The sequence below is a fragment of the Cetorhinus maximus genome, chromosome 16 (assembly GCF_964194155.1).
Source record: "Cetorhinus maximus chromosome 16, sCetMax3.hap1.1, whole genome shotgun sequence".
In the NCBI taxonomy this organism is placed as follows: domain Eukaryota; kingdom Metazoa; phylum Chordata; class Chondrichthyes; order Lamniformes; family Cetorhinidae; genus Cetorhinus; species Cetorhinus maximus.
The window spans coordinates 98,328,957-98,401,045 of NC_135894.1; the positions used below are offsets into that span (position 1 = coordinate 98,328,957).

General features: G+C 45.0%; 2 protein-coding genes across 2 annotated transcripts; one reads left to right on the plus strand and one right to left on the minus strand.

The window, feature by feature from the left end:
• Nucleotides 1-15,693: 15,693 nt before the first annotated feature.
• LOC144691847 (lysozyme C-1-like) lies at nt 15,694-26,166 on the minus strand. Its single transcript, XM_078560402.1, has 5 exons — nt 26,026-26,166; nt 24,576-24,805; nt 21,380-21,553; nt 19,846-19,924; nt 15,694-16,672 (listed from the first exon to the last, which is right to left on the minus strand). The coding sequence occupies exons 2-5, from the start codon at nt 24,703-24,705 to the stop codon at nt 16,606-16,608; spliced, it is 450 nt and encodes a 149-aa protein (XP_078416528.1). The 5' UTR covers nt 24,706-24,805; nt 26,026-26,166; the 3' UTR covers nt 15,694-16,605.
• Nucleotides 26,167-60,577: 34,411 nt separating this feature from the next.
• On the plus strand, nt 60,578-69,208 carry LOC144691846 (lysozyme C-1/C-2-like). Its single transcript, XM_078560400.1, has 5 exons — nt 60,578-60,735; nt 61,094-61,323; nt 64,346-64,519; nt 65,979-66,057; nt 69,000-69,208. The coding sequence occupies exons 2-5, from the start codon at nt 61,194-61,196 to the stop codon at nt 69,064-69,066; spliced, it is 450 nt and encodes a 149-aa protein (XP_078416526.1). The 5' UTR covers nt 60,578-60,735; nt 61,094-61,193; the 3' UTR covers nt 69,067-69,208.
• The last annotated feature ends 2,881 nt before the right edge of the window (nt 69,209-72,089 follow it).

Here is a 72,089-nt window from a genome sequence, read left to right on the forward strand (position 1 = left end):
CAGCTCTGCAGTAACATCAGCACCATCAGGAACGATGGCCACTACTGATGCTGCAGCTAGTCCAAGGAGAAGTTCTTCAGCGGTGGACTGGGACATCCAGGTAAGTCTGGGGCCTTGGGCTGGTGGGCCCCGGTGAGGGGAGGGTAAAGTGTGGGGGTGTAGGGTGTCCTTTCACAGGCCAGCAGTCCACAGGGTCAAATGTTCCAAGCTTGTGGTTGGGTACGCCCCTCACACAAACCTTGCAACTCCACCGCACCCCCCCAACCCCGCTAAATCTGAGCGGCAACAAGTGGGGCTCTTAAAGGCCACAATTGGGTGGCCCACATGATGCCTTCCTGCTGCTAGTAAAATCCTGGTGGGGAATGTGGGCTGGTGGCAGTCATGACTCTGATGGGGCGGCACCCTATTATAATGTTCCACCCACCTACTTTCCTGCCCAGACATTCCCGTTCTACAAGTAGATGCTGTCTGTTGAGTAAATAAGCTTTGTTTGCTGTGAAACAGATTGCTCGCCATGCGTTTTGCCCTAAATCCCACCCACCCCGTCTTGCCCCTCATCGCCATGCCCCCAAAAAATTGGCTGGAACAATAGTGCCACTGCTGTAACTTAGAAATTGCAATACATTTATTTTTCTTTATTATAGAATTGTTGGATGATGATGTTACTGTTGATATTAAGTGTGCCAAGTCGATAGCCATTGCGGAGAGTGAAATAGTAAGCGGGTATGTTGAACCCTGCTTTATTATCTTGCCTCTTGCTAACTCTTTGAACATTCATGTTGAGAATTCAAAATGGTGGAAAAAGGTGATTAAAATGGAACCACAAGGTGAAAGGCCAGGGTTCACAGTTCAAGACAATATCATGGGGTGAAAAAAATGAAAAGAAAATCAATTAAACCTCGTTAGTGTTGACACCCACAGCCGGGGTAAAAAATTAAGATGAGGGAACAAGGCAGGATGATGAGGAATTCAAAGACTTTTAGGAATGAGTTAACTTAATATGGCAGCATGATGAGATGTGATTTGCATCAACCATTGCTCAGTTGCAGTGCTCTCATCTCTGAGTCTGGAGGTAGTGCAGCCAACCCTGTTTGGGGGAATTCCTGGAGGTGCCATCAAACGACCACTGCACTGTAAACTTCCCCGCCCTCTGTTCCCACCCTTTCTCCACCCTCCTGACACACTGCCTTCCTACAGCCAATTGGCAGGTGGATAGATCCTCTGTCGATTTGTCACGACTGTCAGTCAAACAGCTCCTTTCACCCCCATCACCAATATGAGCATACGAGTAAATGACAGTGACCAAGAAAATTTTAACAATTGAAATTTTATATCCTCAATGATTTTTCTCCACAAATTTACTCACAGCGTTGTTCTGTAAGGTTAGCAACCCTATCAGAAGGTCGTGGGTTCTACCGCAATAAAAAAAACTTGAGCTCATTATCTACATTCTTTTTCATTTCTTCATGGGATGTCAGTGTCAGTGGCAAGGCCAGCATTTATTACTCAACTGTAGTGGCCCGTGACAAGGTGGTTCTGAGCTGCCTTCTTGAACCGCTACAGTCTGTGGGTGAAGGTGCACCCACAGTATTAATAGAAAGGGAGTTCCAGGTTTTTTGATCCAGCAACAGTGAAGGAATGGTGATATACTTCCAAGTCAGCATCATTTGTGATTGAGAGGGAAACTTGCAGTTGGTGGTTTTGAGGCTGATGCTCCAGAACTGCACTGTTGAGGTGCCATCTTTCAGATGAGACATTATACTGCCCTCTTATGTGGACAATAAATAATCCCGGGGAGTCTTTGATCGCTTCTACAAAGTCATTAAAAGAGATTCTCCGTTCCATTATCTCATTCCTGTTTGTTTGGATCTGTCAGGTGTAGACTGGATGTCAATCAGCCCAACTGGTCTGTTCTGTTGTTAATCCTCCAAACATGCCTATTCTCACTCTTTTTACTTCACCACATGGAGTGGCTGGGGCAAATAATCTGGATACATTTAAGGGGAAGCTGGATAAGTATAATGAGGGAGAAAGGAATAGCAGAACATGCTGATAGGATTAGATGAAGTTATGTGGGAGGACGCTCACGACATAAACATCAGCACAGGCATTTTTAAAAAAATACATTTTAAAAAATATTTTTCGTTCCCCACCTATTTTTAAATTTGTTTCGATCCATCGTTTTATCTCCACCAGTTAGCCCATTTCAATCCCTTCCCCCCCACCCCACCCCCACTAGGACCACCTGCCACTTGCTTGTCCTGCTTTCTACCCTTAATGTCCCCATTAGCACATTCCTTAGATAATATCACCACCGCCAACACCCCTTTGTCCTTTCATCTATGACATCTTTGGCAATCTCTTCTTTGCCTCCACCTATCACTGGCCCTCTATCCAGCTCTACCTGTCCCGCCCCCCGCCCCCCCGCCTCAACCAGCTTATATTTCACCTCATTTCTCTATTTCCTTAGTTCTGATGAAGAGTCATACGGACTTGAAACGTTAACTGTGTTCCTCTCCGCAGATGCTGTCAGACTTGCTGAGTTTTTCCCAGCTATTTTTATTTTTGTTTCAGATTTCCAGCACCCGCAGTACTTTGTTTTTATATTTTTATACCAGCATAGACCAATTGGGTTGAATAGCCAATTCTATGAATAGCTATTCAATTCTATTGAATAGCTAATTCTATGTATAAATGCTGTGGGCCTCTTCTTATTCCATGTCCCTATTTCTTTGGCTTTGACACTGTTTTCCATTCCAGGCCGAGCTGGAAAAAGCACTGCAAGGGGTTGGATTCCCGGAAATTTTTGAGCAATTGGTCAAAAAGTAAAGATGGAAGAGACTGCCCTCAGCATTCCACGTTGTACCCCTCCTATCGCAGAACCAGAATCTTTTAACTAGTTCGCTTTGAATTTCTAGGACATTCACATCTCATTAAACTGCCCTTGCCAGAGATGGTAAGTAGTCGGGCCTCTGAATACCCTTTCTACACATTCTGTTTGTGAAGGAATACAGCTATAAATAGAGTGACAAGACAATCCAGCAATAAGTATGGAGTTATAAAATTAAAATAGTGACTCTCCTATGAAATAGGGATAAAAAATGAAAAGCAGCGTTCATCTGCTGGACAAAGGTTTAAAATATTATAAACATACCTGGGCATAATTGTGCGCTCAAGGGCGCTGTAGGGGGTGGTGGTGTGTGTCAGCTTCACCTCTGACTTCTGAGCGGTCAGAATCACTCCCACTCCCTGGGTTCTAGATCTTGGACTTATTTGGGGGTTGTGACAAAGTGCAGCAGACAACTGGTTTTGGTGCAAGAAAAAAACTGAGTTTATTGAAGTCACAAATGAATTTATAACATTAGGATTACACTGAGATTATACAGACCTACAAAGTACACGTAGTTAAGAATGGGGAACACACGGCATAATGAGGGAAAATCACGCTACTAATCCCCTTACCCTTGTCCCACCCCGAAAACCTAGCTAAATTGAACTAGGAGAGGTCAGAAATCATGCTCACCAACCCAGGGTTCCTTGACAGTTCGAAATCCAGCCAGGTGAGCCGGTTGCAGTTTTGGGATACGCTCTTTGTGTCCTCTGGAGCCTGGTCCTGGTCTGTGGAATCTGCAAAGGTTCTTCAGTTGGGTGGAGGGCGCGGTTGTGGGTGGTTGATCTTTGTGGAGGGCTACGGTTGCGGCCTTGTTGTCTTCAGTTGAGTCTGCCACCCTGTGCCCCTCGCCGTGATGTTGCCTGCGGGCCTGCAAACCTCCAGATCTCCTCCCTCCGCTTGGCTCAGCTACAACTGCTCCAAACTGCTCACTGCCCAAAACTGCCCACCCCCTTCGTAACTGGTAGCCCAGTTATACTGTTTTTTTTGAATTTCTTATCTGAAACCAAATTAAGGTTAGTTCTTTGTCTGATTTGGTCTTCTTCAGGTGATTGTTGTCTCGTTGTTTTTAATGGGCTCGCATGATGTTTATCGTTGTCTTCCTGTCCCCGTCACTAGTCTTGAACTGAAAGCCACTGTATATGTGGAGTATTGATGGGTTTGCATAATTGCATTGATTGCGGCCTTCCTGCCTTAGAAGTTAGTAGCGATTATTTATGCAAGATTTTGATGGGCTTTAGTTTTGTGTAAGTTGAAGTCTTTCTCTGTGTTGATTATTTTAAAGGGAAGAATGTATATTCTGTCTCTTCTCAATGTCTGGTTACAGGCAACAATCCACTCTGCACTCAACAAGCCCAGGCATGTCCAGTCCCAGGCCTTCATGGGCTGCAGGGTTCTACACTTAACTCAGCAGTTGGGTCCTCTGCCATAAAAGTCCAAAAGTCAAATCCTTGTTGATGATACGAAAAATGTGGGAATTTTGAGAACCCTTCAGGTGCCAACATCCTGTGGCATAGAATATGGTATATCTTCTAACACAAGGCAGTTCTGAAACGACAGGAAGTGGCCTCTACATCATCTCAGCAAGGCAGTTACAAATTGTAAGAGACTACAATCTAACAATAGATAATCTTTAGAATAACCCAAAATAACTTGTCAGCTGAACCCTGGAAACTGAGTGTAGTGACCACCATCTGCACATCTCAGTATTGTGTTTGTTTGAAGGATGTTGACTAAAATGAAGGATGTTGACTAAAGCAAAATATGTTGGAAGCTACCCAGCGTGAACGCTCAACATGTTTCTTTCTGGTTCAGCTCTTTTATGGTATAAAGATTGAAACTGCACAGTAGATTTTAGATTTGTTGGACTCACTCCAGCGTCTCGCAGGTAAAGCTATGCTGCTGCAGTGTAGTGGTGACAGCCCTCCCCTTAATTGGGATAGAAGGACTTCACTAGACTCGGTAGTTTCCTAAGATAAAATCAAAATAGTGCTGATGCTGGAAATCTGAAACAAAAACAGAAAATTCTGGAAAAACTCAGCAAGCCTAACAGCACCTGTGGAGAGAAAAACAGAGTTAACGTTTCGGGCCCCTATGTCTCTTCATCAGAGCTCTGCACCTCTCAGCTTAAAATAATGCTCGTTACACTTGGAGAGTGTGATGGTGAGGGACAGAGAGGGCTACCATGAGACGTGTTAACTTGTCCCAACCTTGCACCCATTCCCTTCATTGCTTCCATTCTGTTTCTGTAATGCTTCGAGCTCCAGCTTTGTGGGTAATTGTTTTACAATTGTACCCACAGTAGTTTGAAATAAATAAATGCAGCAACACAATGTAAGCAGTTGGTGTCAATAACATTCTTTCAACAACAACAAATTGCCTTTACATCGTGTATTTAACATAGTAAAACATGGTACAGGAAGCCATTCAAGTGGGGGGAGCATAAAGGAATGTAGTGGCATTAGAGGATAATATAGTGAGGGGAATTGACACTGTTCTCTGCAGCAAAGAGCCAGAGTGTAGGCGGCTATGTTGCCTGCCCAGTGACAAGGTTCGGGACATCTGCTCAGGGCTGGAGGGGAACTTGCAGTGGGAGGGGGAGGATCCAGTTGTCGTGGTCCATGTAGGTACCAATGACATTGGCAGAACTAGGAAGGAGGTTCTGCAAAGTCAGTAGGAGGAGCTAGGTACCAAATTAAGAAGCAGAACCTCAAAGGTAATAATCTCGGGATAATTACCTGAGCCACGTGCAAATTGGCGATGGGCAAATGAGACTAGAGAAACAAATGCGTGGCTCAAAGACTGGTGTGGGAGAAGTGGGTTGAGGTTTGTGGGGCACTGGCATTAGTAGTGGGGAAAGTAGGGGTTTACCGTTGGGATTGTTTACACCTGAACCATGCTTGGAAGAGTGTCCTCGCAAATCGCATAACTAGGGAAGTAGAGAGGGCTTTAAATTAAACAAGAGAGGTGATGGATCAAGTTTGAGTAGAGGTAGCAATTCAAGGTGTAGAGTCAAGACTGGAGAGCAAAATAGTGATATGAGAAATGAGGGTCAGAGAATGGTAGGAAGGGACAGAGAGAAAAAATTCATCGACAGCCAAGGCTAGATGTTACAAAGGCAACAAAAAGTCAAAACTGAAGGGTCTCTGAATGCAAGCAGCATTCATAACAAAGTAAATGAATTGGTGGGCCACATCAATGTAAATAAATATTATCAGATAGCAATTACGGAGGCGTGGCTGCAGGATGACAAAGATTGGGTCTTAAATATTGATGGGTGCATGACATTCAGAAGAATAGGAAGTTAGGTAAAGGTGGAGGGGTAGCACTGTTAACCAAAAAGGGCATTGGTACAATAGTCAGAGATTACCTTTGTTCTGGAGGTCAGAATGTAGAATTGGTTTGGGTGGAGATGAGGAATAGTAGAGGGAAAAAGTCATTAGTGGGGGTGGTCTACAGGCCCCCTAACAGTTGCCACAGTGTAGCACAAAGCATTCAAGAGAAAATATTTTGTGCTTGTGATAAAGGGACGGCAATAATCATTGGTGATTTTAATCTACACATAGACTGGGAAAATCAGATTGGCAGTAGTAGCCTGGATGAGGAGTTCTTAGAATGTTTTCGAAATAGTTTATTAGAGCATCATGTTCTGGAACCAGCCAGAGAGCAGTTTATATTAGACTTGGTATTGTGTAGCTTGACAGGATTAATTAATGACCTGAGAGTAAAGGCTCCCCCCGGTAACAGCGACTGCAATATGATTGAATTTTACATCCAGTTTGAAAGGGACAAGAGTGGGTCTAAGACTAGTATCTTAAACTTAAATAAGGACAACAATGTGGAGCTGAGTGTTGAGCTAGCTGAAGTGAACTGAGAAACTAGGCTAGAGGATAGATCAATAGAGAAGCAGCAGCAAACATTTAAGGGGATATTTCAGAGTATTCAGAATAAGTACATTCTTATTATAAAGAAAAATTCTAAGGGGAGGGCCAACCATCCGTGTTTAAATAAAGAAGTTAAGGAAAGCATCAAACTTAAGGAAAAAGCATACAACTTCGCAAAGATGATTGGCAGGACAGATGATTGGACAGAATATAAAGAATGGCAGAGAATGATCAGGTCAATCAGGGGAAAGAAATTAGAGTATTAGAGGAAGCTAGTCAGAATTGTAAAAATGGATAGCAAGAGTTTCTACAGGTATTGAAAAAGGAAAAGAGTAAGCAAAGTGAGTGTTTGTCCTCTAGAGAGTGACAGTGGGGAGTTCATCGTGGATAATAAGGAAATGGTGAAAGAAATGAACAAACATTTTGCTTCTGTGTTCAGTATAGATGATACAAAAAACATTCCAGTAACAGCTACAAATCAGGAGGTGAAAGAGAGAGAGGAACTTGGTGAAATTGAAATCACTAGAGAAATGGTACTGAGAAAATTGATGGAGCTGCGGGCAGGCAAGTCTCCGGGTCCCGATGGACCACATCCTAGGGTCTTAAAAGAGGTGGCTAATGCGGTAGTCGATGCACTGGTGTTAATTATCCAAAATTCACTAGATTCTGGAAAGGTTCCATCAGACTAGAAAGTAGCAAATATAACCTCTCTATTCAAGAAAAGAGGGAGGCAGAAAACAGGAAAGTATAGGCCAGTTAGCCTGACGTATGTGGTGGGGAAGTTATTAGAATCGATCATTAAGCAGGTTATAGCTGGGCACTTAGACGAGTTCAAGGCAATTGGAAAGAGTCAGTGTGATTTTGTGAAAGGAAAATCATGTTTAACCAATTTATTGGGGTCGTTTTGAAAGAGTGACATCCATAGTAGATAAAGGGGAGCCTGTAGATATACTGTACTTGGATTTCCAGAAGACATTTGATAAGGTGCCACATCAAAGATTATTACAGAAAATAGAAGTGCATGGTGTAGGGGGTAATATATTAGCATGGATAGAAAATTGGCTACAGGCAGAAAGCAGAGAGTATGCATAAATGGGTCTTTTTTGGATTGGCAGGATGTGATGAGTGGAGTCCTACAGGGGTTTTTGCTGGGGCCTCAACTTTTTATGATTTACATCAATGACTTAGATGAGGGGAGTGAAGACATGATAACTAAATTTGCAGATGACAAAAAGATAGGTAGGAAAGTGTATTGTGAAGGGGACATGAGGAGGTTACAGATGGATATAGATAGATTGAGTGAGTTGGCAAAGATCTATCAAATGGAATTTAATGTGGGAAAATGTGAAATTGTTCATTTTGACAGGAAGAACAAAAAAGTAGAGTATTACTTAAATGGAGAACAGCTGCATAATTCTGAAGTTCAGAAGGATCTCGGTGTTCTAGTACGAGTCAGAGAAAGTTAATATGCAGGTACAGCAAGTAATTAAGAGACTAATGGAATGCTATCCTTTATTTTAAGAGAGGGATTGAACTTAAAAGTAAGAATGTTATGCGTCAGTTATACAGGACATTGGTGAGACCACATCTCATGTGTGCAGTTTTGATCTCCTTATTTAAGGAAGGATGTAAATGCATTGCAAATTTGTACAGTGTTTCCTTCAATTGGATACTACCCTTAACTTCCTTCTTCTGCCATGGATGAGATATCCAACTCAAAGAGTCTTTCTTTCTCACTGGGATAAAGCTTTGCTGAGAGTTATTAAGTATCTCTACTGCATCTTTTACTGCATCTACCTTTTAAACTAATTTCCCAATTCACTTTAGCAAGATTAATTTTATTATTTTTTTATTCATTCACGGGGTGTGGGCTTCGCTGGCTGGGCCAGAATTTATTGCCCATACCTAATTGCCCTTGGGAAGGTGGTGGTGAGCTGCCATCTTGAACCGCTGCAGTCCATGTGGTGTAGGTACACCCACAGAGCTGTTGGGGACGGAGGTACAGGGATTTGACCCAGCGACAGTGAAGGAACAAAGATATATTTCCAAGTGAGGATGATGAGTGACTTGGAGTGGAACTTCCAGGTGGTGGTGTTGCCATCTATCAGCTGCCCTTGTCCTTCTAGATGGTAGTGGTCGTGGGTTTGGAAGGTGCTATCGAAGGAGCCTTGGTGAGTTGCTGCAGTGCATCTTGTAGATGGTACACACTGCTACTAGTGTGTGTCGGTGGTGGAGGGAGTGAACGTTTGTGGATGTGATACCAATCAAGCAGGCTGCTTTGTCCTGGATGGTGTCAAGCTTCTTGAGTGTTGTGGGAGATGCACTCATCCAGGCAAGTTGGGAGTATTCCATCACATTCCTGTCTTGTGCCTTGTAGATGGTGGACAGGCTTTGGGGAGTCAGGAGGTGAGTTACTCATTGCACAATTCCAAGCCTCTGACCTGCTCTTGTAGCCACAGTATTTATATGGCTAGTTCAGTTCAGTTTCTGGTCAATGGTAACCCCCAGTGAACATCATGGGGCAATGGTTTGATTCCCTCTTGTTGGAGATGGTCATTGCCTGGCACTTGTGTGGCATGAACATTACTTGCCACTTGTCAGCCCAAGCCTGGATATTGTCCAGTTCTTGCTGCATTTGGTTGTAGAATGCTTCAGTATTTGAGGAGTCATGAATGGTTCTGAACATTGTGTAATCATCAGTTAAAATCACCACTTCTGACCTTATGATGGAAGGAAGGTCATTGATGACACAGCTGAAGATGGTTGGGCCTAGGACACTACCCTGAGGAACTCCTGCAGTGATGTCCTGGAGCTGAGATGACTGACTTCCAACAACCACAACCACCTTCCTTTGTGCTAGCTATAACTCCAACCAGTGGAGAGATGACCTCCTGCTTCCCATTGGCTCCAGTTTTGCTAGGGCTCCTTGATGCCACACAAGGTCAAATGCTGCAAATGATGTCAAGTGCAGTCACTCTCACCTCACCTCAAGAGTTCAGCTCTTCTGTCCATGTTTGAACCGAGGCTACGATGAGGCAAAGAGCTGAGTGGCTCTGGCGGAACCCAAACTGGGCGTCAGTGGGAAGGGTATTGATAAGTAAGTGCCACTTGATAGCACTGTTGATGGCCCCTTCAATTACTTTGCTGAGGATCGAGAGGAGGCTGATGGGGCAGTAATTAGACAGGTTGGATTTGTCCTGCTTTTTGTGTACAGGACACAGTTGGGGGCAATTTTCCACATAGTCGGGTAGATGCCAGTGTTGTAGAGTACTGCAACAGCTTGGTACATGGCGCAGCAAGTTCTGGAGCACAAGTCTTAAGCACTATTGCCGGAATATTGTCAGGTCCCAAAGTACTTGCAGTATCTAGTATCTTTATATCACATGGAGTGAATCGAATTGGCTGAAGACTGGCATCTGTGATGCTGGGGACCCCTGGAGGTGACTGAGATGGACCATCCACTCGGCACTTCTGGCTAAAGATTGGAGCAAATGCTTCAACCTTATGTTTTGCGCTGATGTGCTGGGCTCCTCCATCATTGAAGATGGGATATTTGTGGAGCCTCCTCCTCTACTGAGCTGCTTAATTGCCCACCACTATTCACGGCTGGATGTGGCAGGACTGCAGAGCTTAGATCTGATCTGTTGATTGTTGGAGCACTTTGTCCTGTCTATCACTTGCTGCTCATTCTGTTTGACACTCAAGTAGTCCTGTGTTATAGCTTCAGCAGGCTGACACCTCATTTTTAGGTAGGCCTGGTGTTGTTCCTCGTATGCCCTCCTGCACTCTTCATTGAACCAGGGTTGACACCCTGGCTTGATGATAATGATAGAATCGAGGATATGCTGGACCATGAGGCTACAGATTGTGTTCGAGTACAATTCTGCTCCTGCTGATGTCCCACAGCGCCTCATGGATGCCCAGTCTTGAGTTACTAGATCTGTTCGAAACCTATCCTATTTAGCACGGTGGTACTGCCACACAACACAATGGAGTGCATCCTCAAAGTGAAGGCGGGACTTTGTCTCCACAATGACTGTGCAGTGGTCACCCCTACGAGCACTGTCATGGGCAGATACATTTGCGGCAGGCAGGTTGGTGAGGGTGAGGTCAAGTATGTTTTTGCCTCTTGTTGGTTGAGTATTTCCCCGGGTCTCTGGTATTACGAAACCTCTGCGCCATCGCCTCACCCAACTTTCAGACACTTAGAATAACCTTTTCTCAAATGTAAAACACGCGAGACTCACACGAGAGGCAGACCCACACATCTCCCCTTCAACTGAACATGAATTTCTATCATGTTATCATCCCTGTCACCTACAGGCTCCTTTATTATGAGGTCATGAATTAACCCTGTCTCGTTGCTCATTACAAGGCCTAGAATAGGATAGACTCAGGTAGAAATTTTATGCAGCTATGGATTCAAAGATCATCAAACCGTTCAACCTTTCACAATGCAGCTGCCTACTCAGAATAGCCAAGGTGCTGACATAGCAGGTGGCCCATGCATTGCTTGTAAAATGGACCCATGCTGGGAAAATGCCTGTCAATTGATCCCTGAAGTTCCTGAATTGGCTTCCTGCTGCAGGTGAGTGAGTCACCAACATTAGACCCTCCCTCACCCCTGGGAAAAGCACGAGAAGATGAGACCATATCAAGGAACCAACCCAACACATTTTATTCAAATTTTGGCTCCCCACCTCCAAAGTCACCTCCAATAAACTAGGAAAACTACTCCCCACCCCAACTGAAGAAATCCAAAAGATCAGGACATTGGTGTCCTTAAGCCTGGACTGACCCCAGGAAACACCGTAGTAGCTGGCTCAGAGGGTTTCAGGGTATGCCATGCTCTGCTCTGTGCTGCACAACCCCACTATCATGAATGCAATGCTGATGTCTACCCAAATCTACCCTATTCTTGCCCTGGTACTGAGGAATTAGGCAGCAGCAACCTCTTCAGCTTGGGATGCGCCAGGGGCAATCAGCTCCAGACCTCATTCCAGCTTTGGTCCAAGCAAGAACAAAGGAGCTAAATTCCTTAGGTGAGGAGACTGACTGTCTTGACACCTTTGACCGAGTGTGGTACCAAAGATCCCTATCAAAATTGAAGTCAATGGAATAAAGGGAAAAACTCTCCACTGGTTAGAGTCATATCTAGCACAAATGAGGGTGGTTTTGGTTATTTGAAGGCCATTCATCTCAGTCCCCGGACATGGCTGCAGGAGTTCCCCAGGATAGTGTCCTAAGCCCAACCATTCGCAACTCCCCACATACTAAAGCAATCCGTGTCCATATACAGAAAGACATGGACAATATTCAGGCTTGGGATGATAAGTGGCAAGTAATATTTGTGCCACACAAGTGCCAGGCAATGGCCATCTCTAACAAGAGAGAATCTAACCATCTCCCTGTGATATTCAATAGAATTACTATTGTGGAATCCCCATGATCAACATCCTGAGCGTTACCATTGACCAGAAAATGACCTGGACCAGTTATCTAAATACTGTGGCTATAAAAGCAGGTCAAAGGCTGGGAATTCTGCAGAAAGTAAGTCATCTCCTGACTCCCCAAAGCTAGTCCGCCACCTACAAGACATAAGCCATGAATATGGTGAAATACTGTCTGCTTGCCTGGATGAGTGCAGTTCCAACAACACTCAAGAAGTTTGACACCATCTAGGAGAAGGCAGCCAGCTTGATTGACACTCCATCGACCATCTTCAAAATTAATTCTTTCCACCAGTGATGCACAGTGGCATCAGTGTGTACCATCTACAAGATGCACTGCAGCAACTTACCATGGCTCCTTCGACAGCACATTACAAACCTGTGACCCGTACCAACGAGAAGGACAAAGGCAGCAGATACAATGGAACACCACCACCTGCGCACACCATCCTGACCTGGAACTATATTGCCATTCCTTCATTGTCGCTGGGTCAAAATCCTGGAACTCCCTTCCTAACAGCACTGTGGGTGTACCTACACCAGACAGACAGCAGCAGTTTAAGAAGGTAGCTCACCACCACCTTCTCAAGGGCAATTAGGCATGTGCAATAAATGCTGACCTAGCCAGCAATTCTCACATCCCATGAACGAATAAATAAAAAGGAAAATCATCTCAGCCCAGGACTTTGCAATTGGAAGCCGGTGACAAGTGGTGTACCGCAGGGACTGGTGCTGGGACCCTTGCTGTTTGTAGTGTACATTAATAATTTGGATGTGAATATAGGAGGTATAATCAGTAAGTTCACAGATTACACAAAAATTGGTGGTGTCGGAAATAGTGAGGAGGAAAGTCTTAGATTACGAGACAGTATAGATGGGCTGGTGAGATGGACAGAGCAGTGGCAACTGCAGTTTAATCCTGAGAAGTGTGAGGTGATGCATTTTGGGAGGACTAACACAACAAGGGAATACACAATGAATGGTAAGACCACAGGAAGTACAGAGAATCAGAGGGACCTTGATGTACATGTCCATAGATATCTGAAGGCAGCAGCACTGGTAGATAAGGTGGTTAAGAAAGCAAAAACAAAAATAGCTGGAAAAACTCAGCAGGTATGACAGCATCTGCGGAGAGGAATACAGTTAACGTTTCGAGTCCGAATGACTCTTCATCAGAACTAAGGAAAAATAGAAGAGAGGTGAAATATAAGCTGGTTTAAGGGGGGGCGGGGGGGTGGGGGTGGGGGGAGGGCGGTGGGACAGGTAGAGCTGGATAGAGGGCCAGTGCTAGGTGTAGATTGCCAAAAGATGTCATAGACAAAAGGACAAAAAGAGGTGTTGACTGTGGTAATATTAGCTGAGATATGTGCTAATGGTGACATTAAGGGTAGAAAGCAGGATGAGCAAGGTACAGATAGCCCTAGTGGGGGTGGGGTGGGGGGATGGGATCGAAATAGGCTAAAAGGTAGAGATAAAACAATGGATGGAAATACATTTTAAAATAATGGAAATAGGTGGGAAAAGAAAAATATATATAAATTATTGGAAAAAGGGGGATCAGAAAGGAGGTGGGGATGGAGGAGAGAGTTCATGATCTAAAGTTGTTGAATTCAATATTCAGTCCGGAAGGCTGTAAAGTGCCTAGTCGGAAGATGAGGTGCTGTTGCTCCAGTTTGCGTTGAGCTTCACTGCATATGGGATACTTACCTTTATTAACCGTGGCATAGAATATAAGAGCAGGGAGGTTACGTTGAAGGTTTATAAAACGCTAGTTAGGCCACAGCTGGAGTACTGTGTGCAGATCTGATGGTCACACTAGAGGAAGGATGTGATTGAACTGGAGAGGGTGCAGAAAAAATTCACCAGGATGTTGCCTGGGCTGGAGCGTTTCAGCTGTGTAAAGAGACTCAATAGGCTAGGGTTGCTTTCCTTAGAGCAGGGAAGACTGAGTGGGGACCTGACAGAGGTATAGAAAATTATGAGGGGTATAGATAGGGTAGATAGCAAGAAACTTTTCCTCTTAACGGAGGTGTCAATAACCAGGGGCAATAGACTTAAGGTAAGAGGCAGGAAGATTAGAGGGGATTTGAGGAAAATCTTTTTCACCCAGAGAGTGATTGGAATCTGGAACACACTGCCTGAGAGGGTGGTAGAGGTAGAGAATCCTCATAACATTTAAGAAGTATTTAGATGAGCATGTGAAACACCATAGCAGACAGGGCTACAGACCAAGTGCTGGAAAATGGGATTAGAATAGATGGGTGCTTGAGGGCCAGCACGGACATGATGGGTTGAAGGGCCTGTTTCTGTGCTGTATTACTCTATGATGATGACTTTGCTGCAGGAGTTCCTCAGGGCAGTGCCCTCGGCCCAACAATCTTCAGCTCCTCTATCAATGACTTTCCCTCCATCCTGTTGCCAGGAGTGAGAATGTTTGCTGATGATTTCACAATGTTCATTTCCATTTGAAATTCCTCAAGCAATGAAGCAGTCTCTGGTGCATACAGAAAGGCCTGGACAATGTTCAGGCTTGAACTGATAAGTGTTCTTTAACATTCATGGCACACCAGTGCCAGACCATGACCATCTTTAAAACGAGTTTTTCCAGGTAATTCTGTTTTTGTTTTGGATTTCCAGCATCCGCAGTAGTTTTTTGTTTTTATCTCTGTGTTTAATTGACTGCAACTCCTCTTCAAGAAATGCCTACCTTGGAGAAGTATTGCTCTGTTCTCCGACAGGATTTCCACCTGTCTCTTCTGCTTTGTTCACCTTCATTGCTTTCCATTTCTCTCCTGGTGTTTGACAAGGTGTTTACTAAAACCCGATTTCACAGCCATATTTATTATCTGTTCCTATCACTGATTGCTGATCCCTACAACCACCCCCCCCACCCTAAACTTCTCTCCCCCCACCCAACTCCCCCCCCCCGCCAACCTTAAACCAGCTTATATTTCACTCCTCTCCTAACTTTACTCAGTTCTGCCGCAGGGTCATGAGGACTCAAAACGTCAACTGTTTTCTTCTCCGCCGATGCTGCCAGACCTGCTGAGTTTTTCCAGGTAATTCGGTTTTTGTTTCAAAAAGAGTCTAACCATCTCCTCTTGATGTTTAATGGCATTAATGTGGCTGAATCTTCTACGATGAACATTCTGGGGGTCAGCACTGACCAGAAGCTTGACTTTATGCCCATATTAATTCTGTGCCTAGAAGTGCAGTTCAGAGGCTGGGAATTCCGCTGTAAGCAATTCACCTCCTGGCTTTCCAAAGCCGGTCCGGCAACTATGAAGCACAAGTCAGGAGTTTGATAGAATACCCACCATTTGCCTGGATGAGTGCAGCTCCAACAACACCTGAAATGCTCAAAATAGCCAGCAGCTCACCACCACCTTCCCAAGGACCAGTAACAGCTACATTGCATTAATGAATAAATAAATTAATTGAAGAAACTAAAAACAAATTTGAGGCTTGATATTTTTTGGCTTTCTTTATTGATGGCATAATGTTGTAAAATGACCACCCAGATTATGTATTACTGTAATTCAAATCATAGAAAGGTGCTACAAAGCAGAGTTTATTCTTGGGTCCACTGTTTCATACAAAATTAAATGGAATCTAAGCAAAGCAATGAATGGGATCGGTACAAGGCTGGAGCTGTTTTATGGTTACCATAGCAACCTCTCACTGTAACACGATTCAGTGTCGTTGTCACCATTATGATGGCGTCTGCTGGGCTGAATTCGGTGCTGTTTAATGCCAGAGAGAAGGGCTGGTACGCGCATATGCATTGGTGGTGGAGGCTGCGCATTTGGGAGAAATCAAAGAAATTTGACATTGCGCCGATGAAGGTGAATTTACAACTCATGTCCAACATGAGGTAGTTTCATCTCCCCCTCCCAAAAAAATGTTATCCCTCCCTCACGAGAAGGGTGTGTCTAATTAAGCTAATGTCCATTCCACAGGTTCTGGCTGTTTTTCTTGTGTGAGGGGGCACATGGTCATTCGTGGCCACAGAAACTGGATATTGGAGGAGATATTTGACTGTGGGAATCCTCATCTGATCCTCAGCTAGGCTGATATTTTCCTCATAGTTTTTCTGATCATTTACCCTTGCTTTGGCACAATTGGCAGATATCCTATTCACAAACTTAATCTGTGGTTTCTGCCAAAGCAAAGTTAAGGTGGCCAATCAGGAGGGCCCTCAAATGGATCCCAATCATTGGATTCATCAAATGCACAGAAAATGATTACATAATTTTATGTATTTAAAATCTGCAGAAAATACAGCTTATCCGATCACACCTTTATTAACAATGCCAAGATAAATGCGGCAGGTTTTAGAGTTGGTTACGGCAAGTGGACCAAACATCAGCTCTTTCGCCTGTTATATGTTACAGCCATCCAGAAAATGGCTAAGATCTTGGCCCTTGCAGTTATTCCTCCAGCCATACCTGCAAAAGAGAGGAACATTAGATGCGAAGGAACTGCAGCAATGATCTATGAGAAACTCAGCAAAACATTTTTATATTTCTCCTGGTCTTGAGGTCTTCTTTTCAAAGTTTTGTCCATCCTTTCTTGATGGTCTTGATCCTGGAATGGGGCGTGATTCCCATGATGCTGACAGGTCTCCGGCACTTCACTCAAGCAGTCATTCACTGGGCTGGATGTAATGCAGCGCGTCGTGGCGGGAAAGATGGCGGACTGGCCCGAGTAATTGCGGGACGGGCCGCCGGTCAGTCTCTGGCAGTGGAAAGCCTCTCGTGATTAAGTTGGAGGTGGGAACAGTCCCACGGGGGAATCTCACCTGCTCGTGGCATGTTGTCAAATAGGCTCATTATTGAGCCAATGAATGTCCATTATCTATCAGCACACAGTAATTTAGCAGTGTCTCGGGAACGACTTGTGAGTGGCACGACTTCCCCATGTCTCCAGAAGGCCACCAGGCAAATTTTCCCACGGCTTCCTGGGCGTTGGTCCCTCTTTCAATGGCATTTAGTGCCCAATCAGGGGACCCGGAATCAGGCAGGGGGCTGGCCGCTGTAAATCACCACCCCTGCCCATGCCTCCGAACCCCATGACTCCCAACCCTCCCTCATCACCTGCGGCCTGGATCCCCTGGCTAGGTGCAATACCAGCAGCAGCCACTTCTCCCAGTGGCGCTGCCGGCAATGGAGAGCTTCGGGTCTCAGTTTGGTTGGCAGCTCTCGGGGAGGTGGGATCTCCACCCTGAGGGTCCTAAATCCTGGGGAAGGCCCGACATTGGGCAGTGAAATGCCTGACAGCCACTTAATCAGCTCAGGCCTCCCCTCAGAAGTGACATGGTTTTCCCGCTGGTTCTCCAAGTGGCGGGCTGAGCCCACATCAGTTTTATAAATTCCACCCACTATGTGTGAACCAAAACAGTGCGTATGAAAGGTCAGGCTGCGGATGATGATGCTGAATACCCCAGCAACTGCTGGTGAAAAAGTCACCATCGACAGACCAGTTTACATCAGACATTTGAGAACCAGCACTAAATTGGGAAAGCCAATCGGATGAGCAGCATTGACTGTAATGCTGTAACTGGACCCGCATTTTGGATTGGTACAATGCTATCGTCCTATTTTCCAGATAAACTTCATCGCATCCTAATCTCTGCTGCCAATATCCTATTACATATACCAAGACCTTTCATATCACAGACATCTTCTGCTCGACATTATCTTCCATCCACCAACACCTCAAATTTAAAATTATTGCCCAGGATCTCAAGCGGCCCTATTTCTAGAACCATTGGGACACCTCCATTTCACTGACTGCCCAACGGTCAGCCTATTATTGGCACCTGTACCTTCAGCTCACTTGCCCACACACCCTGAATTCCCTATTCACATCCCATCCACATTCTATTCCCCATTCCTCCTTTCAGATCCCACTTCATGTCCATTTCTTTGTTGAACATTGTTGTTGCCCCTCCTAATATTCACATCTTTGTTTCTCATGCCTCTGTGAGACATTGCTGTGCTTTAAAATTAGTATATTGCTGCGTGTGTAGTGTGAGAAATGGATGTATTTTTAAAATATTTTTGGGAATATTGTGTTATTAGGTGGAAACGGCTGTGTGTGTGTTTGTGTGTGTGTTTGTGTGTGTGTGTGTGTGTGTATTTCAGTTAAGCTGGGCAGAGATAAATAGGAGACAGGTTGTCTGGGGGGGTATAAAACTTTAAAAGGGCAGAGGTGTTAGGGTTGAGGTGCCAGTGTATAGGTTACATCTAACATTGGCATTTCTGGATAAGCTGAGAGTTTGTTTGAATATCGAAGGGGAGTCAGAGATGCCAAGGGACATGTTTGCATCTTGCTGGAGTTCATGGCTAAATAGATATTGACCCAAAAGCAAAGACAAGATGGAAATATGAAATATTTTAAGTTTGGAAGGATTTGAGTCTCAAAGAGGTGTGAGAACAATGGAACATGAGATGAAAGGGAAAAAACAGTATTTTAGTGTTGGGCCATTTCAATCTGTAGCTGTGGAGCTGGAGCTATGAGGTGTAGCAGCCAAACCTATAGCTGGGGCTGTGGCTGACAGAGCATGCAGTTTGAATCAACTATCCAGCCAAGCCAGAGAAGTATTGGGCTGCAAAAAGCAGTTTTATTCTGAAGTTTGTATTTTCACGGCAGAGTGGAAGAGTTAAAGTCATGTGGTAGGCCTTTATTGAAGTTACAGCAGTTTGCCTTGGGTTACATTACTGGATTTTTTATAATTAAACATCTATAAGGAATTATTGCCTGGGAGGTGTTTACTTATGAGTCTGACCAAGTAGGGAGTCTTTTGGGGGGATTGCTTTGTAAGACTAAGTTTAACTGTGCAAATGTAATCTTATGTGCTAAAGTTTTCTTTAATTTTGTGAATAAAACCATTCCTTCTAATTTTTAAAATCCAAAAAGCGTTACTGGACTTCTTATTGCTGAGATTAGTATGGCCCTTTCTCATTTTCAGAATGGAAAAAAAATACAGTATGGCCCATAAGCCAAAATTGCCTCTGGGTTTTGGTTGCACAGCAATTAACATCAGCTGTGGTTATAACAGCGTTCCACAATCAATAATCCATCCCAAACTTCCCTTTGAGTGGAGCTGGGTTTTACTTCTTTTCCTGCTTCCTTTGTGGGGTGTGGGGAAAGCTCACTGGCTTCACCTTGTGAGGGTTTGGATGTGCTGTGCCTCTATTCCGTGACATTCAGACAATGTCCATTGAAGGCCAATCCTGACCAAGGGAAGCCTTCTTCCTTTTGCATTTCTCCTTATTTTGACATGAATCAACCGTAACAAGTAGAGCTATCAGGAACAGGCAACAAACTGAAAGCAATCACTTTCATCCATAGGGTCACATTTATGGTTAGGGTTAGAGTTAGTGTTAGCCATTGAACAGTGAAAGAGCTAATCAAGCCAGACATCAGACCTACAGTGTTTTCAGGATATCCAATAGGAAAAGGCGGATCCAATGCATTAAATCTGTGACACGTTTAGACAGTTCATAGACCAAGGCTACAGTTTTTGCAGATACCAGTCTATAGGCTTCCAACACTCCCAAATGCAACTGATGTTTAGAGACAGCTAGAAGCAAGGAAGTAAAACATTTTAACGTACCAGGCATTCATTCCTTGGGGATCTCTTACTACCCTTTTCGCACACTCAATGTCATCGTCGATGTTATTATTGAGAAAATCTACAAAGAAAAATGCAAAGAGGTATTAAAATCGATTCATTGAATGTTCATAAGTGAAGTGTGTACTGATGACCATGACCTAAGGCTTATGGTTTGGCGAAGATGGTCCTGTCTTTAAATAAATGTGGCTGGGCTGCAGATGCACAGGGTTCACTAAATACTTCATCTCTGGAAACATTTGTTTTCTCCGCTCTGCTCCACTTGTGCGCAACACTATTGCTGAGATATGAAGTTGCCGCATCAGAGAGAATTGGGTTGAGTTGTGGGAATCTCACCAGCAGCAGATTCAGTCTTGACCTTATGAGCAGAGTTTCACCATTTGTTTGTTACAACTTGTAAGTAAATTAGACAAACAATCACTCTATCACAAAAACTGGACCACACGTGGATTGCTATAATGCTCTTCTCCCATCCCCTGCCTGAAATAAACTTCACCTCAATCAAAACTGCTGATACCTTATAACATATCAATCCCACTTCTCTGTTCCACTCATTCATAACACTCATCATCGTTGGCCTACATTGGCTTCCAGTTCGCCAATGTCTCAAATTTAAAATTCTTATCCCTGTATTTAAATTCTTCCCTTTCTTTGTAATGGCCCTTTGCATCTCTTTAACCTCATCCAGTACTACGACCGAAATCCACCCCACCACCACCCCCACCACATTCCCTCTTCCCTCAGTGGTAATGGTTCGACATTTAGCCATCTTGATTTCGTAACATTCAAATTCGAGCTAGGACATTCAGGAATGAAATCAGAAAGCACTATTCCACACTAAAGGTAGTGGAAATCTAGGACTCTCTCCCCAAAAACAGGCTGTGATTGCTGGGCCAATTGAGATGTCCTTTAGGGAAGGAAACCTGCCGTCCTTACCTGCTCTGGCCTTCATGTGACTCCAGACCCACAGCAATGTGGTTGTCTCATGGACATCTGGGGATTTTTGCCAAAATTGGGAGAGATGTCTCATAGACTAAGATTTTGACATAATCATGCTCACCAAATCATACCTTACAGCCAATGTCCCTGACTCCTCCACCACCATCCCTGGGTATATCCTGTCCCACCAACAGACAGAATTACCAGCATGGCGTCACGGTGATATACAGTCAGGAGGAAGTGGCTCTTGGAGTTCTCAATATTGACTCCAGACTGTCTGAAATGTTATAGCATCATGTCAAAATGGGCTAGCGAACCTCCTACTGTTTACCACTTAACACCCTTCACAAACTTGAACTCATTCAAAACGCACTCCCATCCTTTTCTAATACACTCAAACACAACTCTTTGACCAAGCTTCTGGTCATCTGTCCCTATATCTCCTTATGTGCCTTATGTCACTTTATTGATCATACACTTGTTAAGCACCTTGGGACATTTTGTTATGTTGAATGCACTATATAAACCCTAGGAGAGAAAGGAAACTCTTCCTTTATTGATGTGTTGAATAACTCACCAGCACATCTCTTGTGACACCCGTTATGTGTCTTTGGGGTCTGACCATCATCGCACCACCAGTAACTGTTGATCTGAAACAGCCCATAGTCTGTTGATACAACGATTCCACCTCTCCTATTGCGTCCAATTGCATGTGTATCATAACTGCTTTCATATTGAACCAAACACACCCCTAAAATAAAGGAAAAGAAATTACACTGCAAACATGACTCACATATCCTTACCGATAAGCTCCATCATGGACAGCCTGGACTAGCATGGGTTTTGAAACTACTTCCTGTCACTTTTCCTCCTCTGGTCCTCTCCCATATTCTTCTCTCCACATTTGCAATTGCAATCTCCTCCTTCTTAAACTGAGAAATCTATGTCAGGAAATTGCTCAGTTTGAGAGGTCTTCACTTGTGCACTACAATTCCTGTGTGGTGTGGAATCCTTGTGTTGAGGGAGGTCTTTGAAATAGCAGTAATTTGAAACCTTCTTCCCCAGAAAGTTAATGAGGCTGGAGTTGGGGGTTGCAAGGAGTGGGGATGGGGATGGGGGGTTAGTGTTAGGGGGTGCGGGCGTAGCTTTTCAAGCTTCAAAATTAAAATTGATAGATTTCTCTTTGGCATAGAGGAGGATTCTCCCCTCGTTGGGTGGGATCAGTGGGTGGGCCTGGGAGAGGTCGAGTAACTCTCCACTGCCCACGATTGGGCCGTGGCCGTGATTTCGCGCCCGGCTGGTCAATTAACAGCCAGCCAGTGTGAAAAGTGCGCGGCAACCCTCAGCGCTGACTGGGGGAGGGGTGCGAGTGTGGGAGTATGCGCAAGTGCGTAGGTGTGCTCAGCGAGAGCTCCCTGAAGGCACAGAGCTAGCTCAGGGAACTGAAGACTTTTCACATTAAAAATAAAGTTTTCAAAAAAATGGAAAACATGTCCCCTCATGTGACTCTGACACAGGAGCAGGGACAGGTTGAGAATGAGTTCTAAAAATTTTTATTTTATATTTAATTATCATCCGAGACCTCATCCCGCCTGTGGATGAGGATTCCTCAAAAATCCAAAGGCCGCTTTGGCCTATTCACCCGCCATCCAACTGTAAGGTCGGATGGGCAGGGAGGAAATCTATTTAATTAATTAATTGATTAATCGGCTTAATTGCCCTTTTAATTGCCAGCGAGCGCGCTGCTGACCGAAATATCGTGCGAGTGCACGATGACGTCGGGACGTTTGCCCGAGTCACCGCACGTTATTTCATACTCGTGCCTGTCAGGCGCACGTCCACACGCTGAGCTGAAAATCCTGCCCATAGGAAAGATTTTCTAAGGCACGAAGCCAAAGGGGCAATGAGGAAGGGTGATTAAAAGCTTGAGTGGGAGAGTTGGATTTGAAGAAGGGTCTTAAAAGAGAAGATGGAGGTGAAGATCGGGGAAAGGAATTTCAAGGCGTGGGGTCAAAGCAGTGGAAGCTTTGTATCGGTAAAGGCAGGAGAGACGGCACAAAGTATTCCTGTCAGAGAGTTCAGGAGAATTGTAGGTTTGGCGGAGGCTGCAGAGATTGACAACAATGGGACCATTGAAGGAGTTAAGCAGCCGGATGAAAAGTTTAAATTTGAGATACAGGGGAACAACAAAAGGTGCAGAGAAGATTCTGGAAAGGGAGAGTGAGCAACTTGAAGTCCTGGTCTGTGCTAGAATCAACCACAAGGAAGTTGGGTTTGCAAAGCGTAGTGATTGTGGGTAAAACTTATCCTACTGCTTTTAGGGGTCACGTGATTGTACTGACCAATCCGCCCTTGGCGCGGCTAATCTTAGGGGCTGAGCTTTCTACTCGTGGATCTGGTTCAAGCCTGTAGCTTCTACAAGAGCTCTGTAAATAATGTTATCTTTTTCAAGCAAGAGCCCTGTCCGGTACATCAAGTTTATTACACAAAGAGAGATGGAGGAGCCTGTACTCAGATTTAAAAGAAGGAGATCTCGGGTAGTTCCCTCAAGACAACAACAATATTGTGTTCCGACCTAGTTTGGGGTGCTGAAGGCAATTATATAGTACCATCAGCGGAGTTCAGTTGAGCACAGCTCTATACTGGAATTGGGGAGACAGTTGTATAGTGGTACGTGTCATGTCACTGGGCTAGTAATCCAGGGGCCTGGGCTAATGCACTGGGGACATTGATTCAAATCCCACCGTGGCAGCTGGTAGAATTTAAATTCAGTTCACAAGTCTGGATTATAAAGCTCATCTCAGTAATGTTGAGCGTGACAGCTATCATCGATTGTTGTAAAAATCCATCTGATTCACCCATGTCCTTTAGGAAGAGACACAAGTCAGGAGTGTGATGGAATACTCTCCACTTGCCTGGATGAGTGCAGCTCCAACAACACTCAAGAAGCTTGACACCATCCAGGACAAAGCAGCCCGCTTGATTGAAACATTCCACAAACATTCACTCCCTCCACCCCCGACGCACAGTAGCAGCAGTGTGTATCATCTACAAGGTGCACTGCAGGACTATCCAAGGCTCCTTTCACAGCAGCTTCCAAACCCACAACCATTCCATCTAGAAGGACAAGGGCAGCAGATAGATGGGAACACCACGATCGGGAAGTACCCGTCCAAGCTACTCACCATCCTGACTTGGAAATATATCGCCGTTCCTTCATTGTTGCTGTTTCAAAAATCCTGGAACTCCCTCCCGAACAGCAGTGTGGAAGTACAGACACCACATAGACTGCAGGGCTTCAAGAAGGTAGCTCACCACCACCTTCCCAAAGGCAATTAGGGATGGGCAATAAATGCTGGCCCAGCCAGCGACACCCACATCCCATAAAATGTTTTTTAAAAATCTGCCATCCTTACCAGGTTTGCCCTCGATGTAATTCCAGACCCACAGCAATGTAGTTAATTCTTAACTGTCCTCTGAAATGGCCCAGTAAGCCAGTAAGGGCAATTAGGGATGGGCAACAAATGCTGGCTTTGCCAGCGACACCCAGATCCCATGAAATAATGAAGATCTGAAACCTCCTGCTCAGTCTGCCTCACCTCTACACCAAGCAGTAGGTTTCACAACAAAAGCCATGAAGAAAATTTACAAATGGTGCATTTAAAACAGAGTACGATGTAATGAAATCAGTACAACAGGGATAGCGTGATTAGAGGCCTTTGAGGTGATGATATTCAGCTGCAAAAAGCTAGTGTAGAAAACATAAGACTCACAGTTTGCCAGGCTGTAACCGTGGTACCCATCCAATCCTTTGCTTTGTAAAACACGAGCAAGTTTGCATTTCTGATAGGTGTAAGGACTTGCGCCTGCGAACAGAGCACTGAGAATTAAAAGGATCTTCATTTTGTTGGGAAGTACACAAGTGTAGTTTCAAATGGTTCTGCAGGAAAGATGCCTTGTGTTTCTCCTTTATTTTGGCAAAACTAGCTCCTGGATTAAAATTCTGGAACAGAAAAAAAGAAATCAATTGTTTAAGATCGGACCAAGATTACTAAGCTTCATGCTGATTTAAAGTGACGTGACGGAGGGACAAGTGGCGAAGAGGATTAACTTCCTCAACTGTGAATGTGGGCTTTGATTGTTGGTAACTGATCTCGGGAACAATCCGGAAATAACATGATCGAAATTGCTAGATGTTGAACACAATTTTATAACATTGGGTGGATGTTGAGAATTCTAGACAATTCATTCTATAAAGATTGGTTAATCCTACAGCAGTGGGCGAGAGAAATGTAAATTAATGCTCTCCCAATCAAGAACCACATCTTTCACTGCTCCCTGAGAAGATAAATCTGGGCCTTCTCCGTGAACTATTGCATAGCTGGGGGGGAAGCAGAATTGAAGTGATTCAACAAATGAATTTTTGAAACATTTTTTTTTATTCTTTCCGCTGGCTAGGCCAGAAATTATTGCCTATCTCTAATTGCCCCTTGAGAAGGTGGTGGTGAGCTGCCTTCTCGAACCACTGCCGACCATGTGGTGTGGCTATATCCCACAGTGCTGCTAGGAAGGGAGTTCCAGGATTTTGACCCAAGGACACTGAAGGAACGGTGATATATTTCCATTTCAGGATGGTGTGTGGCTTGGAGGGGAACATCCAGGTGGTGGTGTTCCCATGCATCTGCTGTCCTTATCCTTCTAGATCACAGAGGTCGAGGGTTTGGAAGGTGTTGCCAAAGGAGCCTTGGTGAGTTGTTGGAGTGCACCTTGTGGATGGTACACACTGTGTGTCAGTGGTGGATAGAGTGAATGTTGAAGGTGGCGGATGAGGCACTAGTCAAGCAGGCTGCTTGTCCTGGATGGTGTCCAGCTTCTGAGAGGAGTCGGAATGCACTCCCTAACAGGGTGTTCAAAGCAGCCTCAATAGTAAATTTACTGTGGGAACTGGACATATATTTGCAAAGGAAACTTGCATACCGGGATGTGGGATTAATTAAATAGCCCTTTCAAAGTGTTGGCACGTGCACAATGGGCTGAATGGCTGCCTTCTGTGCTGTATGATTCTATAGTGAAACACTGGGAGAGTCACTGAGATGAGGGATGAGCTGAATCCATTAAATTTAAATATAGATTAGATAATATTGAGAGGACAGCGTTAAAGTCTTAACTGTAAGGATTAAAACATTTCAATAAATTCTGGTCATCCTGCCCTGATTCACTCACCTATTGGCACAATTTTTAGAACAGGTGCGCAGGTTGATTCACTGTCCTGTCGAGTTGACACTGAATCCCTCAACCTGAATCTAATTCTGTTTGGAGCAACAACTTTATATCTCAGTGCTCACGTAGCACAACATTGAAACAAAGTACAGAAAACAAATATTCCCAGACATTAACGCTTCAGTGGTTACTGGAAACTAGGTGCAAGAGAAGATTTGGATCCCAGTCACATTTTTTAAAATAAATTGATCGTGCAATCTTTGCCAAACCTTTTAGAGCCCTCGTCTATTTTGAAATGCACCTCACGCCATAACATAACTAACACCTGGAAAGCAGTGGGGAGTTTTTTGGGAGAGTTTTGTGAAGGGACAAGCCACCTGAACTGGGAGGTGTCAGCTGTGGTCAGTGGTGCTTCTGAATTAGAAGGTTGCCTCACACTAAAAGCAATCAAGAATGATGGAATAAACGTATCAATTAGCTATGGGATTTTCCAGATTAACAATAAGGTGAAGTGTAATGACACTCTCAAGTTCTCCTCCAATCTTCGTCAGGTCAGCAATTGCTCTAAGTCAACCAATATAACATCAATATCAGTTATGCCCTTTCATTATATATTAGCCATGGCTCAGAGAGCTGTGTGTCAGGGAGCAGTGGGTTCAAGTCCCAATTCAGAGCTCGGAGCACAAATTTTTTTCAGACCTTTAATACATTTTTTAAAGTTCAACCGATCTCCCTGAGGCAGCACTTTCCCCCATGGAGCGTGCAGAACTTCCGGGCGGACGCCACGCTGGGCAGGCCTTAATTGACCCGCCTACGTCAAATGGAGGCGTGCCCCCGACTGGGGGCGCCGATCGGGAACCCGCCCAATCACACCCACTCCCACACAGCACCCCACAATGGCGGGGGGTGGAAATGCTGCTCATATCTTACCTGTGACCTCTTGTCATATCATTCCTATTTTGGTTATTGATTTGCAGATAAGGAAAGGTCATTCGTGTGGTGTAATGAGTTAATAGATTGTTATGGTTCTGAGTGATGTTGACCATGATATAACAGTGACATCAGCAGTCATCCTTTCTCGGGAGAGAGGATGGAAAATTCTGTACGCATGGGAACTCACCGACTCTATAACCTAGCATTCAGAGTGTTAATAAACCAGTTTAAAGCAAGTACCTGAGTAAGACCACAGTCTCTCTAGATAAGATAGGCCAGAAACCACCAACCATGCCAGCACTATATGAAGCATGGTAGCAGTGCTGGTGACACCAATTTAACAAAGGGTTGGCGCCATCAATGGGACTATGGCAAGAGAGTGCAGGAAAACTTGGCATCAAAATGAACCTACAAACCTACCTAAGATGAAGACAATCTGCAAAGTGGTAACAATATCGGTATCTGGTAAGCAGTCACCGCACATACCCTGCCCATTAGAAAATCTCAAGGGCCCAGGGAGAGGCAAAAAGATGGAGTCATCGAAGAAACCCTTTCTCCAGTATTTAGCAACATCAGGCCTTCATGCTAAAGAGCAGAAGCACCAGGTTAGTTCATTCCTTTACATTGTAGGGCAGGTAGCCAATGATGTCTCCTTCGGACAGGAGTGGAAGAGACTCCTGCAAACCTTGACATCATCCTCAAAGCCTTCGACACATATTTTAGCGCAAAGAAACCACATGATTGAGCGAGGACGCTTAAACCGAAGATCTCAACAAGCAGGGGAATCAGTCAAATCATTTCTTACTGACATACCACCTATTGCAGATATTGGGGAATGGACAGATCAACTTATTTGTGATCGCATCGTTGTCGGGGTCCATGATGAAAAGATCTCAGGTTTTTTCGGATCAAGGACGACCTCACTCTGAGTCAAGTGGTTCAATACACGAGGCAGGTCCCTCAGAGATATATTGGGTTATAATCTGTCGAGATATTGAGGCTCCAGATGTCTCCGTTAACTGGGTAGGCCCAAGGCTGGCAGCCCACCCACTCAAAAGCCTGCCAAAATGTGTAAAAGGGCGGGAAACCCACTGCAGCCATTTTGAGATGCTTCTGCTGTGGTGCAAAGAAGCAGCAAAGATGCCAAGGGTGCCCAACAGGGGGTGCAGATTATTTCCAGGGCAGGAAGGCTGGGCATTTCAAGAACTTCTGTAAATCCAATCGCTTTAATTTGAGGGAGAAGACAAGAGAATAATTATCCAAAAATTGGAAATAATGACAGAGATGAAATTACAGAGTTTCAGAGATTACTTAAGGGAAGTAATTGTCTTAAAGGCTTTGGCTCCATCTTTAACATTGACACTGAAGTTGGCATTAACATACTGGCTGGTCATCTGACTGGCTTCAGCCGATACCCCTTCTTCCATCAGATATGAAGTTGCAAGGCCCAGGTGGTAGAAACCTTCCAATAGAAGGCAGGCTAATTGGCCCTCTTCGTTACGAGGGCGACAGATTGCTGATTCTCTCTATGTTGATCACAATCAGCACACGTTCTTATTGAGTGGAGACGTTGGGGTACTACTGGGTATTCTGGAAAAAACAGATGATGACCTGCATTTAGACAACTCGATGCCTTTCACGAAGAATTTCCAAAGCTTTATGTAGAACCAATGGATTTTCAGCCTATAGCAGTTGGTGAGGTTTATTCATTGAGCAGTGGTTCCTTCTGCAGCACAAATAAACTACCCACTAGATCCTGGGTGGAGACTGAGGTTTTGGATCAGTCAGTTCTTTACGAAGCTAGGCCAGAGGTTTCAGACACAGATGGCATTGTGGCGGACAGTGGCCACCTGCAAGAAAGACCTTTTGGACCTGGGTTGGGTCTTTCCAGAAGAATGTAATGAAAATGAAGCCTCTATATCAATGCGTGATCTATTGGAGGCTGAGATTCGAGAGATGGTACCTTATTCGAATCTGCAGCTGAACCAAATGAAGTTACTGTTGTTTGTTTTTGAGGGGTCAGCTGTGTTTAATGTGTCTGAGCAGCATGCAGACCTTTATCCCTCTGAACTGACTAGTGCAATGCCTTAGGCACTGATTAACCATGAAGAGCTGTCCAGGGAGATTAAAATGTTTGAGTCCATGCCTGAGTCCATAGGGAATCTCACCACCAGAGTGTTAATAGTGCAGAGTGTGGCAATGTTACCACTGCCTACAGAAAGTTAAGGTCCTCTCTGTCTGTCTTCGGGAAATCATCTCTTTTTCATTTCCTGCAACGCTTACATGAATTTTGTCATTTTTCTTCCTATTGTCCGGAATCCTTAGAACCTCAGATCTTCCATTCCTTTCTCATCCTCAATGCAGCAGTGAATGTTACGGCCATGTGAGTCTTCAATGGAGTTGGAACCCTTTGTCTTCTCAGGCCTTTCCCCAATGTGTTTCGAGGGAGCAGGAGAATCCTGAGATCTCCAATTGCTTCTCTTCTCGTTCAATAATTCTCTGTTGGATCAGTCTTCTTAGAGAAGGATTCATGGCCCTCACACTTCAGCAGACCTGCAGCATGCAGCCCAATAACCAGCAGCCCGGGAAAGCTGCTGCCCCATTTCACTGGTGTTGATTATTTTTTCTTTATTCTTTCATGGGATGTGGGCATTGCTAGCAAGGCCAGTGTTTGTTACCCGTCCGTAACTGCCCTAGAGCTGAGTAGCTTGGTGGGGCATTTCAGCAGCCACATTGCTGTGGGTCTGAGGTCACATGTAGGCCAGACCAGGTAAGGACTGCAGATTTCCTTCCTTAAAGGGCATTAGTGAATCAGATGGGCCTTGACGACAATTGATAATGGTTGCCATGGTCACCATCACTGAGACTAGCTTTCTATTCCAGATTTATCAACTGAATTTAAATTCCACCAGCTGCCATGGTGGGATTTGAACCACGTCCCCAGAGCATTAGTCTGGGCCTCTGGATTACTAGTCCAGTGAGATTACCGCCGCGTCACTGTCTCCTCACTTTCCTCAAAGGAAAAGAAGAATGTCCACATGTTGCCAAAGAGCCAAAAAGACGGTGGGAGACTGAACCCTTCATAACAGTGACTTGGGCACAGTAGCAGTTGGGTTGAAGCGATAGCAATAAAAGGAAGTCACAAAAATTTTCTTATTAATTCATTCACAGGACATGGGCTTTGCTGGCTGGGCCAGCATATATTGCCCATCCCAAGTTGCATTTGAGAAGGTGGTGGTGAGCTGCCTTCTTGAACCGCTGCAGTCCATGTGGTGTAGGTACACCCACAGTGCTGTTAGGAAGGGAGTTTCAGGATTTTGACTCAGCAACAGTGAAGGAACGATGATATATTTCCAAGTCAGGATGGTGAGTGGCTAGGAGGGGAATTTCCAGGTGGTGGTGTTCCCACCATCAGCTGCCCTTGTCCTTCTAGACGGTAGTGGTTGTGGGTTGAGAAGTATGAGAAATGGTTCCGTCTATCAAAAAACAAGACTCTGCCTGGCTGAGTACTTCAAACACTGACTCATTCCTTCATAATATCTCTTTATCAATTTCATTCCGACCATGTTTAAGACCCTGGGTGCAAGTTTTGCTTAATTTATTGGAGTAAATAGGCCAGTACTTTCCAAGTGTGCATTGGCTGGTCCACAAGTCATCAAAATGGGACCCAGTGATCTGGTCTGTGGGGGAAGTGAGGAATCGTAGACCAGAAGCCCAGATTTATCCGCATGTTGCCAAGGCTTTAAGGATCACATTATAAAGAGGTGTTGAAGAAACTAGGCTTATTTCTGTAAAATATAGAAGGTTAAGGGGTAATTTAAAGGAGATTTTGGGAATTTGAAAGGAATTGATAGGGGAGATAAAGGGAAACTTTTTCAGCATGAGGGGAGCTTTTTCATCCGTTCATGGGATGTGGGCACCACTGACAATGCCGGCATTTATGACAGATTCCTAATTGCCCTTGAGAATTTGATGGTAAGCCACCTTCTTGACCCGTTGTATCACAGTTATAATAAGTATATTGTTACACCTTTGTATTAGGTTCAGAAACCTGTGGTTTTGTAATCTGAGGCACTGGTGTAAACACTGCCTGTTGTACGACCAGGAAATCTTTGGATTAGCAAAGCCTGTCTTCCCAAAAGGGAAAAATATGACCGAGAATTTAATGATTTTATTTCGAAACCGATTTCTGGGACATTTGTTTTTCTCTGTTGCTTGTCTGTGGCCTTGGTCATATCGTTCCTATTTTGAAAAAAAACTCTACAGACTCCAACTGGTTATTTACCAGCAGGTATGTAAAAGGTCATTTAGTATATCAAAACACCACCCTCTGGCAGGCAGAGTACTTCAAACACTGACTCATTCCTTCACAATTTCCCATTACCAATTTAATTCTGACTATTTAGGTCACTAGGTGCAAGTTTTATTGGAGTAAATAGGCCTGGCTTTTCTAGATGCTATTTGAAAGCCCACTAGTTTGCACAATGGGACTCTGTGAGCGGGTATGTGATGGTGGCAAGGACTCGTAGACCATAACCTCAGATTTATCAGAATGTTGCCAAGGCTCCATGTGGCGCAGATACAGCTCACCGTGCTCCTACTGAGAGAGTTGACCGAGGATTTTGACCCAACAACAATTAAATTATGGCAATGTAAATCAGGATGGTGTGTGAATTTGAGGTTAATTTTGTGATGGTGTTCCCATGCACTTGCTACCCTTGCCCTTCTAGGGGGCAGAAGTCATGGGTTTAGGATGTGTTGTCAAAGGCGTATTGGTGAGTTGTTGCAGTCCATATTGTAGATAGATATACTGCCGAGTATGTTGTTAATAAACTTTATGTTTCCACCCAAGAAGTGCCTGCAGATCAACTTTATCATTAATAGTAGCAACTCAGCCACCCTTACAACAGGAGGCCTCTTACTCATGGAACATCACACTGAATGATGCAGCACTGAAACTGAGGTACCATATGCTGATGGAAAGGAAACCTCCTCTGATAGCCCCAGACACTGACCACCATAACAGCCAGGACAGGCAGCTCAGCAGGAGATGTACACTGTCTGTACCATCCAGAGAGCCTCGATGGTGCAGGCTCTGGCAATCGGAGGTGCAGGAGGCGACCTAGGTGCCGAGCCCCAGACTGATGACAAGCCTTGATTGGAGAGGTGGCCGAAATACTAGAAACACTGATGGGACACAGGATATATGTTCTGACCTGCACCCCAACACCTTATCCCTGAGTTCCGGTGCCCAGAGCCAGGGCAAGAGGGGAGAGCACAGAGCCTGGAGTTAGATTCAGCTCCTGGTCACTCTCGGGAAAGCAGGGAGGGCCAAATAAACCTGTCGGTGGAGGATAATCAGCTGCTAATGCCATCGGGGGTGTACCTCCCAGGGCACTTCTGGGGACAGCTTTTCCTCTGCCCCTTTGCCAATGGTACAGATTCTTTCAAGAGCTGTGGTAATGAATGGGTATCCTGCCACTATGCAGGCAAATCCCACCATGGCCTCAGGCGACCAGAGGATGGCACCAAAGTCATCCCAGGAAAAAGGGCATAAGGATCAGCAGGCAGTGCCCCCACAGCTGGCAGTGAGGGGGCAGTATCATCCTGCCGCTCCCAATCTGTACTTTGAAAGATTCAAGAAAATCATACATTAGTCACACATGAAGGCCTAACTTATTTGTGCAATTTTACCATTATTCTGAATTATTGTGTACATAAATGTTTGTTCTTTTTAAATGATCCTCCGGCTGCATTATCCCTGTGTGTTGGCTTGGATATGGATTTCCTTGATGAGCCTGTGAGTTTGTGATTATATGGGTCCCTCTGTTTGACATTATTTGGCTGACTCACATTTCCCCCACATGTTCAGGTCAGGGAGCTGTGTGAGAAGGCTTCAAGGGACAGGAAAGTGCTATTTAGATGGAGACACTCAGGTACTGGAATCTCCTGGGTATCAGGGCTTCCCTTGTCTCCTGGGCATCTGCACCCTCCCATGGCCTGCCTTGCACAGCTTCCCACACCCTGCAGATTACTTTTTGCCTTCAGGAAAATCGACACATCATCCTGTCTCTCCAATAGCTAGGACTGAGGCTGAAGTGTGAATTTATGCTAAATATTGTTCAACCCTGACTGTGGCTCTATTTCACAGTTGGCATTCTCATATACGCTCTAAGATGAGGATTGGAATATCAGCTGCAATATTAGGTTGTTTTTTTTTATTCGTTCATGGGATGTGGGCATCACTGGCAAGGGCAGCATTTATTGCCCATCCCTAATTGCCCTTGAGAAGGTGGTGGTGAGCTGCCTTCTTGAACCGCTGCATCCCTGTGGTGTAGGTGCACTTTCGGTGCTGTTAGGGAGGGAGTTCCAGGATTTTGACCCAGCTACAGTGAAGGAACGGCAATATACTTCCAAGTCAGGATTGTGTGTGTCTATTGGAGGGGAACTTCCAGGTGGTGATGTTCCCAGGTGTCTGCTGCCCTTGTCCTTCTAGATGGCAGTGGTCATGAGTTTGGGAGGTGCTGCCTAAGGAGCCTTGGTGAATTCCTGCAGTGCACCTTGTAGATGGTACACACTGCGGCTACTGTGCATCGGTGGTGGAGGGAGTGAATGTTTGTGATGGGGTGCCAATCAAGTGGGCTGCTTGGCCCTGGATGGTGTCAAGATTCATGAGTGTTGTTGGAGCTGCACTCATCCAGGCAAGTGGACAGTATTCCATCCCAATCCTGGTGGACAGGCATTGGGGAGTGAAGAGGTCAGTTAACCACAACAGGATTCCTGGGCTCTGACCTGCTCTTGCAGCCACAGTATTCCTATGGCTAGTCGAGTTCAGTTTCTGGTAAATGGTAACCACCCAGGACTGTGGGGGATTCAGCGATGGTAATGCCATTCAATGCCAAGGGGAAATGGGTAAATTCCCTTATGTTGGAGATGGTCATTGCCTGGCAAATGTGTGGCACGAATGTTAATTACCACTTGTCAGCCCAAGCCTGGACATTGTCCAGATCTTGCTGCATTTGGTCATGGACTGCTTCAGTGCCTGAGGAGTCACGAATGGTGCTGAGCATTGTGCAATCATCAGCGAACATCCCCACTGCTGACCTTATGATGGGAGGAAGGTCATTGATGAAGCAGCTGAAGATGGTTGGGCCAAGGACGCGACCCTGAGAAACTCCTGTGGTGATGCCCTAGAGCTGAGATAACTGACCTCCAACAACTACAACCATCTTCCTTTGTGCTAGGTGTGACCCCAAAGAGCGAAGAGTTTTCCCCCTGATTCCTATTAATTCCAGTTCTGCTAGGGCTCCTTGATGCCACACTCGGTCAAATGCTGCCTTGATATCAAGGGCAGTCACTCTCACCTCACCTCTAGAGTTCAGCTCTTTTGTCCAAGGCTGTAACGAGGTCAGGAGCTGAGTGGCCCTGAACTGGGAACCCAAACTGGGCATCAGTGAGCAGGTTATTGCTAAGCAAGTGCCGCTTGATAGCACTGTTGATGACCCCTTCCATTACTTGACTGATGATCGAGAGTAGACTGATGGGGTGGTCATTGGCTGTGTTGGATTGTCCTGCTTTTAGTGTATAGGACACATCTGGGTAATTATCTACATAGCCGGGTAGATGCCAGCATTGTAGCTGTATTGGCATCCATGGGCACAGCAAGTTCTGGAACACAAGATTTCAGTACTATTGCTGGAATGTTGTCAGGGCCCATAGCCTTTGCAGTATCCAGTGCCATTAGCCATTTCTTGAGATCATGTGGATTGAATTGAATTGGCTGAAGGCTGGCATCTGTGATGATGGGGATCTCCGGAGGAGGCCGAAATGGACCATCCACTCAGCACTTCTGACTGAAGATTGTAGGAAATGCTTCAGCCTTATCTTTTGCAATGATGTGTTTGGCTCCCCCATTAATGAGGATGGGGATGTTTGTGGAGCCTCCTCCTCCAATGAGTTGTTTAATTGTCCACCATCATTCATGACTGGATGTGGCAGCACTGCAGAGCTTATGTCTGATCCTTTGAATGTAGAATCGCTTAGCTCTGTCTGTCACTTGCTGCTTATGCTGTTTGGCATGCAAGTAGTCCTGTGTTATAGCTTCACCAGGTTGACACCTCATTTTTAGGTATGCCTGGTGCTTCTCCTGGCATGCCCTCCTGCACTCTTTATTGAACCAGGTTTGATCCGCTGGCTTGGTGGTAATTGTAGTCTGGGGATATGCCGGGCCATGAGGTTACAGATTGTGGTTGAGTACAACTCTGCTGCTGCTGATGGCCCACAGAGCCTCGTGGATGCACAGTCTCGAGTTGCTGGTCTGTACAAAATCTATCCCATTTGATATGGCAGTAGCGCCGCACAACAAATGGAGGACATCCTCAATGTGAAGATGGGACAACGTCTCCACAGATACAGTGCAGTGCTTAGTCCTACTGATACTGTCATGGACAGATGCATAGAAACTTAGAAACATTGAAAATAGGAGCAGGAGTAGGCCATTTGGCCCTTCGAGCCTGCTCCACCATTAATTATCATCATGGCTGATCATCCAACTCAGTAGCCCACTCCCACTTTCTCCCCATATCCTTTGATCCCTTTCACCCTAAGAGCAATATCTAACTCCTTCTTGAAAAGATACAATGCTTTGGCCTCAACTGCTTCCTCTCTGTGACCCCTGGTTCTGGACACCCCCAGCATCGGGAACATCCATCCTGCATCTACCCTGTCTAGTCCTGTTAGCATTTTAGAGGTTTCTATGAGATCCCACTCATTCTTCTGAACTCCAGCGAATATAATCCTAACCGACTCAATCTCACCTCATATGTCAGTCCCTCCATCCCAGGAATTAGCCTGGTAAACCTTCGCTGCATTCCCTCTATAGCTCCTCCGATAAGGAGACCAAAACTGCACACAATATTCCAGGTGTGGTCTCACCAATGCCCTGTACAATTTCAGCAAGACATCCCTGTTCCTGTACTCGAATCTTCTCGCTATGAAGGCCAACATACCATTTGCCTTCGTTACCACCTGCTGCACCTGCATGCTTACCTTCAGCGACTGGTGTACGAGGACACCCAGGTCTCGTTGCACATTCCCCTCTCTCAATTTATAGCCATTCAGATCATAATCTGCCTTCCTGTTTTTGCTACCAAAGTGGATAACCTCACATTTGTCCACATTTTACTGCATCTGTCATGCATTTGCCCACTCACACAACTTGTTCAAATCACACTGAAGCATCTCTGCATCCTCCTCACAGCTCACCCTCCCACCCAGCTTTGTGTCATCTTCAAATTTGGAGCTATTACATTTAGTTCCCTCATCTAAACCATGAATGTATATTATAAATAGCTGGGGTCCCAGCACCGATCCCTCTGGTACCCCACTAGTCTCTGCCTGCCATTCGGAAAATAACCCGTTTATTCCTACTCTTTGTTTCCTGACTGCAACCAGTTTTCTATCCATCTCAATACACTACCCCCAATCCCATGAGCTATAATTTTACATGCCAATCTCTTATGTGGAATTTTGTTAAAACCATTCTGAAAGTTTAATTAAGCCACATCCAGTGGCTCCCCCTCATCAACGCTACTGGTTAGATCCCCGAAAAATTCCAGTCGATTTGTCAAGCATGATTTCCCTTTCGTAAATCCATGCTGAATCTGTCCAATTCTGCCACGGTTTTCCAAGTACTCAGCTATTAAATCTTTTATAGTGGACTCTCGGATTTTCCCCACTACCGATGTCAGGTTGACTGGTCTATAATTAATAGTTGGTCAGCCATTGCTTTGTCCCCTGTTTCCGACTGTAAGGGACCTACATTTATCTTCAGTCTTTTTTTCTTCACATACCTGCAGAGAGTTTTACAGTCAGTTTTTATGTTCGCCGCAAGCTTACTCTCATAATCTATTTTCCTCTTCTTAATCAATCCTCCTGTGCTGAATTCTAAACTGCTCCCAATTGTCAGATCTTGCTTTTTCTGACCAATTTGTATGCTGCTTCCTTGGATCTAATACTATCTCTAATTTCCTTTGTAAGCCATAGTTTGGCCACCTTTCCTGTTTTACTTTTGCGCCAGGCAGGAATAAACAATTGTTGCAGTTCACCCATGCGCTCTTTGAATGTTTGCCATTGCCTATCCTCCGTCATCCCTTTAAGTAACGTTTCCCATCATAGCCAACTCACACTCATACCATCGTAGTTTCCTTTATTAAGATTCAGGACCCTAGTCTCATAGTCAACTACGTCACTGTCCATCATGATGAAGAATTCTATCATATTATGGTCGCTCATCCCCATGGGGCCTCGCACAACCAGATTGACGATTATTTCTTTCTCATTACACAATATCCAGCCTAGGATGGCCTGTTCTCTAGTTGGTTCCTCAACGTATTGGTCCAGAAAACCATCCCTTATACACTCCAGGAATTCCTTCTCTACGGTATTATTACTAATTTGATTTGCCCAATCTATATGCAGATTAAAGTCACCCATAATCACAGATGTTCCTTTATTGCATGCGTCTCTAATTTCCTGTTTAATGCCATTGCTAACATCACCACTACAGTTTGGAGATCTATATACAACCCCCACCAATGTTTTTTGCCCTTTTGTGTTTCTCAGCCCTACCCATACAGATTCCACACCATTGGAGCTAATATCTATCCTCACTATTGTGTTAATTTCCTCTTTGACCAGCAATGCAACTCCATCACCTTTTCCTTTTTGTCTGTCCTTCCTAAATACTGAATACCCCTGGATTTTCAGTTCCCATCCCTGGTCACCCTGCAGCCATGTCTCCGTAATCCCGACTATTTCATACCCATTTACTTCTATTTGCGCGATTAATTCACCCACTTTATTGCAAATGCTCCTCACATTAAGGCAGAAAGCCTTTAGGCTTGTCTTTTTAACATTACTTGTCCCGTTCCCACTATTTTTCACTGAAGCCCTGTTTGATTCTTGCCCTTGATTTCTCTGCCTATCACTTTTCTTATTCCCCTTTCTGTCTTTTGTTCTTGTCCTTGACTCCCCCTCCTATGACTCCTTGCAAAGGTTCCCATCCCCCTGCCGTTTTAGTTTAAACCCTCTCCAACCACTGTAGCAAATGTTCCCCCTAGGACATCAGTCCCAGTCCTGCCCAGGTGTAACCCTTCCAGTTTGATATGGTCCCACCTCCCCAGATCCGGTCTCAATGTCCCAGGAATCTGAAACCCTCCCCCTCACACCATCTCTTCAGCCACGTATTCATCTGATATATCCTGCTATTTCTACTCTGACTAGCACGTGGCACTGGTAGTAATCCTGAGATCATTACCTTTGAATCCTACTTTTTAATTTACTTCCTAACTCCCTATATTCTGCTTATAGGACCTCATCTCTTTTTTTACCGATGTTGTTTGTTCCAATGTGTACCACGATCACTGGCTGTTCACCCTCCCCCTTCAGAATGTCCTGTAGCCGCTCTGAGACATCTTTGACCCTAGCACCAGGGAGGCAACATACCATCCTGGAGTCTCGTTTGCAGCCACAGAAACGCCTATCTACTCCCCTTACAATTGAATCCCCTATAACGATTGCATTCCCACATTTTTTACTCCTCCCCTGTGCAGCAGAGCCAACCGTAGTGTAATGAATTTGACTGTTGCTGCTTTCCCCTGAGAGGCCATTCCCCTCAACAATATCTAAAGTACTATATCAGTTTTGCAGGGGAATATACACAGGAGATTCCTGCACAGCCTGCCTAGCCCTCTTGGCTCTGCCTGATGGTCACCCATTCCCTTCCTGCCTGTGAACACTTAGCCTGCGGTGTGACTACCTCTCTATACGTGCTATCCACAATACTCTCCACCTCACGGATGCTCCACAGTGGAGACGCATCCTGCACACCTGTTAGCTCCGGGCACTGGAAATGTTCCCGGCTTCGCACGTAGAGCAGGTGGAGCACACCACGGCTTTGAGCTCTCCTGCCATGACTTACCCCTTTAATTTAAATTATACCTTTTGGAAGATACTTAATATCAAATAATATCAATTAATCTAGGGCCCTTTTTCCCTGCTCCTCATTGTTACAGAATATAGCCCTTACAAACTATGAACCACAAAATAAGGCTTTTAAAACTATAAGTGATAAAAGTAGTAATTACTTACCCAATTTTACTCAAGGTACACAAAGGATCACCTCATTCCCTCCTCACTGAGCTCCCTCAATCACTAAACTCCAACTTAAGCACTCTACTGCAGCCCAAAGCAGCACTCCAGTGCAGACAAAGCCAGCATTGTAAAATGGCCTGTTTTTATACTCTCTGAATCTAGCCTCTGAAAACCTGTTTAAGCGATTTATCTAATTAACACGTTCAGTCTGCCCACAAGCATGATCCAGACTTCCCTGTCACTTGCCATTTCAACACACCACCCTGCTCTCAAGCCCACATGTCCCTCCTTGGCCTGCTGCAATGTTCCAGTGAAGCTCAACGCAAACTGGAGGAACAGCACCTCATCTTCCGACTAGGCACTTCACAGCCTGCCAGACTTAATATTGAGTTCAACAACTTCAGATCATGAACTCTTTTCTCCATCCCCAACCTCTTTCCGATCCCCCTTTTTCCAATAATTTATATTTTTAAAATATATTTTTTTTTTCCCACCTATTTTTAAATTTATTTCGATCTATCATTGAATCTCCACCTTTTAGCCCATTTCGATCCCTTCCCCCCACCCCACCCCCACTAGGGCCATTTGTTCTGCTTTCTACCCTTAATGTCACCATTAGCACATTCCTTAGATAATATCACTACCGTCAACACCCCTTTGTCCTTTTGTCTTTGACATCTTTGGCAATCTCTTCTTTGCCTCCACCTATCACCGGCCCTCTATCCAGCTCTACCTGTCCCACCCCCTCAACCAGCTTATATTTCACCACCTTTCTATAGTTCTTTAGTTCTGATGAAGAGTCATACAGACTTGAAATGTTAACTGTGTTCCTCTCCGCAGATGCTGTCAGACCTGAGTTTTTGCTGCCTGGACTAGTATTTCAGAGACCCTGCTCCATGTCCCTGGATTACTAGTCCAGTGACAATACGACTACGCCACTGCCTAATTTTTGAGATTTTGCCACATTCATGGTTGTCAGCCATGACTCAATTGGTAACACTCTTGCCTCTCAGTCACAAGGCTCTGTGTTCAAATTCCGGTCCAGGACTTGAGTGCAAAAATACAAGCTGACACTCCAGTGTACTACTGAGGGAGGGCTGCACTGTTGAATTTGCTGCCTCTTGGATGATTTGATTTGATTTGAGGCCCCATCTGCCTGTTTGAGTGGATGTAAAAGATTATTTGTGCAAAGAGCTGGAGAGTTATCTCTGGGGCCCTGACCAATATTTACTCCTCAACCAAATCACGAAAAAGCAGATTACCGGGTCATTATCAAATTGCTGGTTGTGGGATCTTGCTGTGCACAAATTGGCTGCTATCCTTCCTACATTACAACAGTGACCATGCATCAAAGGAACCTCTCAAGCTGTCAAGCAACATCTGGAGGTCATGATCGGTGCTATATAAATGAAAATACTTCTCCCTCTTTCTTTTCATTAACCTTGGAGAGTTTTCTAAGTGTGGAAATGAATTGTGGAATGGAAGTAAGAATCCACCGTCACATGTAGACTTATCATTCACAATAACGTAAAGGTGCCTTAATCAAACAGCCTAGTCTAGGAACAAGGTTACAGTTCTAGGAATCTGGAGCAGATTTGTATGGACTCTTCTCTGTGGAATAAAATGCGTAGACTTTGCCCAAGACTTAGGTCGGGATTTTCCAGCCTCGTTGAGGTGGGAGCCGCCGTGGCAGATTTGACGGCCCAACCATAAGTCCATTGACTTTGAGCGGAATCCTGGTGGCGGGCAGGGCCAGAAAACCCCACCATTAGTCTTCAATCTTGTCTGGTTTGCGATAGAGTCTTCCATTGACCTAGAATCCAGGACTGTTATGAGCTGTCCTTTATTCCGGCACAGCCTAGCACCAGTAGAAGTAGTAACATTGTATGAACGTGGGTCTGGTCGAACCCTGGAGACTCATGCTGTGCTCCTTGTACATGTTACAGGATTTTGTATCGTGACCCATGAGCATAAGAACATATGAACATATGAACTAGGAGCAGAAGTAGGCCACTTGGCCCTTTCAGCCTGCTCCGTCAGTCAATAAGATCATGGCTGATTTGACTATAATCTTCCACCAACCGCTAGTAACCCTTCACACCCTTGTTTACCAAGAGTCTATCTACCTCTGCCTCAAAGCTACTGCTTCCACTGCCTTTTGGGGAAGGGAGTACCAGTGCCTCACCGCCCTCTGAGAGAAAAAATTTCTCCTCATCTCTGTCTTAAATTGGCGACCCCTTATTTTTAAGCAGTGACCCCTAGTTCTAGATTCTCTCACAAGAGGAAGCATTCTCTCCACATCCACTCTATCAAGACCCATTTTCCTACGACTAATTTGGAAAGCTCATTTGCAGTTTGACTTCCCCTGTTGTTCCAAAAGAGCGTCCCTAATTTCAGGGTAGACAGAATGATGGAAACTAGAAAGGCCCCTACAGACCTGGTGGCTGAACATGAGCTCGGCAGGGGATGGAGTTATATCCAATGGATTTACACATCGGTGGAACATAGCAGTGTGCAAGTCTTTACCCATCTGCTGGTAGTAAGCAATTTGACTGTGTGAATTATATCTTCCTCAAGACCATTGGAACGTGAATAATGAGGTGAAAATGTGGTATGTACAACACCCCATTTCTGGCACATCACAAAATGATTTCCCACTGCATCTGACCCTCAGAATCCCTGTGGGTACCCAGTCCAACTGGAGCCTGTAACCGCCCAACCTCGCAGCCCAAGTGCAGATAAGCTTACCCAGCTGCCTACACTGCTGCTGTCATGTGAAGCAAAGGAGCCAATATTCAGGGCCTTGAATATTGGTTGGCATTGAGATGGCAATGGCTGTGACTATGACTTCTCCAAAGGTCTGCAGTAAACCTCCATGATAGTGATTACTATGTGCAAGGCAGTGACCACTCAAAACCTGATCAGTAACACAATAATGTGGATGCTTTATTAAAAATTGATTCTGCATGTACACACAGGAACTGTATAGTTATCTTCTCCAGACTGTAAACATACAGAAGTCACATGGTGTGTTACATCACATCCCTTACACTGCTTTACATAGAAACTTAACCACACATCTTAAAAGTGCACTGCTGAAGAAATTCAATTTCATTTCATCACCATGCCACAGTGCAGCAAAGGACAATCTTTCATTCCATTTAGTTATTGAACAAGAGACTGCATTTCACTAACATTTATCACACAAAAACTTAATGTTAGCAACCAGTCAGGTTATACCCTAAGGCACTTCTCAAGATAGTGATATATCGTACATGTAATGAGAGTATAATAATATTCATAATATTTTTCTGGTTTATTGTAAAGTAGGTATATAGGGGTTTTGTTTTTCTGTCTGTGTGTGATTTAATTACATTTTGTAGCCAAGCAGACTGCAAGCTGAAGCTATCAAAAGAAGTACCTTTGAAATTCTAAGTAGTTAAACATGGTTGGGGACTTACCATGTAAGGTGTGAAGGGAATTGGCATATTTTGGTAGATGAAGGGAGGTTTGAATTTCAAAGAGGTTAATGAGAATATTGCTCATTGCAACATGAAAAGGATTTAAATTATGAAAAAGGTAAAGTTCCAGAGACATATGGAAACAATGGAATTAACTTATTAAAAAGGGAGAAAAACATATAAGGGAGGATGAGGCTATGTGTCAGGAGGAGGCATTTTGAGATCTAACAGAAGTGTGTGAAGTAGCCTTAATGAAGCCTCCAGTATTTGTGCATAAGCCTGCTGTCGACAGAGACTGGAGCTGGAGAAAAGTCATTTGGAATTCCACTATCCAGGATACTGTGTTAATTTGCTGTATATGTTTAAAATCTAAAATCTATTCTTTTGGACAGTTGCCTTAAAGGGGGTGTAAGTCGGAGTCAGGTTAATTAGGAATTTTAGGAGTTATTATAGTAATAATTTGTAGTTCTGTGCATATGCTTGAAAACTTCTCTTCTGTTAATAAATATCTTAATTTAGTATCTTTTTAATTTCTAAAAGTCTTTGTGGACTTATTACTTCTGAAATCAGTGCATGCATCTCAGAATAAATACAAACTGCAAAACCATTGTGATAGTGCGATCAAGTTTCCCTCGTGGATTTGAACCGTCTGGCACACATCGTGTCACAACATACACCAAACAGCAATCAATCAGGGGAAGCATGGGTTAAACACTGAGGAAAAGTGCATCATTGCTTAGTCAAGCACTGTGAGGCCAGGTACAGCACAGGTTGAATACAAAGTCAAGTCTTTTTATTTACACTAATGTGTCAAGCACTCCAACATTGCGTGTAATAGAGGTCACAAAACAAGAGACAGTTCTATGGTAATTTATTTGTTCAAGGGTTATGGATAAGGTCACATTTGTTGGCCAACACCAGTTGCACCAAGAAGGAGGTGGGCCGTCTTCTTGAACTGATGTGGTCCTTGTGGTGGTGTGAAGAAATCCAGCTATAAATATGGAGTTATAAGATTAGAAAGAGTGATTCTTTAATAAACCTTGATATAATTAAAAAGTATATTGTCTCATAGAGTCTTCTGTATCCAAACTTGAGAACCCAACTTCCTCCCTAACAGGACTGTGGGTGTACCTACACCACAGGGACTGCAGCAGTTCAAGAAGGCTGCGCACCACCACCTTCTCAAGGGTAATTAGGGATGGGCAATAAATGTTGAGCTAGCCAGCAATACCAGATTCCATGAAAAAAAATGAAAAAAAAACTCTTCAGTGAAGAGGTACATTGTCGAGGAAAGATGCCTGGATACTTAAAATATCTGTGTTGTTATAATCTGGCTAAAACGTGTAAAAAACACTGTATGGAGGAGGTAGTGCTGTCTGGTTGTGGGAGAGTTAGATTAGTTCTTCGGACCCATTTAAGTATCTGTGGGGCCTGCCTGTCTCAACCTTAAGTGAGAATGATCATCCAAGGAGTATGCCTGATCCAAAATATTCTCAGAAAGGGTCTGGGGTTATAATCCACTTCAGTGGTGCTCCTCGCATCATGATTTTAGGTATGGAATTTAAGAGTTTTGACCCATTCCGATATATGTCCAAGTCCAAGGCTCCCAGTTACACCCCCTTTAAGTCGTTTGTTATTTATGTCCAATGTGACTGTAGATTCTTACTTCCATTCCACAACTCGTTTCCACACTTAGAAAACTCTCCAAGGTTAATGAAAAGGAAGAGGGAGAAGTAGTTGCATTTATATAGCACCGATCATGACCTCCGGATGTCGCTTGACATCCTGAGAAGTACTTTTGACGTATGGTCACTGTTGTAATGTAGGAAACATAGCATCCAATTTGTGCACAGCAAGCTCCCACAACCAGCAATGTGATAATGACCCGGTAATCTGCTTTTTCGTGATTTGGTTGAGGAGTAAATATTGGTCAGGGCCCCAGAGATAACTCTCCGGCTCTTCGCACAAATAGTCTTTTACATCCACACAAACAGGCAGATGGGGCCTCAAATCAATATCTCATCCAAGAGGCAGCAACTTCAACAGTGCAGCCCTCCCTCAGTAGTACACTGGAGTGTCAGCCTGTACTTTTGCACTCAAGCCCTGGACCGGAATTTGAACACAGAGCCTTGTGACTGAGAGGCAAGAATGTTTCCAATTGAGCCATGGCTGACAACCATGAGTGAGGCAAGATCTCAAACATTAGGCAGTGGCGTAGTCGTATTGTGACTGGACTAGTAATCCAGGGACCTGGAGCATTGCCCTGGGTCTCTGAAATACTAGTCCAGGCAGATGTCCAGGCAGGATTACTAATTCCGTGGCAGATGGTGCAATTTGAATTCAATAAAAATCTGGAATTAAAACCCTAATGATGACTATGAAGATGTGTTGATTGTCATAAAAACACATCCGGTTCGCTAATGTTCTTTAGGAAAGGAAATCAGCTGTCTTTACCTGGTCTGGCCTATATGTGACTCCAGACCTACAGCAATGTGGTTGACTCTTAAATGGCCTAGCAAGCCAATCAGTTGTATCAAACCACTATTTATGCTGTAAGGAATGAAACCGGATGGAAGACTTGACATTCACTTAGACACAGGAAACAACAACGGCAAATTCAGCCCTGTCGACCAAACTGCAAAGCCCTCCTTACTAACATCTGGGGGCTTGTGACAAAATTGGGAGAGCTGTCTCACAGACTAATCAAGCAACAGTCTGACATAGTCATACTCATGGAATCATACCTTACAGATAATGTCCCAGACACCACCATCACCATCCCTGGATGTGTCCTGTCCCACTGAAAGGCGAGTGCTGCTTTGGGCTGCAGTAGAGTGTTTAAGTTGGAGTTTGGTGATCGAGGCAATTTAAGGGTTAATTTCTATCTAAACTCTGGTCTTTCTTTAATTTAGTAATTAACTAAAAGTTGATGTTTGTGTTGGAAGAAGGTGAGTTTTAGGCCATCTTTAAAACAGGGTTTATACAGGCTCTGCTTCCAGCTACAACTCGTTAATTAGATAAATACTGCGGATGCTGGAAATCTGAAACAAAAACAAAAATAGCTGGAAAAACTCAGGTCTGACAGCATCTGCGGAGAGAAACACAGTTAACGTTTCGAGTCCGTATGACTTTTCATCAGAACTAAAGAAATATGGAAATGTGGTGAAATATAAGCTGGTAAAGGGGGGTGGGACAGGTAGAGCTGGAGAGAGGACCAATGACAGGTGGAGGCAGAGAAGAGATTGCCAAAGATGTCATAGACAAAAGAACAAAGGGGTGTTGACGGTGGTGATATTATCTAAGGAATGTACTAATGATGACATTAATGGTAGATTGCAGTACAACTGGCCCTAGTGGGGGTGGGGAGGGGCAAAGGGATCAAAATGGGCTAAAAGGTGGAGATTAAATGATAGATCAAAATAAATTTAAAAATAGGTGGGAAATGAAAATTATATTTAAAAAATATAAATTATTGGAAAAAGAGGGATCGGAAAGGGGGTGGGGATAGCGGAGAGAGTCCATGATCTGAAGTTGTTGAACTCAATATTAAGTCCGGCAGGCTGTAAAGTGCCTAGTCGGAAGATGAGGTGCTGTTCCTCCAGTTTGCGTTGAGCTTCACTGGAACATTGCAGCAGGCCAAGGACGGACATGTGGGCATGAGAGCAGGGTGGTGTGTTGAAATGGCAAGCGACAGGGAAGTCTGGGACATGCTTGCAGGCAGATTGAAGGTATTAATTATATAACTGGCTTAAACAGGTTTTCAGAGGCTAGATTCAGAGAGTATAAAAACAGGCCATCTTACAGTGCTGGCTTTGTCTGCACTGGGGTGCTGTGTTGGGCTGCAGTAGAGTGCTTAAGTTGGAGTTTAGTGACTGAGGGAGCTCAGTGAGGAGGGAATGAGGTGATCCTTTGAGGACCATGAGTAAAATTGGGTAAGTAATTACTACTTTTATCACTTACAGTTTTCAAAGCCTTATTTTGTGGTTCATAGTTTGTACGGGCTATATTCTGTAACAATGAGGAGCAGGAAGATAGGGCCCTAGATTAATTGATATTATTTGATATTAAGTATCTTCCAAAAGGTTTAATTTAATTTAAAGGGGTAAGTCATGGCAGGAGAGCTCAAAGCCGTGGTGTGCTCCTCCTACTCTACGTGGGAAGCCGGGAACATTTCCAGTGCCCGGAGCTAACATGTGTGCAGGAAGCGTCTCCAGCTGCACCTCCTGGAAGCCTGGGTTTTGGAACTGGAGCGGCGGCTGGGGACACTGTGGAGCATCCGCGAGGTGGAGAGTATTGTGGATAGCACGTATAGAGAGGTGGTCACACCACAGGCTAAGTGACCACAGGCAGGAAGGGAATGGGTGACCACCAGGTAGAGCAAGAAAGCTAGACAGGCAGTGCAGGAATCTCCTGTGTATATTCCACTGCAAAATTGATATAGCGCTTTAGATATTGTTGAGGGGAATGGCCTCTCAGGGGAAAGCAGCAACAGCCAAATTCATTACACTATGGTTGGCTCTGCTGCACAGGGGAGGGGTAAAAAATGTGGGAATGCAATCGTTATAGTGGATTCAATTGTAAGGGGAGTAGATAGGCGTTTCTGTGGCTGCAAACGAGACTCCAGGATGGTATGTTGCCTCCCTGGTGCTAGGGTCAAGGATGTCTCAGAGCGGCTACAGTACATTCTGAAGGGGGAGGGTGAACAGCCAGTGGTCGTGGTACACATTGGAACAAACAACATCGGTAAAAAAAGGGATGAGGTCCTTTCAGCAGAATATAGGGAGTTAGGAAGTAAATTAAAAAGTAGGATGTCAAAGGTAATGATCTCAGGATTACTACCAGTGCCATGTGCTAGTCAGAGTAGAAATAGCAGGATATATCAGATGAATACGTGGCTGAAGAGATGGTGTGAGGGGGAGGGTTCCAGATTCCTGGGACATTGGGACCGGTTATGGGGGAGGTGGGACCATATCAAACTGGAAGGGTTACACCTGGGCAGGACTGGGACTGATGTCCTAGGGGGAATATTTGCTACAGTGGTTGGGGAGGGTTTAAACTAAAATGGCAGGGGGATGGGAAGCTATGCAAGGAGTCAGAGGAGTGGGAGTCAAGGACAAGAACAAAAGACAGAAAGGGGAATGAGAAAAGTGATAGGCAGAGAAATCAAGGGCAAGAATCAAACAGGGCCTCAGTGAAAAATAGTGGGAACGGGACAAGTAATGTTAAAAAGACAAGCCTAAAGGCATTCTGCCTTAATGTGAGGAGCATTTGCAATAAAGTGGGTGAATTAACCACGCAAATAGATGTAAACGGATATGAGATAGTCGGGATTACGTAGACATGGCTGCAGGGTGACCAGGGATGGGAACTGAACATCCAGGGGTATTCAGTATTTAGGAAGGACAGACAAAAAGGAAAAGGTGATGGAGTTGCATTGCTAGTTAGATATTGCTCTTGGGGTGAAAAGGATCAAAGGATATGGGGAGAAAGTGGGAGTGGGCTACTGAGTTGCATGATCAGCCATGATGATAATGAATGGTGGAGCAGTCTCGAAGGGCCAAAAGGCCTACTCCTGCTCCTATTTTCAATGTTTCTATGTTTCTATGCATCTGTCCATGACAGTATCAGTAGGACTTAGCACTGCACTGTCCTTGTGGAGACGTTGTCCCATCTTCACATTGAGGATGCCCTCCATTTGTTGTGTGGCGCTACTGCCTTACCAAATGGGATAGATTTTGTACAGACCAGCAACTCGAGACTGTGCATCCATGAGGCGCTGTGGGCCATCAGCAGCAGCAGAGTTGTACTCAACCACAATCTGTAACCTCATGGCCCGGCATATCCCCCACTCTACAATTACCACCAAGCCAGGGGATCAAACCTGGTTAAACAAAGAGTGCAGGAGGGCATGCCAGGAGCAGCACCAGGCATACCTAAAAATGAGGTGTCAACCTGGTGAAGCTATAACACAGGACTACTTGCATGCCAAACAGCAGAAGCTGCAAGTGACAGACAGAGCTAAGCGATTCCACATCCAACGGATCAGACCTAAGCTCTACAGTGCTGCCACATCCAGTCATGAATGATGGTGGACAATTAAACAACTCATTGGAGGAGGAGGCTCCACAAACATCCCCATCCTCATTAATGGGGGAGCCAAACACATCATTGCAAAAGATAAGGCTGAAGCATTTGCTAAAATCTTCAGCCATATGTGCTGAGTGAATGGTCCATTTCGGCCTCCTCCGGAGATCCCCATCATCACAGATGCCAGCCTTCAGCCAATTCAATTCAATCCACGTGATCTCAAGAAATGGCTAATGGCACTGGATACTGCAAAGGCTATGGGCCCTGACAACATTCCAGCAATAGTACTGAAATCTTGTGTTCCAGAACTTGCTGTGCCCATGGATGCCAATACAGCTACAACGCTGGCATCTACCCGGCTATGTAGATAATTACCCAGATGTGTCCTATACACAAAAAGCAGGACAATCCAACACAGCCAATGACCGCCCATCAGTCTGCTCTCCATCATCAGTCAGGTAATGGAAGGGGTCATCAATAGTGCTATCAAGCGGCACTTGCTTAGCAATAACCTGCTCACTGATGCCCAATTTGGGTTCCCAGTTCAGGGCTACTCAGCTCCTGACCTCGTTACAGCCTTGGACAAAAAAGCTGAACTCTAGAGGTGAGGTGAGAGTAACTGCCCTTGATATTAAGGCAGCATTTGACCTAGTGTGGCATCAAGGAGCCCTAGCAGAACTGGAATTAATAGGAACCAGGGGGGAACCTCTTCGCTCTTTGGGGTCATACCTAGCACAAAGGAAGATGGTACTGGTTGTTGGAGGTCAGTTATCTCAGCTCCAGGGCATCACCACAGGAGTTTCTCAGGGTAGCGTCCTTGGCCCAACCATCTTCAGCTGCTTCATCAAAGACCTTCCTCCCATCATAACGTCAGCAGTGGGGATGTTTGCTGATGATTGCACAATGCTCAGCACTATTCGTGACTCCTCAGACACTGAAGCAGTCCATGACCAAATGCAGCAAGATCTGGACAATGTCCAGGCTTGGGCTGACAAGTGGTAAGTAACATTCGTGCCACACATTTGCCAGGCAATGACCATCTCCAACATAAGGGAATTTACCCATTTCCCCTTGACATTGAATGGCATTACCATCGCTGAATCCCCCACAATCAACATCCTGGGGATTACCATTTACCAGAAACTGAACTCGACTAGCCATAGGAATACTGTGGCTACAAGAGCAGGTCAGAGCTTAGGAATCCTGTTGTGGTTAACTGCCCTCTTGACTGCCCTATGCCTGTCCACCAGGATTGGGATGGAATACTGTCCACTTGCCTGGATGATTGCAGCTCCAACAACACTCATGAATCTTGACACCATCCAGGACAAAGCAGCCCGCTTGATTGGCACTCCATCCACAAACAATCACTGCCTCCACCACTGATGCACAGTAGTCGCAGTGTGTACCATCTACAAGGTGCACTGCAGGAATTCACCAAGGCTCCTTAGGCAGCACCTCCCAAACTCACGACCACTGCCATCTAGAAGGACAAGGGCAGCAGACACCTGGGAACATCACCACCTGGAAGTTCCCCTCCAAGACACACACAATCCTGACTTGGAAATATATTGCCGTTCCTTCACTGTTGCTGGGTCAAAATCCTGGAACTCTCTCCCTAACAGCACCAAAAGTGCACCTACACCACAGGGACTGCAGCGGTTCAAGAAGGCAGCTCACCACCACCTTCTCAAGGGCAATTAGGGATGGGCAATAAATGCTGCCCTAGCCAGTGATGCCCACGACCCATGAACGAATAAAAAAAATCAACCTAATATTGCAGCTGATATTCCAATCCTCATCTTAGAGCGTATATGAGAATGCCAACTGTGAAATAGAGCCACAGTCAGGGTTGAACAGTATTTAGCATAAATTCACACTTCAGCCTCAGTCCTAGCTATTGGAGCGACAGGATGATGTGTCGAATTTCCTGTAGGCAAAAAGTAATCTGCAGGGTGTGGGAAGCTGTGCAAGGCAGGCCATGGGAGGGTCCAGATGCCCAGGAGACAAGGGAAACCCTGATACCCAGGAGATTCCAGTACCTGAGTGTCTCCATCTAAATAGCACCTTCCTGTCCCTTGAAGCCTTCTCGCACAGCTCCCTGACCTGAACATGTGAGGGAAATGTGAGTCAGCCAAATAATATCAAGCAGAGGGACCCATATGATCACAAACTCAGAGGGTCATCAAGCAAATCCATATCCAAGCCATCACACAGGGATAATGCAGCCGGATGATCATTTAAAAAGTACAAACATTTATGTACACAATAATTCAGAATAATGGTAAAATTGCACAAATAAGTTAGGCCTTCATGTGTGACTAATGTATGATTTTCTTGAATCTTTCAAAGTACAGATTGGGAGCGGCAGGATGATACTGCCCCCTCAGTGCCAGCTGTGGGGGCACTGCCTGCTGATTCTTATGCCCTTTTTCCTGGGATGACTTTGGTGCCATCCTCTGGTCGCCTGAGGCCATGGTGGGATTCGCCTGCATAGTGGCAGGATACCCATTCATTACCACAGCACTTGAAAGAATCTGTACCATTGGCAAAGGGGCAGAGGAAAGGCTGTCCCCAGAAGTGCCCTGGGATGTACCCCGCCAATAGCATTAGCAGCTGATTATCTTCCACTGACAGGTTCATTTGGCCCTCCCTGCTTTCCCGAGAGTGACCAGGAGCTGAATCTAACACCAGGCTCTGTGCTCTCCCCTCTTGCCCTGGCTCTGGGCACCGGAACTCAGGGATAAGGTGTTGGGGTGCAGGTCAGAACATATATCCTGTGTCCCATCAGTATTTCTAGTATTTCTGCCACCTCTCCAATCAAGGCTTGTCATCAGTCTGGGACTCGGCACCTAGGTCGCCTCCTGCACCTCCGATTGCCAGAGCCTGCACCATCGAGGCTCTCTGGATGGTACAGACAGTGTACATCTCCTGCTGAGCTGCCTGTCCTGGCTGTTATGGTGGTCAGTGTCTGGGGCTATCAGAGGAGGTTTCCTTTCCATCAGCATATGGTACCTCAGTTTCAGTGCTGCATCATTCAGTGTGATGTTCCATGAGTAAGAGGCCTCCTGTTGTAAGGGTGACTGAGTTGCTAATATTAATGATAAAGTTGATCTGCAGGCACTTCTTGGGTGGAAACATAAAGTTTATTAACAACATACTCGGCAGTATATCTATCTACAATATGGACTGCAACAACTCACCAATACGCCTTTGACAACACATCCCAAACCCATGACTTCTGCCCCCTAGAAGGGCAAGGGTAGCAAGTGCATGGGAACACCATCACAAAATTAACCTCAAATTCACACACCATCCTGATTTACATTGCCATAATTTAATTGTCGTTGGGTCAAAATCCTCGGTCAACTCCCTCCCTAGCAGCACGGTGGGCTATATCTGTGCCACATGGAGCCTTGGCAACATTCTGATAAATCTGGGGTTATGGTCTATGAGTCCTGGCCACCATCACATACCCGCTCACAGAGTCTCATTGTACAAACTAGTGGGCTTTCAAATAGCATCTAGAAAAGCCAGGCCTATTTACTCCAATAAAACTTGCACCTAGTGACCTAAATAGTCAGAATTAAATTGGTAATGGGAAATTGTGAAGGAATGAGTCAGTGTTTGAAGTACTCTGCCTGCCAGAGGGTGGTGTTTTGACATACAAAATGACCTTTACTTAGCTGCTGGGAAATAACCAGTTGGAGTCTGTAGAGTTTTTTTTCAAAATAGGAACGATATGACCAAGGCCACAGACAAGCAACAGAGAAAAACAAATGTCCCAGAAATCGGTTTCGAAATAAAATCATTAAATTCTCGGTCATATTTTTCCCTTTTGGGAAGACAGGCTTTGCTAATCCAAAGATTTCCTGGTCGTACAACAGGCAATGTTTACACCAGTGCCTCAGATTACAAAACCACAGGTTTCTGAACCTAATACAAAGGTGTAGCAATATACTTATTATAACTGTGATACAACGGGTCAAGAAGGTGGCTTACCATCAAATTCTCAAGGGCAATTAGGAATCTGTCATAAATGCCGGCATTGTCAGTGGTGCCCACATCCCATGAACAGATGAAAAAGCTCCCCTCATGCTGAAAAAGTTTCCCTTTATCTACCCTATCAATTCCTTTCAAATTCCCAAAATCTCCTTCAAATTACCCCTTAACCATCTATATTTTACAGATATAAGCCTAGTTTCTTCAACACCTCTTTATAATGTGATCCTTAAAGCCTTGGCAACATGCGGATAAATCTGGGCTTCTGGTCTACGATTCCTCACTTCCCCCACAGACCAGCTCACTGGGTCCCATTTTGATGACTTCTGGACCAGCCAATGCCCACTTGGAAAGTACTGGCCTATTTACTCCAATAAATTAAGCAAAACTTGCACTCAGGGTCTTAAACATGGTCAGAATGAAATTGATAAATAGATATTATGAAGGAAGGAGTCAGTGTTTGAAGTACTCAGCCAGGCAGAGTCTTGTTTTTTGATAGATGGAACCATTTCACATACTGCTGGTGTGGTCAGTAGCTCTGGGTTGTGTCACCTATTTTTTCTAGAAAGACTGCAGTCTTACTCTGGTACTTGCTTCAAACTGGTTTATTAACACTATAGATGAGACGGGTTACAGAGTAGGTATGTCTCTCCTGAGTACAGAGTGTTCTATCCTCCCCCCTATGTGTCTGGCACATCACTACGAATGTTGCTGTTACATCATGGTCTACATCACTCATTACCATAACTATTCTATTGATCCATTATACTTCATATTCCCCCAAGTGTTCTATCAACTTCTTAACAATAACATTAAGCTACATTTAAATGATTTACATGACATTAGGCACCACATCCACAAACATTCACTCCCTCCACCACTGACGCATAGTAGAAGCAGAGTGTACCATCTACGAGATGCACTGCAGGAATTCACCAAGGCCCCTTCGACAGCACCTTCCAAACCCACAACCACTACCATCTAGAAGGACAAAGGCAGCAGATAGGTGGGAACACCACCACCTGGAAATTCCCCTCCAAGCCACTCACCATCCTGACTTGGAAATATATCATCGTTCCTTCACTGTCGCTGGGTCAAAATACTGGAACTCCCTTCCTAACAGCACTGTGGGTGTACCTACACCACATGGACTGCAGCGTTTCAAGAAGGCAGCTCACCATCACCCTTTCAAATGCAACTTGGGATGGGCAATATATGCTGGCCCAGCCAGCAAAGCCCATGTCCTGTGAATGAATTAATAAGAAAATTTCTTTGACTTCCTTTTATTGCTATCGCTTCTACCCAACTGCTACTGTGCCCAAGTCACTGTTATGAAGGGTTGAGTCTCCCACCGTCGTCTTGGCTCTTTGGCAACATGTGGACATTCCTCTTTTCCTTTGAGGAAAGTGAGGAGACAGTGACGTGGCGGTAATCTCACTGGGCTAGTAATCCAGAGGCCCAGACTAATGCTCTGGGGACGTGGTTCAAATCCCACCATGGCAGCTGGTGGAATTTAAATTCAGTTGATAAATCTGGAATAGAAAGCTAGTCTCAGTGATGGTGACCATGGCAACCATTATCAATTGTCGTCAAGGCCCATCTGATTCACTAATGCCCTTTAAGGAAGGAAATCTGCAGTCCTTACCTGGTCCGGCCTCGTAACGAAGAGGGCCAATTAGCCTGCCTTCTATTGGATGGTTTGTGCCACTTGGGCCTTGCAACTTCATACCTGATGGATGAAGGGGTATCGGCTGAAGCCAGTCAGATGACCAGCCAGTATGTTAATGCCAACTTCAGTGTCAATGTTAAAGATGGTGCCAAAGCCTTTAAGACAATTACTTCCCTTAAGGAAACTCTGTAATTTCATCTCTGTCATTATTTCCAATTTTTGGATAATTATTCTCTTGTCTTCTCCCTCAAATTAAAGCGATTGGATTTACAGAAGTTCTTGAAATGCCCAGCCTTCCTGCCCTGGAAATAATCTGCACCCCCTGTTGGGCACCCTTGGCATCTTTGCTGCTTCTTTGCACCACAGCAGAAACATCTCAAAATGGCTGCAGTGGGTTTCCCGCCCTTTCACACATTTGGCAGGCTTTTGAGTGGGTGGGCCGCCAGCCTTGGGCCTACCCAGTTAACGGAGACATCTGGAGCCTCAATATCTCGACGGATTATAACCCATTATATCTCTGAGTGGCCTGCCTCGTGTATTGAACCACTTGACTCAGAGTGAGGTCATCCTTGATCCGAAAAAACCTGAGAGCTTATCATCACGGACCCCAACAACGATGCGATCACAAATAAGTTGATCTGTCAATTCCCCACTTTCTGCAACAGGTGGTATGTCAGTAAGAAATGATTTGACTGATTCCCCTGCTTGTTGAGATCTTTGGTTTAAGCGTCCTCGCTCAATCATGTGGTTTCTTCGTGCTAAAATATGTGTCGAAGGCTTTGAGGACGGTGTCAAAGCCTGCAGGAGTCTCTTCCACCCCTGTCCGAAGAAGACATCATTGGCTACCAGCCCTACAATGTAAAGGAATGAACTAACCTGGTGCTTCTGCTCTTTAGCATGAAAGCCTGATGTTGCTAAATACTGGAGAAAGGGTTTCTTCGATGACTCCAACTTTTTGCCTCTCCCTGGGCCCTTGAGATTTTCTAATGGGCAGGGTATGTGCGGTGACTGCTTACCAGATACCGATATTGTTACCACTTTCCAGTTTGTCTTCATCTTAGGTAGGTTTGTAGGTTCATTTTGATGCCAAGTTTTCCTGCACTCTCTTGCCATAGTCCCATTGATGGCACCAACCCTTTGTTAAATTGGTGTCACCAGCACTGCTACCATGCTTCATATAGTGCTGGCATGGTTGGTGGTTTCTGGCCTATCTTATCTAGAGAGACTGTAGTCTTACTCTGGTACTTGCTTTAAACTGGTTTATTAACACTCTGAATGCTAGGTTATAGAGTCGGTGAGCTCCCATGCGTACAGAATGTTCCATCCTCTCTCCCGAGAGAGGATGACTGCTGATGTCACTGTTATATCATGGTCAACATCATTCAGTACCATAACAATCTATTAACTCATTACATCACAAGAATGACCTTTCCTTATCTGCTGATCAATAACCAAAATAGGAATGATATGACAAGAGGTCTCAGGTAAGATATGAGCAGCATTTCCACCCCCCGACATTAGGGGGGGTTGTGTGGGAGCGGGTGCGAGCGGGTGGGTTCCTGATAGGCGCCCCCAGTCGGGGCACGCCTCCATTTTATGTGGGCGGGTCAATTAAGGCCTGCCCAGCGTGGCGTCCGCCCGGAAGTTCTGTGCGCTCCCTCTGCGGGCGGGACGGGGTTGGGGGGGGGGGCGGTGGGGGGGGGGGATTCCCTGAGCAGGTCTGTGTGCCGTTTCGCGCATGCACGTGGAAGACTGCACAGATCTCCCTGGGGCAAAGTGCTGCCTCAGGGAGATCGGTTGAACTTCAAAAAATATATTAAAGGTCTGAAAAAAATTTCCTGACAGGTCCCTTCATGTGACCCTGTCACATGAGCTGGGACATGTCCATTTCTTTTACTTAAAAATTTCCCAAACATTTTAAATCCCTCATGAAACCTCAACCCGCCCGTCGATGAGGTTTCACGCTTTTTCGGCAGGCCGCCTGGGCTCTTCGCCTGCCCGCCCACCGTAAGGTTGGACAGGCAGCCCTGACAACGACCTCAATTAGGTAATTAACAGGCCTGAACAGGCCTTTGACAGTTAGGCGGGCGCACAGCCAATTCGGCTGAAAATCTAAATGACCCGGGGTGACGTCGGGAAGCACGCCGGATGATGTCACCCTGCGGCACTTCACGCGTCAGTGTGCGGGAGCCCCTGGAGAAAAGCAAATGTCCAGTACGCTCTCTCACCACTAAACACTCGGAGGTCTCACTGAAGCCAAAGTCTAATTTCGTCCTTGTGGGATGACAAGTTTTCCTAATGCAGTGTTACAGGCAGTGTTAACACCCGTGTCTCAAATTAAAAGATCACTGTTGATTAAAATTAACACAAAGGTGCTGTTCGGGAGGGAGTTCCAGGATTTTGACCCAGTGATAAACATGACAATGATTCATGTCGGTCAGATGCAGGTTTTCAGGAGCATCTTAAAAGAGGAAGGTGAGGTGGAGAGACTGAGAGGTGTAGGGAAGCTATTCCAGAGCTTAGGGCCTAGGCAACTGAAGGCATGGCCACCAGTGATGGAGCGAATAAGGTTGAGGAGGCCAGAATTAGAGGAGGGCAGATATCTTGGATGGTTGTGGAACCAAAGGAGTTTACAGAGATAGGGAGGGGCAAGGCCATGGAGGGATTTGACAACAAGGATGAGAATTTTAAAATCAAGATGCTGCTTGACCAGGAGCCAACGTAAGTCAGCAAGAACAGGGGTGATAGGGGAATGGGGCTCGGTGCGAGTTAAGACACAGGCAGCAGAGTTTTAGGTAACCTCAAGTTTACGGAGAGTAGAGTTTGGGAGACCACCCAGGAGTGCATTGGAATAGTCATGTCAATAGATCTGATTAAGGGCATTAGTAGACCCCCTCTGCTCTTTCCCCATAGCCCTGCAGTAGATTGTTTGCACACTGCAGTGATTCTATACGGTTTTATCTACAGGATGGTGAGATCCCTATAAAGCTGGACATCCCGTGAATGTACCCTTGGCTAGGTCCATGCGTTAGTCCTTCCCTACCGGTGCCAATTTTGTACCGAACCCAAGGTGTGCAGTGTTGTGATGTTGTCCAGTTTTTATTGCACAGAATGCGTAATAGATATTGAAATATGTTTGGCAGTCCTGGTGCACACCTTGGTGTTGTGCTGCCCCTGAAGAGTTTGGATTATAGTGTGGAAGAGTGACAGGCTGGGACAGTGGGGTAAGGTTGTCAGATTTCCCCAAGAAGAACACTGTTGGCCTTCCCTCAGAGTAGTGTTAAAAATTTAAACTCTTTTTGGAGGTTGAGTCCTCAATTGTGTCATTTGGAATGTCACCCGTGGCTCAGTTGTTAGCAATCTTGCCTCTTTCAGATACCATGGCACTAATTCAAAGAAAATCATGGAAGTTATCCCTGGAGTCTCGCTGAATATTTATGCGTGGCTCAATATCAATAATGAGGGATTATCTTGTCATCATCATGTTGCTGTTTGTGGGAGTTTGCTGTGAGTATATTGGCTGCTGTATTTCCCGAATTACAACAGTGACTACATTCCCAAAGTACTTCCTTGGCTGTGAAGCACTTTGGAACATCATGAGGTCTTGAATGGTGCTGTAGAAATGTAAGTCTTTCTTTTAATTGCACCTCAAACCCCCCCCACCCCCGCTCCCCCGACGGTGGTCCCCTCATTCTCAACACATGTCCACATCCGGCTGCCCCCCCTCAATGGCAATCCCAAGGTGGGCTGAGGTATTCCAGGTCCAACCAGGCATGCGTAGGCCAAACCTACAGTGGGTCCTGCTGAAGACCCAGGCATGGAGAAAGGAAGGAAAGAATTTCCATTTATACACCGCTTTTTGCTTCAAAGCTTATGAAGTACTTTTTAAAATGTAGTTACTGTTGGAATGTAGGAGATGCGTACATGGAATTGTAGGGAGCCAATTTGTGCACAGCAAGATCCCACAAACAGTAGTCAGTAACATGATAACGGCCAGATATAACCTGCTCTAGTGAAGTTGGTTGAAGGATAAAAATTGGCCAGGACACCAGAAGACCATTCCTGCCGTTCTTCAAATGTCACCATGGGATTTTTCACAGCCACCGAGGGCTCGGTTTCACACCTCATTCAAAAGACAGCACCTCTGACTCGCACCGTCCCCTCAGGACTGCATTGGGAGTGTGTTAGCCTAAATTTTGTGCTCCGAGCTCTGAACTGGGACTTGAACCCACTGCTCCCTGACACACAGCTCCCTGAGCCATGGCTAATATATAATGAAAGGGCATAACTGATATTTACTTTGGTGCTGCTTCATGCTCTCGTCGGGACCTGGAAAAATTTATTAATTTTGCTTCCAATCTCCACCCCTCCATCATTTTCACATGGTCCGTCTCTGACACTTCTCTTCCCTTCCTTGACCTCTCTGTCTCAATTACTGATGATAGGCTGTCCACCAATATCCATTACAAGCCTACCGACTCCCACAGCTACCTCGACTACAGCTCCTCACACCCCGCTTCCTGTAAGGACTCCATCCCATTCTCTCAGTTCCTTCGCCTCCGTCGCATCTGTTCTGATGACGCTACCTTCAAAAACAGTTCCTCTGACATGTCCTCCTTCTTCCTTAACCAAGGTTTTCCACCCCTGGTCGTTGACAGGGCCCTCAACCATGTCCGGCCCATCTCCCGCGCATCTAGCCTCACGCCTTCTCCTCCCTCCCAGAAACATGATAGGGTCCCCCTTGTCCTCACTTATCACCCCACCAGCCTCCGCATTCAAAGGATCATCCTCCGCCATTTCCGCCAACTCCAGCATGATGCCACTACCAAACACATCTTCCCTTCACCCCCCCGGCGGCATTCCGTAGGGATCGTTCCCTCCAGATACCCTAGTCCACTCCTCCATCACCCCCTACTCCTCAACCCCCACCTATGACACCTCCCCATGCACACGCAGAAGATGCAACACCTGCCCCTTCACTTCCTCTCTCCTCACCGTCCAAGGGCCCAAACACTCCTTTCAAGTGAAGCAGCATTTCACTTGCATTTCCCCTAACTTAGTCTACTGCATTCGTTGCTCCCAATGCGGTCTCCTCTACATTGGAGAGACCAAACGCAAACTGGGCGACCGCTTTGCAGAACACCTGCGGTCTGTCCGCAAGAAAGACCCAAACCTCCCTGTCGCTTGCCATTTTAACACTCCACCCTGCTCTCTTGCCCACATGTCTGTCCTTGGCTTGCTGCATTGTTCCAGTGAAGCCCAACGCAAACTGGAGGAACAGCAACTCATCTTCCGACTAGGCACTTTACAGCCTTCTGGGCTGAATATTGAATTCAACAACTTTAGATCTTAAACTCCCCCTCCTCCCCATCCCCACCCCGTTTCCTCCCCCTCCCTTTTTTTTTCAATAATTTATATAGATTTTGCTTTTCCCACCAATTTCCATTATTTTTAAATCTACAACTAATACCTTGTCAGTCTTTCCACCCCACACCCACTACAGCTGTACCTTGAGTGTCCTGCCATCCATTCTTAATTAGCACTTTTCTTAGATAATATCACCACCTTCAACACCTCTTTGATCCTTTTGACTGTGACATCTTTTGATCATCTGCTCCTATCACTGCTTGCTTGTCCCTACAACCACCCCACCCTCAACTTCTCTCCCCCCGCCCCCCACATTAAACCAGCTTATATTTCACCCCTCTCCTAACTATACTTCAGTTCTGTTGAAGGGTCATGTGGACCCGAAACGTCGACTCTTTTCTTCTCCACCGATGCTGCCAGACCTGCTGAGTTTTTCCAGGTAATTCTGTTTTTGTATTTGATGTTATATTGGTTGACTTAGAGCAATTGCTGACCTGACGAAGATTAGAGGAGAACTTGAGCGTGCCAATACACTTCACCTTATTGTTAACCTGTAAAATCCCATAGCTAATTGATACGTTTATTCCATCATTCTCGATTGCTTTTAGTGTGAGGCAACTTTCTAATTCAGAAGCACCACTGACCACAGCTGACACCTCCCAGTTCAGGTGGCTCGTCCCATCACAAAACTCTCCCAAAAAACTCCCCACTGCTTTCCAGGTGTTAGTTATGATATGGTGTGAGGTGCATTTCAAAATAGACGAGGGCTTTAAAGGCTTGGCAAAGATTGCTCGATCAATTTATTTTAACAAATGTGACTGGGATCCAAATCTTCTCTTGCACATAGTTTCCAGTAATCACTGAAGAGGTAACGTCTGGGAATATTTGTTTTCTGTACTTTGTTTCAATGTTGTGCAATGTGAGCTCTGAGATATAAAGTTGTTGCTCAAAACAGAATTAGATTCAGGTTGAGGGAGTCAGTGTCAACTCAACAGGACAGTGAATCAACCTGAGCACATGTTCTACAAATTGTGCCAATAGGTGAGTGAATCAGGGCAGGATGACCAGGATTTATTTCACCCCTCTCCTATTTTTACTCAGTTCTGTTGAAGGGTCATGAGGACTCGAAACGTCAACTTTGCTCTTCTCCGCCGATGCTGCCAGACCTGCTGAGTTTTTCCAAGTATTTCTGTTTTTTTGAGGATAACCAGAATTTATTGAAATGTTTTAATCCTTACAGTTAAGACTTTAATGCTATCCTTTCAATATTATCTCATCTATATTTAAATTTAATGGATTCAGCTCATCCCTCATCTCAGTGACTCTCCCAGTGTTTCACTATAGAATCATACATCTTGGTCCGCTCTTAAACAATTGATTTCTTTTTTTTTTGTTCCAGAATTTTAATCCAGGAGCTAGTTTTACCAAAATAAAGGAGAAACACAAGGCATCTTTCCTGCAGAACCATTTGAAACTACACTTGTGTACTTCCCAAGAAAATGAAGATCCTTTTAATTCTCAGTGCTCTGTTCGCAGGCGCAAGTCCTTACACCTATCAGAAATGCGAACTTGCTCGTGTTTTACAAAGCAAAGGATTGGATGGGTACCACGGTTACAGCCTGGCAAACTGTGAGTCTTATGTTTTCTACACTAGCTTTTTGCAGCTGAATATCATCACCTCAAAGGCCTCTAACCACGCTATCCCTGTTGTACTGATTTCATTACATCGTGCTCTGTTTTAAATGCACCATTTGTAAATTTTCTTCATGGCTTTTGTTGTGAAACCTACTGCTTGGTGTAGAGGTGAGGCAGACTGAGCAGGAGGTTTCAGATCTTCATTATTTCATGGGATCTGGGTGTCGCTGGCAAAGCCTGCATTTGTTGCCCATCCCTAATTGCCCTTACTGGCTTACTGGGCCATTTCAGAGGACAGTTTAGAATTAACGACATTGCTGTGGGTCTGGAATTACATCGAGGGCAAACCAGGTAAGGATGGCAGGTTTTTAAAAAACATTTTACGGGATGTGGGTGTCGCTGGCTGGGCCAGCATTTATTGCCCATCCCTAATTGCCCTTGGGAAGGTGGTGGTGAGCTGCCTTCTTGAACCCCTGTAGTCTATCTGGTGTATGTACATCCACACTGCTGCTCGGGAGGGAGTTCCAGGATTTTTGAAACAGCAACAATGAAGGAACGGTGATATATTTCCAAGTCAGGATGATGAGTGGCTTGGAGTGGTACTTCCCGATAGTGGTGTTCCCATCTATCTGCTGCCCTTGTTCTTTTGAGATGGAATGGTTGTAGGTTTGGAAGCTACTGCGAAAGGAGCCTTGGATAGTCCTGCAGTGCACCTTGTAGATGATACACACTGCTGCTACTGTGCGTCGGGGGTGGAGGGAGTGAATGTTTGTGGAATGTTTCAATCAAGCGGGCTGCTTTGTCCTGGATGGTCAAGCTTCTTGAGTGTTGTTGGAGCTGCACTCATCCAGGCAAGTGGAGAGTATTCCATCACACTCCTGACTTGTGTCTCTTCCTAAAGGACATGGGTGAATCAGATGGATTTTTACAACAATCGATGATAGCTGTCACGCTCAACATTACTGAGATGAGCTTTATAATCCAGACTTGTGAACTGAATTTAAATTCTACCAGCTGCCACGGTGGGATTTGAATCAATGTCCCCAGTGCATTAGCCCAGGCCCCTGGATTACTAGCCCAGTGACATGACACGTACCACTATACAACTGTCTCCCCAATTCCAGTATAGAGCTGTGCTCAACTGAACTCCGCTGATGGTACTATATAATTGCCTTCAGCACCCCAAACTAGGTCGGAACACAATATTGTTGTTGCCTTGAGGGAACTACCCGAGATCGCCTTCTTATAAATCTTATAGGCTCCTACATCTCTCTTTGTGTAATAAACGTGATGTACCGGATAGGGCTCTTACTTGAAAAAGATAACATTATTTACAGAGCTCTTGTAGAAGCTACAGGCTTGAACCAGATCCACGAGTAGAAAGCTCAGCCCCTAAGATTAGCCGCGCCAAGGGCGGATTGGTCAGTACAATCACGTGACCCCTAAAAGCAGTAGGATAAGTTTTACCCACAATCACTACGCTTTGCAAACCCAACTTCCTTGTGGTTGATTCTAGCACAGACCAGGACTTCAAGTTGCTCACTCTCCCTTTCCAGAATCTTCTCTTCACCTTTTGTTGTTCCCCTGTATCTCAAATTTAAACTTTTCATCCTGCTACTTAACTCCTTCAATGGTCCCATTGTTGTCTATTTCTGCAGCCTCCGCCAAACCTACAATTCTCCTGAACTCTCTGACAGGAATACTTTGTGCCGTCTCTCCTGCCTTTACCGATACAAAGCTTCCACTGCTTGGACCCCCACGCTTTGAAATTCCTATCCCCGATCTTCACCTCCATCTTCTCTTTTAAGACCCTTCTTCAAATCCAACTCTCCCACTCAAGCTTTTAATCACCCTTCCTCATTGCCCCTTTGGCTTCGTGCCTTAGAAAATCTTTCCTATGGGCAGGATTTTCAGTTCACCGTGTGGACGTGCGCCTGACAGGCACGAGTACAAAATAACGTGCGGTGACTCGGGCGAGCGTCCCGATGTCATCGTGCACTCGCACGATATTTCGGTCAGCAGCGCACTCGCTGGCAATTAAAAGGGCAATTAAGCCGATTAATCAATCAATTAATTAAATAGATTTCCTCCCTGCCCATCCGACCTTACAGTTGGCAAGCCGGTGAATAGGCCAAAGCGGCCTTTGGATTTTTGAGGAATCCTCATCCACAGGCGGGATGGGGTCTCGGATGATAATTAAATATAAAATAAAAATTTTTAGAACTCATTCTCAACCTGTCCCTGCTCCTGTGTCAGAGTCACATGAGGGGACATGTTTTACATTTTTTTGAAAACTTTATTTTTAATGTGAAAAGTCTTCAGTTCCCTGAACTAGCTCTGTGCCTTCAGGGAGCTCTCGCTGAGCACACCTACGCACTTGCGCATACTCCCACACTCGCACCCCTCCCCCAGTCAGCGCTGAGCGTTGCCGCGCACTTTTCACACTGGCTGGCTGTTAATTGACCAGCCGGGCGCGAAATCACGGCCACGGCCCAATCGTGGGCAGTGGAGAGTTACTCGACCTCTCCCAGGCCCGCCCACTGAACCCACCCAACGAGGGGAGAATCCTCCTCTATGCCAAAGAAGAGAAATCTATCAATCCTAGTACTGAAGCTTGAAAAGCTACCCCCGCACCCCCTAACACTAACCCCCCATCCCCATCCCCACTCCCTGCAATCCCCAACTCCAGCCTCATTAACTTTCTGGGGAAGAAGGTTTCAGATTTCTGCTATTTCAAAGACCTCCCTCAACACAAGGATTCCACACCACACAGGAATTGTAGTGCACAAGTGAAGACCTCTCAAACTGAGCAATTTCCTGACATAGATTTCTCAGTTTAAAAAGAAGGAGATTGCAATTGCAAATGTGGAGAGAAGAGTATGGGAGAGGACCAGAGGAGGAAAAGTGACAGGAAGTAGTTTCAATACCCATGCTAGTCCAGGCTGTCCATGATGGCGCTTATCGGTAAGGATATGTGAGTCATGTTTGCGGTGTAATTTCTTTTCCTTTATTTTAGGGGTGTGTTTGGTTCAGTATGAAAGCAGTTATGATACACATGCAATTAATCACAATAGGAGAGGTAGAATCGTTGTATCAACAGACTACGGGCTCTTTCAGATCAACAGTTACTGGTGGTGCGATGATGGTCAGACCCCAAACACACATAACGGGTGTCACAAGAGATGTGCTGGTGAGTTATTCAACACATTAATAAAGGAAGAGTTTGTTTCCTTTCTCTCCTAGGGTTTATATAGTGCATTCAACATAACAAAATGTCCCAAGGTGCTTAACAAGTGTATGATCAGCAAAGTGACATAAGGCACATAAGGAGATATAAGGACAGATGACCAGAAGCTTGGTCAAAGAGTTGTGTTTGAGTGTATTAGAAAAGGATGGGAGTGCGTTTTGAATGAGTTCAAGTTTGTGAAGGGTGTTAAGTGGTAATCAGTAGGAGGTTTGCTAGCCCATTTTGACATGATGCTATAACATTTCAGACAGTCTGGAGTCAATATTGAGAACTCCAAGAGCCACTTCCTCCTGACTGTATATCACCGTGACGCCATGCTGGTAATTCTGTCTGTTGGTGGGACAGGATATACCCAGGGATGGTGGTGGAGGAGTCAGGGACATTGGCTGTAAGGTATGATTTGGTGAGCATGATTATGTCAAAATCTTAGTCTATGAGACATCTCTCCCAATTTTGGCAAAAATCCCCAGATGTCCATGAGACAACCACATTGCTGTGGGTCTGGAGTCACGTGAAGGCCAGAGCAGGTAAGGACGGCAGGTTTCCTTCCCTAAAGGACATCTCAATTGGCCCAGCAATCACAGCCTGTTTTTGGGGAGAGAGTCCCAGATTTCCACTACCTTTCGTGTGGAATAGTGCTTTCTGATTTCATTCCTGAATGTCCTAGCTCGAATTTGAATGTTACGAAATCAAGATGGCTAAATGTCGAACCATTACCACTGAGGGAAGAGGGAATGTGGTGGGGGTGGTGGTGGGGTGGATTTCGGTCGTAGTACTGGATGAGGTTAAAGAGATGCAAAGGGCCATTACATAGAAAGGGAAGAATTTAAATACAGGGATAAGAATTTTAAATTTGAGGCATTGGCGAACTGGAAGCCAATGTAGGCCAACGATGATGGGTGTTATGAGTGAGTGGAACAGAGAAGTGGGATTGATATGTTATAAGGTATCAGCAGTTTTGATTGAGGTGAAGTTTATTTCAGGCAGGGGATGGGAGAAGAACATTATAGCAATCCACGTGTGGTCCAATTTTTGTGATAGAGTGATTGTTTGTCTAATTCACTTACAATTTGTAACAAAGAAATGGTGAAACTCTGCTCATAAGGTCAAGACTGAATCTGCTGCTGGTGAGATTCCCACAACCCAACCCAATTCTCTCTGATGCAGCAACTTTATATCTCAGCAATAGTGTTGCGCACAAGTGGAGCAGAGCGGAGAAAACAAATGTTTCCAGAGATGAAGTATTTAGTGAACCCTGTGCATCTGGAGCCCAGCCACATTTATTTAAAGACAGGACCATCTTCGCCAAACCATAAGCCTTAGGTCATGGTCATCAGTACACACTTCACTTATGAACATTCAATGAATCGATTTTAATACCTCTTTGCATTTTTCTTTGTAGATTTTCTCAATAATAACATCGACGATGACATTGTGTGTGTGAAAAGGGTAGTAAGAGATCGCCAAGGAATGAATGCCTGGTACGTTAAAATGTTTTACTTCCTTGCTTCTAGCTGTCTCTAAACATCAGTTGCATTTGGGAGTGTTGGAAGCCTATAGATTGGTATCTGCAAAAACTGTAGCCTTGGTCTATGAACTGTCTAAACGTGTCACAGATTTAATGCATTGGATCCGCCTTTTCCTATTGGATATCCTGAAAACACTGTAGGTCTGACGTCTGGCTTGATTAGCTCTTTCACTGTTCAATGGCTAACACTAACTCTAACCCTAACCATAATTGTGACCCTATGGATGAAAATGATTGCTTTCAGTTTGTTGCCTGTTCCTGATAGCTCTACTTGTTACGGTTGATTCATGTCAAAATAAGGAGAAATGCAAAAGGAAGAAGGCTTCCCTTGGTCAGGATTGGCCTTCAATGGACATTGTCTGAATGTCACGGAATAGAGGCACAGCACATCCAAACCCTCACAAGGTGAAGCCAGTGAGCTTTCCCCACACCCCACAAATGAAGCAGGAAAGCAAGTAAAACCCAGCTCCACTCAAAGGGAAGTTTGGGATGGATTATTGATTGTGGAACGCTGTTATAACCACAACTGATGTTAATTGCTGTGCAACCAAAACCCAGAGGCAATTTTGGCTTATGGGCCATACTGTATTTTTTTTCTATTCTGAAAATGAGAAAGGGCCATACTAATCTCAGCAATAAGAAGTCCAGTAACGCTTTTTGGATTTTAAAAATTAGAAGGAATGGTTTTATTCACAAAATTAAAGAAAACTTTAGGACATAAGATTACATTTGCAAAGTTAAACTTAGTCTTACAAAGCATTCCCCCCAAAAGACTCCCTACTTGGTCAGACCCACAAGTAAACACCTCCCAGGCAATAATTCCTTATAGATGTTTAATTATTAAAAATCCAGTAATGTTACCCAAGGCAAACTGCTGTATCTTCAATAAAGGCCTACCACATGACTTTAACTCTTCCACTCTGCTGTGAAAATACAAACTTCAGAATTAAACTGCTTTTTCCATCTTGTCTATGCTTTTGGGTCAATATCAATTTAGCCATGAACTCCAGCAAGATGCAAACATGTCCCCTGGCATCTCTGACTCCCCTCAATATGCAAACAAACTCTCAGCTTATCTAGAAATGCCAATGTTAGATGTAACCTATACACTGGCACCTCAACCCTAACACCTCTGCACTTTTAAAGTTTTATACCCCCCCCCCAGACAACCTGTCTCCTTTTTATCTCTGCCCAGCTTAACTGAAATACACACACACACACACACAAACACACACACAAACACACACAGAGCCGTTTCCACAGAATAACACAATATTCCCAAAAATATTTTTAAAATACATCCATTTCTCACACTACACACACAGCAATATACTAATTTTAATGCACAGCAATGTCTCACAGAGGCATGAGAATCAAAGATGAGGATATTAGGAGGGGCAACAACAATGTTCAGCAAAGAAATGGACATGAAGTGGGATCTGAAGGGAGGAATGGGGAATGGAATGTGGATGGGATTTGTATAGGGAATTCTGGATGTGTGGGCAAGTGAGCTGAAGGTACAGGTGCCAATAATAGGCTGACCGTTGGGCAGTCAGTGAAATGGAGGTGTCCCAATGGTTCTAGAAATAGGGCCGCTTGAGATCCTGGGCAATAATTTTAAATTTGAGGTGTTGGTGGATGGAAGATAATGTCGAGCAGAAGATGTCTGTGATATGAAAGGTCTTGGTATATGTAATAGGATATTGGCAGCAGAGATTAGGATGCGATGAAGTTTATCTGGAAAATAGGACGATAGCATTGTACCAATCCATAATGCGGTCCAGTTACAGCATTACAGTCAATGCTGCTCAGACGATTGGCTTTCCCAGTGTAGCGCTGGTCCTCAAATGTCTGATGTAAACTGGTCTGTCGATGGTGACTTTTTCACCAGCAGTTGCTGGGGTATTCAGCATCATCATCCGCAGCCTGACCTTTCATACGCACTGTTTTGGTTCACACATCGTGGGTGGAATTTAAAAAACTGATGTGGGCTCAGCCCGCCACTTGGAGAACCAGCGGGAAAACCATGTGACTTCTGAGGGGAGGCCTGAGCAGATTAAGTGGCTGTCAGGCATTTCACTGGCCAATGCCGGGCCTTCCCCAGGATTTAGGACCCTCAGGGTGGAGACCCCACCTCCCCGAGAGCTGCCAACCAAACTGAGACCCGAAGCTCTCCATTGCCGGCAGCGCCACTGGGAGAAGTGGCTGCTGCTGGTACTGCACCTAGCCAGGGGATCCAGGCCGCAGGTGATGAGGGAGGGTTGGGAGTCATGGGGTTCGGAGGCATGGGCAGGGGTGGTGATTTACAGCGGCCAGCCCCCTGCCTGATTCCGGGTCCCCTGATTGGGCACTAAATGCCATTGAAAGAGGGACCAACGCCCAGGAAGCCGTGGGAAAATTTGCCTGGTGGCCTTCTGGAGACATGGGGAAGTCGTGCCACTCACAAGTCGTTCCCGAGACACTGCTAAATTACTGTGTGCTGATAGATAATGGACATTAATTGGCTCAATAATGAGCCTATTTGACAACATGCCACGAGCAGGTGAGATTCCCCCGTGGGACTGTTCCCACCTCCAACTTAATCACGAGAGGCTTTCCACTGCCAGAGACTGACCGGCGGACCGTCCCGCAATTACTCGGGCCAGTCCGCCATCTTTCCCGCCACGACGCGCTGCATTACATCCAGCCCAGTGAATGACTGCTTGAGTGAAGTGCCGGAGACCTGTCAGCATCATGGGAATCACGCCCCATTCCAGGATCAAGACCATCAAGAAAGGATGGACAAAACTTTGAAAAGAAGACCTCAAGACCAGGAGAAATATAAAAATGTTTTGCTGAGTTTCTCATAGATCATTGCTGCAGTTCCTTCGCGTCTAATGTTCCTCTCTTTTGCAGGTATGGCTGGAAGAATAACTGCAAGGGCCAAGATCTTAGCCATTTTCTGGATGGCTGTAACATATAACAGGCGAAAGAGCTGATTTTTGATCCACTTGCCGTAACCAACTCTAAAACCTGCCGCATTTATCTTGACATTGTTAATAAAGGTGTGATCGGATAAGCTGTATTTTCTGCAGATTTTAAATACATAAAATTATGTAATCATTTTCTGTGCATTTGATGAGTCCAATGATTGGGATCCATTTGAGGGCCCTCCTGATTGGCCACCTTAACTTTGCTTTGGCAGAAACCACAGATTAAGTTTGTGAACAGGATCTCTGCCAATTGTGCCAACGCAAGGGTAAATGATCAGGAGAAACTATGAGGAAAATATCAGCCTAGCTGAGCATCAGATGAGGATTCCCACAGTCAAATATCTCCTCCAATATCCAGTTTCTGTGGCCACGAATGACCATGTGCCCCCTCACACAAGAGACACAGCCAGAACCTGTGGAATGGACAAAAGTTTAATTAGACACACCCTTCTCGTGAGGGAGGGATAACATTTTTTTGGGAGGGGGAGATGAAACTACCTCATGTTGGACATGAGTTGTAAATTCACCTTCATCGGCGCAATGTCAAATTTCTTTGATTTCTCCCAAATGCGCAGCCTCCACCACCAATGCATACGCGCGTACCAGCCCTTCTCTCTGGCATTAAACAGCACCGAATTCAGCCCAGCAGACGCCATCATAATGGTGACAATGACACTGAATCGTGTTACAGTGAGAGGCTGCCATGGTAACCATAAAACAGCTCCAGCCTTGTACTGATCCCATTCATTGCTTTACTTAGATTCCATTTAATTTTGTATGAAACAGTGGACCCAAGAATAAACTCTGCTTTGTAGCACCTTTCTATGATTTGAATTACTGTAATACACATTCTGGGTTTTCATTTTACAACATTATGCAATCAATAAAGAGAGCCAAAAAATATCAAGACTCAAATTTGTTGTCAGTTTTTTCAATTAATTTATTTATCCACTAATGCAATGTAGCTGTTACTGGTCCTTGGGAAACTCTTTCGAGTTATCAACAGTCACAGATTGCAACTCTTTCAAGTACAATCACAGTTCTTGGTTTCCGGGAGTGGGACATGAACCCACAACCCTCTGATTCAAAGGCGAGGGAGCTATGAACTGAGCCAGGTGGTGGTGAGCCGCTGGCTATTTTGAGCATTTCAGGTGTTGTTGGAGCTGCACTCATCCAGGCAAATGGTGGGTATTCTATCACACTCCTGACTTGTGGTTCGTAGTTGCTGGACAGGCTTTGGAAAGCCAGGAGGTGAATTGCTTACAGCGGAATTCCCAGCCTCTGAACTGCACTTCTAGGCACAGAATTAATATGGGCATAAAGTCAAGCTTCTGGTCAGTGCTGACCCCCAGAATGTTCATGGTAGAAGATTCAGCAACATTAACGCCATGAAACATCAAGAGGAGATGGTTAGACCCTTTTTAAAGATGGTCATGTTCTGGCACTGGTGTGCCATGAATGTTAAAGAACACTTATCAGTTCAAGCCTGAACATTGTCCAGCCTTTCTGTATGCACCAGAGACTGCTTCATTGCTTGAGGAGTTTCAAATGGAAATGAACATTGTGAAATCATCAGCAAACATTCTCACTCCTGGCAACAGGATAGAAGGAAAGTCATTGATAGAGGAGCTGAAGATTGTTGGGCCGAGGGCAGTGACCTGAGGAACTCCTGCAGCAAAGTCATCGTCATAGAGTAATACAGCACAGAAACAGGCCCTTCAACCCATCATGTCCGTGCTGGCCCTCAAGCACCCATCTATTCTAATCCCATTTTCCAGCACTTGGTCTGTAGCCCTGTCTGCTATGGTGTTTCACATGCTCATCTAAATACTTCTTAAATGTTGTGAGGGTTCTCTACCTCTATCACCCTCTCAGGCAGTGTGTTCCAGATTCCAATCACTCTCTGGGTGAAAACGATTTTCCTCAAATCCCCTCTAATCTTCCTGCCTCTTACCTTAAGTCTATTGCCCCTAGTTATTGACACCTCCGTTAAGAGGAAAAGATTCTTCCTATCTACCCTATCTATACCCCTCATAATTTTCTATACCTCTGTCAGATCCCCACTCAGTCTTCCCTGCTCTAAGGAAAGCAACCCTAGTCTATTGAGTCTCTTTACACAGCTGAAACGCTCCAGCCCAGGCAACATCCTGGTGAATTTTTTCTGCATCCTCTCCAGTTCAATCACATCCTTCCTCTAGTGTGACAATCAGATCTGCACACAGTACTCCAGCTGTGGCCTAACTAGCGCTTTATACACCTCCAACGTAACCTCCCTGCTCTTAAATTCTATGCCACGGTTAATAAAGGTAAGTATCCCATATGCAGTGAAGCTCAACGCAAACTGGAGCAACAGCACCTCATCTTCCGGCTAGGCACTTTACAGCCTTCCGGACTGAATATTGAGTTCAACAACTTTAGATCATGAACTCTCTCCTCCATTCCCCACCCCAAATTATTAATGTACACTACAAAGAGCAAGGGTCCCAGCACCAATCCCTGCGGTACACCACTTGTCACCAGCTTCCAATTGCAAAGTCCTGGGCTGAGATGATTTTCCTTTTTATTTATTCATTCATGGGATGTGAGAATTGCTGGCTAGGTCAGCATTTAAAGCACATGCGTAATTGCCCTTGAGAAGGTGGTGGTGATCTACCTTCTTAAACTGCTGCTGTCTGTCTGGTGTAGGTACACCCACAGTGCTGTTAAGAAGGGAGTTCCAGGATTTTGACCCAGCGACAATGAAGGAATGCAATATAGTTCCAGGTCAGGATGGTGTGCGCAGGTGGTGGTGTTCCACTGTATCTGCTGCCTTTGTCCTTCTCGTTGGTACAGGTAACAGGTTTGGAAGGTGCTGTCGAAGGAGCCTTGGTAAGTTGCTGCAGTGCATCTTGTAGATGGTACACACTGATGCCACTGTGCATCACTGGTGGAAAGAATTAATTTTGAAGATGGTGGATAGGGTGTCAATCAAGCTGTCTACTTTCTCCTGGATGGTGCAAACGTCTTGAGTGTT

Coding starts and splice junctions, on each gene's coding strand:
- LOC144691847 (XM_078560402.1), bottom strand. CDS start 24,705: ATGAAGATCCTTTTAATTCTCAGTGCTCTGTTCGCAGGCGCAAGTCCT. Junction 19,925..21,379: donor GTGTCACAAGAGATGTGCTG/GTGAGTTATTCA, acceptor TTTTCTTTGTAG/ATTTTCTCAATAATAACATC. Junction 16,673..19,845: donor CCCCAAGGAATGAATGCCTG/GTACGTTAAAAT, acceptor TCTCTTTTGCAG/GTATGGCTGGAGGAATAACT.
- LOC144691846 (XM_078560400.1), top strand. CDS start 61,194: ATGAAGATCCTTTTAATTCTCAGTGCTCTGTTCGCAGGCGCAAGTCCT. Junction 61,324..64,345: donor CGGTTACAGCCTGGCAAACT/GTGAGTCTTATG, acceptor CCTTTATTTTAG/GGGTGTGTTTGGTTCAGTAT. Junction 66,058..68,999: donor CGCCAAGGAATGAATGCCTG/GTACGTTAAAAT, acceptor TCTCTTTTGCAG/GTATGGCTGGAAGAATAACT.